This window comes from Oncorhynchus keta, chromosome 35, assembly GCF_023373465.1.
Source record: "Oncorhynchus keta strain PuntledgeMale-10-30-2019 chromosome 35, Oket_V2, whole genome shotgun sequence".
Classification (NCBI taxonomy): Eukaryota; Metazoa; Chordata; class Actinopteri; order Salmoniformes; family Salmonidae; genus Oncorhynchus; species Oncorhynchus keta.
The window spans coordinates 25,590,859-25,662,947 of NC_068455.1; the positions used below are offsets into that span (position 1 = coordinate 25,590,859).

A 72,089-nucleotide genomic window follows, 5' to 3' on the forward strand; every position below is an offset into this window, starting at 1 on the left:
GCCATGCTGGTTAAGTGTGCCTTGAATTCTAAATAAATCACTGACAGTGTCCCCAGCAAAGCACACGCACACCATCACTCCTCCTCCGTGCTTCACGGTGGGAACCACACATGCAGAGATCATTCGTTCACCTACTCTGCATCTCACAAAGATACACTGGTTGGAACCAAAAATCGCAAATTTGGACTCATCAAACCAAAGGACAGATTTAAACCGGTCTAATGTCCATTGCTCGTGCTTCTTGGCCCAAGCAAGTCTCTTCTTCTTATTGATGTCCTTTAGTAGTGGTTTCATTGCAGCAATTCGACCATGAAGGTCTGATTCAAGCAGTCTCCTCTGAACAGTTGATGTTGAGATGTGTCTGCTATTTGAATTCTGTATTTATTTGTGCTGCAATTTCTGAGGCTGGTAACTCTAATGAACTTATCCTCTGTAGCAGAGGTAACTCTTGGTCTTTCTTTCCTGTGGGGGTCCTCATGAGAGCCAGTTTCATCATAGTGCTTGGTGGTTTTTGGGCCAACACTTGAAGAAACTTTCAAAGTTCTTGAAATTTACAGCATTGACTAACCTTCAAGTCTTGAAGTAATGATGGACTGTCATTTCTCTTTGCTTATTTAAGCTGTTCTTGCCATAATATGGACTTGGTCTGTAACCAAATAGGGCTATCTTCTGTATATCACTCCTACCTTGTCACAACACAACTGATTAGCTCAAACACATTAAGAAGGAAAGAAATTCCACAAATGAACAGGCACACCTGTTAATTGAAGGGTGGCTACATTGAAAAATCTCAAATATACCATTTATTTTGATTTGTTTAACACTTCTTTGGTTACTACATGATTCCATGTGTGTTATTTAAGTTTTGATGTCTTCACTATTATTCTACAATGTAGAAAATAGTAAAATAAAGAGAAACTGTGGAATGAGTAAGTGTGTCCAAACTTTTAACTGATACTGTATATACCAAATCCTACTGTTCAGCGTGCATCTCTATATTAGACTTTTGTGTAATTTAAATAATGTACGAAAAACTTCTCCAACTTTTCTAAAAGCTATACATGGATTAGGGCATAGCTATAATTCCTCATACAGTATACTGACCTACATAATGTGCAACTGGTAGTTGTTGCAAGTTGCTACAGGACAGTAGATCCCTGAGAAACAAAACAGGAGACAATGATATTTTGATCCAAAACAATTGCTAAACGGGAGAATCAATACTGACAAATGTGCAATTCACATATTCTAGAATAGTGACAATTTTCTCCTTTGTTCAACTAATCAAAGTTGATGACCTTTGAATTGGCCACAACATTTGCAACATTGATTTATCTTTGGGAGGGACTAGGAGAGATATGGGGAGACATTATAAACAATCTAGGTCCTGTGGTTAGTGAATCAGTTACGGTTGAGAGAGAGCTCAACCCAACATAAGGGACAGAGCTTTTTTTGTTGTTGAGCGCCCATCATGGGGGACCCCAAGATCTGGCTATTACTTCTTCTGAGCACCAATGTCTTTGCTCGTAAGTTTTTATATTTTATTACTCTCCGATTTTCATAAGATAGTGAAAACTATTCATCACTTGCATTTTATTTAGTCAATATAGGAAGATACATATTTTAGTAATATATTAGGAATATAATTATATTCTATACTACAATCTACTTTAATTAATGACATCAAATTATTTTGGATAGTTTGAAAAATATATGTCTAAAAATGTATGCTCAACTGCATGTCTGACATTTACACAGATTCAATGTAGCAAAGTATACTGAACAAAAATATAAAAACAACATGTCAAGTGTTGGTCCCATGTTTCATGAGCTGAAATAAAAGATCCCAGAAATTGTAAATACGCACAAAACGCTTATTTCTCTCAAATGTTGTGCACAAATTTGTTTACATCCCTGTTAGTGAGCATTTCTCCTTTGCCAAGATAATCCATCCACCTGACAGGTGTGGCACATTAAAAAGCTTATTAAAACAGCATGATCATTACGCAGGTGCGCCTTGTGATGGGGACAATAAAAGGCTGCTCTACAATGTGCAGGATTGTCACACAACACAATGACACAGATGTCTCAAGTTTTGAGGGAGCGTGCAATTGGCATGCTGACTGCAGGAATGTCCACCAGAGCTGTTGCTAGAGAATTAAATGTTAATGTCTATACCATAAGCCCCCTCCAACGTCATTTTAAAGAATTTGGCAGTATGTCCAACCGGCATTACAACCGCAGACCACTTGTTTGGCATTGTTCGAGTGAGCGGTTTGCTGATGTCAACCTTGTGAACAGAGTGCCCCATGGTGGCGGTGGGGTTATCGTATAGGCTGGCATAAGCTACGGACAACGAACACAATTGCATTTTATCAATGGCAATTTGAATGTATAGAGATACCGCAACGATATCCTGAGGCCCATTGTCGTGCCATTCATCCACCACCATCACCTCATGTTTCAGCATGATAATGCATGGCCCGTGTTGCAAGATCTATACACAATTCCTGGAAGCTGAAAATGTCCCAGTTCTTCCATGGCCTGCATACTCACCAGACATGTCACCCATTGAGCATGTTGGGGAAGCTCTGGATCGACATGTTCGACATCGTGTTCCAGTATCCGCCAATATCTAGCAACTTCGCATAGCCATCGAAGAGGAGTGGGACAACATTCCACAGGCCACAATCAACAGCCTGATCAACTCTATGCGAATGAGATGTGTCACACAACATGAGGCAAATGGTGGTCACACAGATGCATATCTATATTCCCAGTTATGTGAAATCTGTAGATTAGTGCCTAATGAATTTATTTTCATTGACTGATATCCTTGTATGAAATGTAACTTAGTCACATTTTTGAAATTGTTGCATGTTGCATTTATATTTTGTTCAGTATAAATAAATGCTACACCAATGTAACATTTTTCACAAACATTAGGACTCTTTTATTTGCTTTTTAGAGAAAGGCAGTGAAAATGCTGATGAACAGATGTCATCATGCCCATGTAAGTCTCTAAGAATTTACTTGAACTGTTAATCTTACGTTCAGTAAATAAATGCTTTTAGATCGATACCTGTCCTGGTTTTTGAGTTTTAGTGGAACTGGAGATAACAGAGATAACATGGCTGTATCTGAACTCTTGCGCCATGATGTTCATGATTTGTACAATTGATGTTATTCACTAAGAGAATTTCCATTTACTCAGTAAAGGTCCAGAGTTCAAGTGGTGACTTGGAACTTCGACTGTGAACCCAGGATGTTGTGTAAAAAATATTGACTTAAATAAGGGAAAACCCTTCTCTTTTTTTTCTTCATTTAAAAAAATGATGTTTTGTTTTGCATTATGTAGAAGTACAGTACCAGTGAAAAGTTTGGACACACGTACTCATTCAAACTTTTTATTTTTATTTGTTTACTATATTCTACAACTATGAAATAACACATATGGAATTATGTAGTAACCAAAAAAGTGTTAAACCAATCAAAATATATTTTAGATTTGAGATTCTTAAAAGAAGCCACCCTTTGCCTTGATGACAGCTTTGAACAGCCTTGGCATTCTCTCAACCAGCATCACGAGAAATGCTTTTCCAACAGTCTTGAAGGAGTTCCCATATTTTCTGAGCACTTGATAGCTGTTTTTCGTTCACGCTGGAGTCCAACTCATCCAATACCATCTCAATTGGGTTGACGTCGGGTGATTGTGGTGGCCAGGTCATCTAATGCAGCACTTCATCACTCTCCTTGGTCAAATAGTCCTTACACAACCTGTAGGTGTGTTTTGGGTCACTATTCTGTTGAAAAACAAATGATAGCCCCACTAAGCACAAACCAGATGGGATGGCGTATCACAGCAGAATGCTGTGCTAGCCATGCTGGTTAAGTGTGCTTTGATTTCTAAATAAATCCTAGACAGTGTCACCAGCAAGGCACCGCCGCATTAACACACCTCGTCCGTGCTTCACGGTGGGAACCACACATGGAGAGATCATCCGTTCACCTACTCTACGTCTCACAAAGACACGGCGGTTGGATCCAAAGATCTCAAATTTGGACTCATCTAACCAAAGGACAGATTTACACCGATCTAATGTCCATTGCTTGTGTTTCTTTGTCCAAGCAAGTCTATCTTATTATTGGTGTCCTTTAGTAGTGGTTTCTTTTTCAGAAATTCGACGATGAAGGCCTGATTAACGAAGTGCCCTCTGAACAGTTGATGTTGAGATGTGTCTGTTACTTGAACTCTGTGAAGCATTTATTTGTGTTGCAATTTCTGAGGCTGGTAACTCTAATGAATGTATCCTCTGCAGCAGAGGTAACTCTGGGTCTTCCTTTCCTATGGCGGTCCTCATGAGAGCCAATCCGCTTGATGTTTTTTGGGACTGCACTTGAAGAAACTTTCAAAGTTCTTGAAACTTTCCACATTGACTGACCTACATGTCTTAAAGTAATGATGGACTGTCATTTCACTTTGCTTATTTGAGCTATTCTTTCCATAGTATGGACTTGGTCTTTTACCAATTAATTATCTTCTGTATACCACCCCTACATTATCATAACACAACTGATTGGCTCAAATGGATTAAGAAGGAAAGAAATTCCACAATTTACACTTTTACCAGGGCACACCAGTTAATTGAAATGCATTCCAGGCGACTACCCCATAATGCTGGTTGAGAGAATGCCAGGAGTGTGTGAAACTGTCATCAAAGCAAAGCGTGGCTAACTTTGAAGAATCTCAAATATAAAATATATTTTGATTTGTTTAACACTTTCTTTGTTACTACATGATTACATATGTGTAATTTTATAGTTTTGATGTCTTCACTGTTATTTTATAGTGTAGAAAATAGTAAAATAGAGAAAAACCCTGGAATGTGTAGGTGAGTCCAACATTTTGACTGGTACTGTACATCTAAAATGTAGCCAGTGGCTCGTAGCTAGTATATTAGAAGTATTGATATAAATGATATAATATTTGATATAATACTTGTACATTCAGTGACATTATTCAAATTGATTTGCCCATTATTTGTGATCTCCAGTGTCAGCAAGGTTTAAGACCTTTAAGAAATATGTGTACCAATACACAACAGAGAGCAAAAATGGTGTGACTGGTACATCCAAACTCAGGAATGGCCCCAAAGTCACATGTCAGGTAAGCCTATGTCTGTTTCTTTTTGTGGCTCCACTTTTTATTGTTTCTCCTGGTAAACGGGGGAGCTCTTATCTTACTGCCCCTCCCTCTCTCTGTTTGTCTCTTGTTATTATCCTCCTCGTTTAGGTTGAACTCGAAGTCCCACAAGAATGCAGCTTCGTTCTTCACACAGCGAACTGTGCTCTCAGTGAGGTGTCGGTCATCGACCCTCAGGGAGAGCCTGTGTATAGACAGGCCGCAGGAGCTGATGCCTTCCAGACTGCTATGGAGAAGTCAGTGGAAACATTTACCATAAAGATAAAACATGTATTGTCAATTTGATGATTTGAACATAAAATGTTCTCCTTCACTTTCCATCATTTTTTATGAACCATTTCAATCATTTTTCACTTGTAAAATTAATAACACTATGTATTATTAGTCCAGTGAAAGAACAGATCAACTATAATTAATTTGACAATGTTGACTTATTGTCTGGTGTGTCGTTTGTATTCAGGAACCCTCTGAAAATCACATGGGAGCCGGTCGTCGGGATACGCCTCTACCCAGAGCCAGATGAGCCTGTCAACATCCTGAACATCAAGAGGGGCATCATCTCCGCACTCAACGTCCCTGTCATGGAGGAGAGAAACAACATTATGGTAGGTCAGGTGTTTCTTAGAAGTGCACTATTGCACTGAGGGAAAGTGAGGGAAATATTGATGTATATTTTTCCCTTTCCTCATTAGAACACTGTGCATGGCCTGTGCAAGACTGACTACACCGTCAACTCCAGGAAGGACATTGATACAGATGTGACCCTCACCAGAGATCTGTCTCAGTGTGATCAGTTCCGCAGAATGAAGCTCCCCAGCAGCCCCCTGGCCCTCCTCCCAAGCCTGGTGAGACCTGACTTCAAAAACATTAAACCTGTACAACTTCACTGTGTTGAAAATGTTGTGGGTTCCCTCTGGGTCCACCCATACAGATATAGGATCTTCATTTGACCAGTTTCTCACAGTAGAAAAATAATCCTACAGCAACAGGAAATGTGAAATATTGTGTGGATTATAATGAATGGACATTTTTGTAGGGGTTGATACAAAAGTGAAAATTACAAACTTTAGAAGCCTTTTTTACCTTACACTACAAATTTCCTGCATCAACAGGGTGATCAAATTAAAATCCTACACCTGTACAAAAATGTTTGCTCTCAAAGTGACTGCTAAAAGTGACATATAATATGATATTATATCATGTTATTTTAGAGCAATTATAGTCTATAAAATATATGACATTTCAAGGAAGTCCTGAGCAAACCATACAGCCATTTTGATAGATATGTGTATTTTCTTATAACTTCAAATGTGAGATTTTCAGGAAATTTAAAAAAGGTAATAATGTCATTATATGGCTATCACTCTTTCTTCAGCATGGTCCTTTGTCCAAGCTCATCAGTAGTACTCAGGACTGCAACTATCAGTTTGACAACAGGAGAAAGCATATGACCAATGCTGTGTGCACAGAAAAGCACATTTTTCTGCCCTTCTCACATGAGTAAGTCACCGACAAACATTTATGTGTATGTGCGGTGTGCAAGTGTGCGTGTGTGTGCTAGGGTTTAATTGCGGGAACTGGGCTACCATGATTTCCCGCCCAAACCCATTCTCGTTTCCCGAGATAAATAATGGCATGATCAATCAACACAGTGTGTGTGTGTGTGTGTGTGTGTGTGTGTGTGTGTGTGTGTGTGTGTGTGTGTGTGTGTGTGTGTGTGTGTGTGTGTGTGTGTGTGTGTGTGTGTCTGTGTGTGATTGTGAGTGTGCGCTGTTGTAGCCTACTGTGGGCCTATTACGCAAAGTCGCCATTAATTCAAAGCGCTACGTGTGACGGATTCTTCTACCATGCCATTGGAAACACCAAGTAGGCCTACATTCTACATCAGATCAGCACTAAAAAAAGATGGCCATAGCCTACCCTCCCCAAGAATCTATGGAAAACTATGGAATTTTAACCATACTTTAACCATGTAATTTGAGGGCTGAGGGGATAGGGTGTATATTTTAAGCGTTTGGACCGCAGCCATAGACTGTTCTCTATGCTATCGCACTTAACACTTATTTTTCTTAAAACGGCATTGTTGGTTAAAGGCTTGTAAGTAAGCATTTCACTGTAAGGTCTACCTACACCTGTTGTATTCGGCGCATGTGACAAATAACATTTGATTTGATAAAGAACATTTGAAAAGGGTTCTGTACAGCGGCAAAAATGGATGTAACGATAGCGGAACCCTTTTTGGTGATAAATATAATCTTTTTTAATAGTTATTTTTTGGGAACAGGTTCTCTATAGCACCATTACGGTTCCATTTAGAACTGTATGAGCATGGTTCTTTATAGAAGCTTCAAAAAGGGTTCAATATAGCACCTAAAAGGATATGCCATCTTTACAAGCCAAATAATCCTTATTTGGCACTATATAGAAAAATGATTTTTTTGTGTGATAGCTACTTGCATGGTTTCTGTAAATATAATTGCTTACTAAGTGTGCAGGCTACACTCAACCTCTCGACGCAGTTACAGTAGACAATGTCCAATCTCAATATCCATACATTAAAATTTCCAAACTAACGTGTGGCACTGGCAGAGACTCAAAATATAAACTGTTGCTAATCACAAAATGGCGGATACACTGTCCACAAATGCGCTTGAGGAAATAGACATTTGCAATTTTGTTTCATGATGTTAGGCCTATGCTAACAAAAGTGAGCTCACGGTGGGATACTGGTCAGATTCACGGGCAATTTATCAACTGCAATATCCATGATTCTCCTCTGCTACCCTAGGCCTGCTTAGCTTATCTGTTTGTATAGCGGAGAATCTCATGTTCCCTGGGACAAAGTTATCGCAATAAGTGTATTATCCTCAAGTAAAAACAGCCACAACCTCCCCCAACTCCCCAATTGCCAGGTGCAAGCCAGGGAAGAGAAAAGGGACAACAAGCTGTCTGACATCTTTCAGTCAAAAATATACTAAAACAAATGTAATTTTCACTAGACCTCATAATATTTTACCAATCGGCCATCAGTGCTTCATAAGACTACATTAAAACTAGGCTACATCGCCTCCCGAGTGGCGCAGCGGTCTAAGACAGTGCTGGAGGCGTCACTACAGACCCGGGTTCGATCCCAGGCTGTGTCGCAGCCAGCCGCAATCGGGAGACCAATGATGCAGCGCACAATTGTCCCAGCGTTGCCCTGGTTAGTGGAGGATTTAACTGGCCGGGATGTCCTTGTCCCATCATGCTCTAGCGACTCCTATCCTTGTGGCGGGCCGGACACATGCACGCCGACTTCAAATGCTAGTTGTACGGCGTTTCCTCCAACACATTGGTGCGGCTGGCTTCCAGGTTAAGTGAGCAGTGTGTCAAGAAGCAGTGCGGCTTGGCTGGGTCATGTTTCATGGACACATGGTTCTCGACCATCGCCTCTACTGATTCCATAGGGGAGTTGCAGCAATGGGACTAGACTGTAATTACAAATTAGGGAGTAAAACGTTTTTAAAAAACAAAACAAACAACTAGGCTACATCAACGAAATAGTTTGGTGACTTTGAGAGAACTTTGAGTTGATTAAATTGCATCAAACAAATTCAACAACAACGTTAAATTCCTGTGTATATTTCCCCATTTACAGTGGCATAATCATGTCAGTATGGCTGATATTTTATGTTTAAAATGGCACTTCCGATTTGAACCATGTCACGAACCGGCTCAAAGCCCGTAACAAAAGGGAGACAATGTGGAGATAAGGAGTAACAAAACATATATTTATTAAATAAGTAACTAAGTACAATGGTGTGTGTAATCAGTAATCAGTAGTGTAAGTGAGTGTTTTGCATGCATGAATGTGATAATGCAGGGTGTTGAAAGATGCCAAAGCATCAAAAAACCACCAAGAAACACAACAAAATCTAGAAAGGTGTCTGCATGGAGAGAGTCTCCTCCATGAATTTATCCTGGGACACACCGGGCCCAGGTGTTTCCCATGTAGCTGACGACCCTCCCAACTCCGCCCACCGGCATCCTAATAAGGAAACAAGAACAAAGAGGGAATACGGCAGACAGAGTGGGAGGGTCGTCACAACGGGAATACCTGAATCCCGGTCATTTCTTGTAATTATCACTGGAAAATATTCAACCTTAAATTGTGCGTGTTACAAAAATATTTGAATTGATTTCAGTAAAGCCAATTTTTACCCATCTGCAGGAATAGCGGAATATCATCTGTGGTGACACAGAGCCTGACCTTGAAAGACTCAGCAAAGATCAACAACAGAGTCGTTGGTAAGGAACATGAAGGCATGTACTGTACTATCAGGAAGTGTGAGTGTTGTGTTTGTTGCGATCTGTGATGGCTCTTGCTAAAAATATCCCCTTGTTATAAGAGCTGCATAGCATTGTGTTAACAATTACGTACTGATACCATGAAAGCTGTCAGTTTATAACTGTAAAGATGCTCGCTCGTCTGTTGAAGAAAGAGAGTCGGACCGAAATGCAGCGTGTTGGTTACTCATGACTTTAATGAAAGAAAACGCAGTACATGAAATAACTGAAACTAAATACAAAAAACAACAAAACGGAACATGAAACTATTACAGCCTATCTGGTGACCACAACACAGAGACAGGAACAATCACCCACGAAATACAAAGCGAAACCATGGCTCCCTAAATACGGTTCCCAATCAGAGACAACGATAAGCACCTGACTCTGATTGAGAATCGCCTCAGGCAGCCAAGCCTAACAACACCCCTAATCAGCCGCGATCCCAACTAATACAAACCCCAATACGAAAACAACATATAAACCCATGTCACACCCTGGCCTACCCAAACATATAACAAAAACACAAAATACAATGACCAAGGCGTGACAATAACATTAAATTCAGCTCATTTGGCTTGGGTCATGACCCTGTGGTTTGGCCATTATATGTCAAGTAAAGTGTCAATTATTAAGCAGATAACATGAGTTGAAGGGAACTTCTTGAAGGATTTTCCATACCTGTTCTTTTCTCCCTGTACGTTGACGTAGAGGTTGAAACCAGCCGCAATCAACCCCTTCACATGGAGTACCCAGAGGACAAGGCTCCTACTCAGACCAAAGAAGCTGTGCTGAGCACGCTGCGAGACCTCAGCGGTCTGTCGAGCACTGACCAGGGCCAGAGGAGGCCAGGTCTCTTCCAGAAACTGGTCTCCGAGCTTCGTGCCCTTAAGAACGAGACACTGAGCCCGGCTGTGGAAGAGATGATGGTGGAGGGTGGTATGCTGACCTGGCAGGCCCTGGCCCAGTGTGGAACACCAGAGTGCACCAGTGCCATCCTCCAAGTCATCAGGACGATGGACAGCAACGCTGTGGAGGGGGATGCCTTTGTGTACGCCCTTAGCCTCCAGTCGAGCCCTGATTCCCACCGGGTCAGAGATATGCTCAGTGTGGCCCAACACAGGCAGAGCAAAGCCATTATGTACGCTCTGGCAAACACAGTAAGGAAGTAAGTGAAATTACACTCTTTACTATTTTTACTCTTCCTCAAAATAACTGAAATCATCGATATCTCATCAATTGCCTTTTTTTGGGAGGGGGGAATATTGTTGAAGTTTATTTGACTGTAACCATAACAGCTTTGTAACTTTTTAGATTTTTTTATTCAATTAATTGTTGAAGCTAACCACCATAGGGCAATACTTACCATCACAACTAGGGTTGCAAAATGTTCAATAAATTCTCTGGTTTTCCCGAAATCCTGGTTGGAGAATTACAGATTTCCTGCTTATTGCTTATACTCCTCCAACCGGGATTTCAAGACAACCAGGGAATTTATTGAAAGTGCCCAGAATTTTTCAAACCTAGTCACAACACAATTCAGCACTGTTAACATATTCCCAACACTCATCTGCAGGTTCCACCCAGGACATCCCACCGCTGAGGTCAAAGATGTGAAAGAGTTCATGGATACCATGTTGGGAGACTGCTCAGGGAATGAGGATATGACTTTCCTGACACTAAGGGTATACAACCACTTATACGCAATATTAAAAGTATTGTTTTAAGTATTGTGTTGTTGTATACCTAACATACATATACAGCTAGTCAGTATTGCACCTTGCAACTTAATTATTTCACAAACATATTCCAGGTAATAGGTGTTATGGGTAAAGCTATGAAATCTACCGGTGATGTCGGTCTGAGCTTGAAGAAGTCCCTCATGAACTGTGTGCAGAAGGGTGCTTCTCTATCTGTCCAGAAGGCAGCAATTCAGGCCTTCAGACTCATGGACATCGACCAGGAGGTGATTCAATGCCCACCACCATACCCACCACCTAAACCTACTCAATAAATTCTCAACGTTCTTCTTTGAGTTCTCTTCAGTTATATACTTTTATTACTTAGCACACTGTTCATAATCCTATCAATAACAATCTGTACTAATAAGCTAAAAGGTTTGTGCTGTGAATGACAGGTCAGAGAAAGTCTCTTGGAGGTGTACCAGGATGCTGAGAACCCCGTCCAGAAACGTGTGGCAGCTTATCTGATGCTTATGAAGAGTCCTGATGATGCACTCCTTAGCAAGGTGATCACCACGCTGAATGACGAGCAGGACCCACAGGTCAGGAGCTTTGTGGCCTCCCACCTTGACAACATCCGGCACTCTGATGATCCCAAACGCAGCAGTAAGTGACTGTTTTCTGTATGATATGTTCAGTCACTCCCTATTCGTTTATATACGTAGTTTACAAGGTTAACTTAATGTGTGATCACAGTGGTAGAAGGTGTCATTGTTTTCTGCATCTCCTACTGTATATGTTTTTGACACCTGTGTAAGAAAATCATCTTCATTTAGTTATATTTTTCATCCGTCTGTCCAGCTACAAAATCATGGACATGATTGTGTTCAATAGAATCACAGCAACAAAATAATACCCTATTTTCCCAATCCCCATAATCACTTGCGCAACACAAACAAGTTGTGGGTTCTGAAAAGTGCTCTTTCTCCTTTCCTCAAGAATAAGACAGTATATCGAGGAGGCATTGCAAGACCATCAGCATCCTGCTAACCCCTTCACCACAATGTCCCGCAACTACAAAATGGACACTGCCATGGGCTCCATGAAGGGCAACATGATATTTGATTCCACTGACTCCCTGCCAAAGGAAGTCCTGCTGGAGACCACCCTCAAAGCCTTTGGGTACAATAGTGATATGTTAGAGGTAATGTTTGAAAAGACTTTAGAAACTTATTTGGTAAATATGATACAAAAAGTGTATTTATCTAATGAATGAAACATTTTATTTAAATGCATATTACTTCAAAGAATAATGGCATCTATATTGGTGTGATTACATTGATATCTTGTCTCCCCTTTATGTGTTTAAGTTTTATATCGTATTCTCACTTCTTTTTTTAAGGTTGGTATTGAAGGTAATGGATTTGAAGCGAGACTTGAGGCCCTTTTTGGAGAGCAGGGTTTCTTCCCTGACTCGGTCTCCAAGGCCATGTACTGGGCGGGTCACAAGATGCCAGACTCGGTCAAGCAGGTGCTGGAGAACTGGATCCCCCCCTTGAGGAGTGACAGAAGGAAAAGACAGGTAAAAGTGTATGATTTTATGTATTGATGTTCAAGGAATAGTTTTTTGGTTTGGCCTTTTAAGGACATGTTTAATCCTCCATATCTTACAGGTCCCACAGGACCTCATGAGAGACATTGGACAGAACTTCCAAAAGCTTGTCAGGGAACTTCGCTCTCAAGACTCCCCTGAGGCTATGGCATACCTAAGGATTCTTGAAAATGAAGTTGGATACATCAAGTCGAGTGAGATTGAACACATGGCCCAGAGCCTAGCCATGTACTCTGAGGTGTTCTTCAAGATCATGCCTCTTAAGGTAAATCATGGTTGACTGAACAGGTCATTCTGAAGGAAAAAACACATACAATCCCATTGAAAAATGGTGCTATTGTTTTTGGTATGTGAACTAAGTGCGAACTAGATAACTCAACAAAAAAGGAAATTACAAACAGAGCTAACCCACTGGACTGGTTGAATCAACATTGTTTCCACGTCATTTCAATGAAAGTACACTGAACAAAAATATAAACGCAACATGTAAAGTGTTGATCCAATGATTCAGGAGCTAAAATAAAGGATTGTATAAATGTTCCATAAGCACAGAAAGCTTTTTGCTCTCAAATATTGTGCACACATTTGTTTACATCCCTGTTAGTGAGCATTTCTCCTTTGCCAAGATAATCCATCCACCTGACAGGTGTGGCATATCAAGAAGCCGATTCAAGGCCTCCCGGGTGGCGCAGTGGTTAAGGGCGCTGTACTGCAGCGCCAGCTGTGCCATCAGAGTCTGGGTTCGCGCCCAGGCTCTGTTGTAACCGGCCGCGACCGGGATGTCCATGGGGCGACGCACAATTGGCCTAGCGTTGTCCGGGTTAGGGAGGAATTGGTCGGTAGGGATGTCAGCATTCAATTGGCATGCTGACAGGAGGAATGTGCACCAGAGCTGTTGCCAGATAATTTAATGTTCATTTCTCTACCATAAGCCACCTCCAACATTGTCTCCAACCGGCCTCACAACCTCGCCCAGGACCTCCACATTGGGCTTCTTCACCTGCTGGATCGTTTAATATCAGCCACCAGGACAGCTGATGAAACTGTGGGTTTGCACAACCGAAGAATTTGTTTGCACAACTCTCAGAAACCATTTCAGGGAAGCTCTACTGGGTGCTCGTCGTCCTCACGAGAGTGTTGACCTGACTGTAGTTCAGCCTCATAACCGACATCAAGTGGGCAAATGCTCACCTTCGATGGCCACTGACACGTTGGAATCCCAGGTTTGAACTGTACCAGGCAGATGGCAGACAGCGTGCATGGCGTCGTGTGGGCAAGCGGTCTGTTGATGTCAAAGTTGTGACCAGAGTCCCTCATGGTGGTGGTGTTGCAGGCATAAGCGACGGACAATGAACACAATTGCATTTTATCAATGGCAATTTGAATGCACAGAGATACCGTGACGAGATCCTGAGGCCCATTGTCGTGCCATTCATCCGACGCCATCACCTAATGTGTAACGGCTTTCTTCCTGGGAAGGAGAGGCGGACCAAAACGCAGCGTGGTTAGGGTTAAACATCTTTAATAAAGACTAATACAGAGAAAACACTACAAATATACAAAACAATACATGTGAAAACCGAAACCAGTCCTGTGTGGTGAAACAGACACGGAAATAACCACCCACAAATCCCAACACAAAACAGGCTACCTAAATATGGTTCCCAATCAGACACAATGACTAACACCTGCCTCTGATTGAGAACCATATCAGGCCAAACATAGAAATAGACAAACCAGACACACAACATAGAATGCCCACCCAGCTCACGTCCTGACCAACACTAAAACAAGGAAAACACACAAGAACTATGGTCGGAACGTGACATAATGTTTCAGCATGATAATTCACAGCCCCATGTCGCAGGGATCTGTACAGAATTCCATGTTAAGGTAATGATGGAATGTTGTTTGACATTAAAATGGATGCAGTGTTAAATTAATTCACCATACTATATATATATTTTTTTATTTTGTTTTCTTCCTTTTGATCATAGTCAGAATCCTATAACCCTTTGCCTATTTTGAGGTATTACTCAGAAAAGGTCATTTGAGATCACTTTCTGCTCTGGGTAAACAGACCAAAGACACTAGGAAAAAAGACACTAACAAGCTTCCATCATTATCATTTAACTACTACAGGTTACATCAACAGCCTTTGGTGGTATTGATCCCATTATATCACTGAGATGACGTAATTATATGTGGCTTGTAAGGACATAATATATTCATCTCCATCGACCCAAATTACCCAATTAGTTTATTTGTCAATCCGTTGATTTGCTATGTAAGCAGTTCATTGTCTTCTATCAAACCACAATTTAAAGCCACATCATTGGATTTATGTGGGAAAATGTCTTACAAAAACCTTCCTTCAATTCCGGGGGAATAAAATATTCTGCCTGCATACTCACCAGACATGACACCTATTGAGCATGTTTGATGTTTGGGATGCTCTGAATTGACGTGTACGACAGCGTGTTCCAGTTCCCACCAATATCCAACAACTTCGCACAGACATTGAAGAGGAGTGGGACAACATTCCTCAGGCCACAATCAACAGCCTGATCAACTCTATTCAAAGGAGATGTGTCGCGCTGCATGATGGTGGTCACACCAGATACTAACTGGTTTTCTGATCCATGCCCCTGCTTTTTTAAAAGATATCTGTGACCAACAGATGCATATCTGTATTCTCAGTCATGGGAAATCCATAGATTAGGGCCTAATTGATTAATTTAAATTGACAGATTTCCATATATGAACTGTAACTCAGTAAAATCATAGAAATTGTTGCATTTGTATTTTTATTCAGTGTACGTAGAACCATTGTGGAATAGACATTGAATTTATGTCTGTGCCCAGTGGGAAATTTGATTTCAATTATCTCCATACACTAATTGAGTTAAAGTGAACTTACCCACACCAAAAGCAGTGTCGGTGATGTTTAAGATGAGGGAGGACGATTTTTTTTGTTATGAGTATACCTTATTTCTATTACAGTATATTGGCTGACTGTCATTCATATTCCATTCACCCAGCTCAACGTAACGTCGATAGGTTTAGGCTACTACATGATACTCTAATTTTCCCTATACCCATCATGAGTTTGCCACGACTTGGCCTATGAATGAAAGTTTACAACTTAGGTGCAAAATTAGAGTAATCAAGGTGACATTCAATACTGCCTTTCACACTCTTGACTGCATCTAGATGATCTAGGGTGTAATCATTAGTCCAACAGTTGCAAACGAGAGTTTCAATTGGATAAATTCAGGTATGTTTATCACACGCAAACAAAGCTCACAGCATGATCATTTTGCTCATTTTACAATTATTTCTCGCATCTACGCGTTCTCCTCCTCTCACCTTTTCCCTTCGCTTATGGACTTCAGTGCACAACACATCAGCTGTCTGTGACCAGGCGAAATAACCTTTCCAAGCCAAACCTTCATATCATAACCGCTAACCGCTACACACAGCTTACATCATTGTCACCATATTAGCTAATGTCATAGCTAGTCAACATACCTACTAGAACTAACGTGTTAGTAAACCCTCTACAGTCATGTGGTACAGTGTACAGTCATCAAGACCCTGGGTCTCGACCCCGCCCTGTGCAACTGGGTACTGGACTTCCTGACGGGCCGCCCCCAGGTGGTGAGGGTAGGCAACAACATCTCCTCCCCGCTGATCCTCAACACGGGGGCCCCACAAGGGTGCGTTCTGAGCCCTCTCCTGTACTCCCTGTTCACCCACGACTGCGTGGCCACGCACGCCTCCAACTCAATCATCAAGTTTGCGGACGACACAACAGTGGTAGGCTTGATTACCAACAACGACGAGACGGCCTACAGGGAGGAGGTGAGGGCCCTCGGAGTGTGGTGTCAGGAAAATAACCTCACACTCAACGTCAACAAAACTAAGGAGATGATTGTGGACTTCAGGAAACAGCAGAGGGAACACCCCCTATCCACATCGATGGAACAGTAGTGGAGAGGGTAGCTAGTTTTAAGTTCCTCGGCATACACATCACAGACAAACTGAATTGGTCCACTCACACTGACAGCGTCGTGAAGAAGGCGCAGCAGCGCCTATTCAACCTCAGGAGGCTGAAGAAATTCGGCTTGTCACCAAAAGCACTCACAAACTTCTACAGATGCACAATCGAGAGCATCCTGGCGGGCTGTATCACCGCCTGGTACGGCAACTGCTCCGCCCTCAACCGTAAGGCTCTCCAGAGGGTAGTGAGGACTGCACAACGCATCACCGGGGGCAAACTACCTGCCCTCCAGGACACCTACACCACCCGTTGTTACAGGAAGGCCATAAAGATCATCAAGGACATCAACCACCCGAACCACTGCCTGTTCACCCCGCTATCATCCAGAAGGCGAGGTCAGTACAGGTGCATCAAAGCTGGGACCGAGAGACTGAAAAACAGCTTCTATCTCAAGGCCATCAGACTGTTAAACAGCCACCACTAACAGTGAGTGGCTGCTGCCAACACACTGTCATTGACACTGACCCAACTCCAGCCATTTTAATAATGGGAATTGATGGGAATTATGTAAATATATCACTAGCCACTTTAAACAATGCTACCTTATATAATGTTACTTACCCTACATTATTCATCTCATATGCATATGTATATACTGTACTCTACATCATCGACTGCATCCTTATGTAACACATGTATCACTAGCCACTTTAACTATGCCACTTTGTTTACTTTGTCTACACACTCAGCTCATATGTATATACTGTACTCGATACCATCTACTGTATGCTGCTCTGTACCATCACTCATTCATATATCCTTATGTACATATTCCTTATCCCCTTACACTGTGTATAAGACAGTAGTTTTGGAATTGTTAGTTAGATTACTTGTTGGTTATCACTGCATTGTCGGAACTAGAAGCACAAGCATTTCGCTACACTCGCATTTAACATCTGCTAACCATGTGTATGTGACAAATAAAATTTGATTTGATTTGATTTGAAGCAGTTTAGCACTTACACCGGCAGGCCTCGATGGCAATGAATCAATAAATCCAAAATCTTACCTTGACTTGGAAGAGTTCCAGTGTTGGATAGCCATAGCCAGCTAGCTAACATAGCATCCCTCTCTGTTTGAGCCGGCTATTTGAGTGTGCTAAACTAGCTAAATGCTTTCGCTAGCTAAGTAAAAATGCAAGTGAAAAAAATATAACTAAATATGTCTCTCTCTCTCTCTCTCTCTCTCTCTCGCTTCTCCTTCATTTTTAATGAAATTAATTTGTTCAAAACTGTTCAACTATTGTCTTTCTTTCTTTTTGAGTAAACTACTCACCACATTGCATGCACTGCAGTGCTAGTTAGCTGTAGCTTATCATTCAGTAGTAAATTGAGTCTCTGATCCTTTGATTGGGTGGACAACATGTCAATTCATGCTGCATGAGTCCTGATAGGTTGGAGGACATCCTTGGAAAGTTGTCATAATTACTGTGCAAGTCTATGGAAGGGGCTAAGAACCATGAGCCTCCTAGGTTTTGTGTACCCAGAGGAGGACGAAAACTAGCTGTCTTCCGGCTACACCATGGTACTACCCTACAATAGGCTGTTGAGGCTACTGTAGACCTTCATTGCAAAACAGTGTGTTTTAATCAATTATTTGGTGACGTGAATATGTTTAGTATAGTTTTATCTAAAAAGGATAACTTTTTAAATGTTTCACTATTTTAATTTGTATGAAATTCACTGAGGAGAATGTTCCTCCCCTTCCTCTTTTGAGGAGCCTCCACTGACCCAAATTCCTTTTGTTTCAATTAACCTTATTCTCTTTATTTTTGCACAGGTCATGCAGTCTCTAATGTCGAGCACTGACAACGAGCTTTATGCCCACTATATCTTCCTGGATGAGAGCTTTTCTCTGCCCACCGCATCTGGCTTACCCCTGAAATTCTCCTTGTCTGGTGTCTTTGCCCCTGGAGCCAAGGGAGGTCTGAGCTTCTCCCCTGGCATGGTAAGCTGCCTGCTCTTTTGTTTCTATTCAATTAAATGTATATGCCTTATGGAAGACTTTGAATGAATTCCCACCCTATTTGAACAAATTTTATGATTCATTTAGGATCCTAGGTTATTTTTAAGTGTGAATTATGCCTTTCTCACCTGTAGCAGCAGCTGTCTTTCATGCCATCTGTCGGTGTGGAGTTTATTACGCAAATGGGCATCCAAATTCCTGAGTTTGTGCTGGCTGGCATTGAGATGCACACCAACATGTACCATGAGAGTTCCCTGAACACCAAAGTCACCATTAGCAGAAATGAGATCAAACTCTCCATCCCTGCACCCAAGGGAACCACTCAGCTTTTCAGTGTCAGGTGGGAATTACTCTAACTTCTACTTAACATATTTCTACTTAAAATAATTGTTTTTAAATATAATTGGAACGTTAAGGGTATCTCACATACTGTTGTCAGTGTGAATCGCAGTACAGACTTAAGAATCCAGTTGTATCAAATGCCATCATCTTTTAACATAGAAAAACTTTACATAAACCAGCCTCAACTTGAATCAGTTATATTAAGCATTACTATGTAAAAAGTCATATTAAAGATTTTGTCATTATTTTCCTGCATCTCTTCAAAATCCAGCAACAAGCTGATGTCATTGTCCTCCACCCAGACTAAGATGGTGCCGTCGATAGGGGAGGGTATGACAGACTCCACTGAATGCCAGCCCCTGTTTACTGGTATGAATATCTGCACAACACTGCGTTACACCAATGCAAGCTCAACAGATGATGCTCCGTACTACCCCCTTACAGGGGAGAGCAGGTGAGAGTTGAGTCCATCGCCAGAATTTCCAAACACATTTGATTTCAACTGCATCATTTTATTGATTCAAAAGATAGTCTTTAAGAGACACATGTCTATCAATTCATTAGGCTTGCTGTGGAGATCCAACCAACAGAGGAGGTAACAGAATACACTGCTGCCATTACTTCTGAAACTCTCAGAGAGGGTAAGGAGGGACGCCAGAAAGTGGACTCTCTGAAGCTAACCCTGAGGGCGTCAGGTATGTGTGTCCAATTTTTAAAAAAATAACAAATTAAGACAGGCAAATTATATAGCTACCCCAATAGAATGTACATAACATGAATTGAGGCACATCTGTCCTCTTCATATTAGGTTCTGAGCCCACAGAGGCGACCGCAACACTGAAGTACAACCGGAACAAGAACACTCTGACCACTGAAGTCCATGTCCCTGATTATGACATTGAGGCAGGGATTAAGCTGGCAGTCACAGACAGCAATGTGAATGGGAAGAAGATACGTGGCATCACCTTAGATGTGACCAACCACAATATTCCACAGTTGTCTCTAGTTGGTCGTGCCAGGTAAAAGAAAACCCAGAATATTTTACCATTTTGGCAAGGTTGGTAATACTGTAACTAACATGCCTTTCTTTGAATGTTTATTAACTTAGACTTGAGTCCATGGAAAATGGAATGCTGCAAGTCCAGATGACCATCCCGGCCCTAAGTTCAGATGCCTCTGCTACTGCAACCCTGAAGAACACCGATGGTCTAGTCATGCAATTAGAGACAGCAGTCAATATTCCAGAGACTTCCTCCATGCAAACAGTCATTGTGAGATATGGTAAGTGTCATACAGCTTTTTCTCTGTACTGTGTGACCTGACAAAGGCAAATGCTAAATGTAACTACAAACAGGAATTATTCAAGTCTTACATGTGGTTTTCCCATACAGATGACAACAAGTTTGAGGTGGAGATGAAGTCTGACCTGAACTCTGAGATCCCAAAACTCATCCCAAACACAGAAGATTACCAGAGGGCGCTACAAAAGTTAATTGATGACATACTAGATCAGAAGGTGGCTAAGACTGATATGAAAGTGCGGCACATTGTTACCAAAGCCATTGAGGTAAGAGTTGTGTTTTTAAAATACAGTGAGTTCCAAAGTAATGGGAATAATCACTTCTATATTAATAAGGATGCTACCATGATTACAGCTAGTTCCGAATGAATTGTGAATAATGATGAGTGAGAAAGTTACAGACGCACAAATATCATACCCCCAAGACATACTCACCATTACGATAACTGGGGAGGTTAGAATTTATTTTATTTTGAGGGGAGGTATGATATTTGTGTGTCTGTAACTGTCACGGATTTCATGTGGTGAAGGAGAGTCGGACCAAACTGCAGCGTGTATATTGCGATCCATGTTTAATCACACAACGTAACACGAATCCAAAACACAAACTCTACAAAACAATAAACGTAATGAAAACCGAAACAGCCTAAACTGGTGCAAACTAACACAGAATAAGGACGTCAAAACACTCAGGACAATCACCCATGACAAACTCAAAGAATATGGCTGCCTAAATATGGTTCCCAATCAGAGACAACGATAAGCACCTGCCTCTGATTGAGAACCACTCCAGACAGCCATAGACTTTGCTAGATAACCCCACTAGCTACAATCCCAAATACATACACACCAAAACCCCAAGACAAAACACACCACAATACAAAAACTCCATGCCACACCCTGGCCTGACCCAATACATGAAGAAAAACACAAAATACTTGGGATTGACAGTAACTTTCTCACTTATCATTATTCAAGATTCATTCAGGACTATCCGTAATCATGGTAGCATCAACATTCATGTAGAAGTGTTTAGAAATATATTACATTTTTATTTACGATAAAAGTCACTCCAATTACACAATACATTATTTATCCTTAATTTCTATTGGGCACAAAATAATCTGAAACACAACCAAAACAAATAGAAAATGGATCTGTAACGGCCATTGTTGGTGGAAGAAGGTGAGGACCAAGGTGCAGCGTGGTGTGTGTCCATATTTATTAAAATGAACACGGAAATAACAAAAATACCAAAGAGAAGCGACCGAAAACAGTTCTGGCCGGTGCAGACACACAACAGAAAACAATCACCCACGAAACACAATAGAAAACAGGCTCCCTAAATATGGTTCTCAATCAGCTGCCTCTGATTGAGAACCATACCAGGCCAAACACAGAAATAGCAAACCATAGAAAAACTAACATAGACAACCCACCCAACTCACACCCTGACCATACTAAAACAAAGACATAACAAAAGAACTAAGGTCAGAACGTGAGAGTTCTGAACTTATAGGGGAGGGTCTGGGTGGGTGTCTGTCCGCGGTGGAGGCTCTGGCGTGGGACGTGGACCCCACTCCACCATAGTCCTTGTCCGCCTCTTAGGCCGCCTCCGTGGCCTCTTTAGAGCAGCGACCCTCGCCGCCGACCTCGGACTGGGGACCCTAGCCACGGGTCCCGAATGGACGGGAGACTCCGGCAGCACCGGACGGACGGGAGACTCCGACAGCACCGGACGGACGGGAGACTCCGACAGCACCGGACGGACGGGAGACTCCGGCAGCACCGGCGTGACGGGTGATTCTGGCAGCTCCTGGCTGAAGGACGGCTCCGGTAGCTCCTGGCTGACGAGCGGCTCTGGCAGCTCCTGGCTGACGAGCGGCTCTGGCAGCTCCTGGCTAACGGACGGCTCCGGCAGCTCCTGACTGACGGACGGCTCCGGCAGCTCCTGACTGGCGGACGGCTCCGGCAGCTCCTGACTGACGGATGGCTCCGGCAACTCCTGACTGACGGGTGGCTCCGGCAGCTCCTGACTGACGGGCAGCTCCTGACTGCTCTGGCAGCTCAGGACAGACGGGAGACTCTGGCAGCTCAGGACAGACGGGAGACTCTGGCAGCTCAGGACAGACGGGAGACTCTGGCAGATCCGGAGTGGAGGGAGACTCTGGCAGATCCGGACTGGAGGGAGACTCTGGCAGATCCGGACTGGAGGGAGACTCTGGCAGATCCGGACTGGAGGGAGACTCTGGCAGCTCAGGACAGACGGGAGACTCTGGCAGCTCAGGACAGACGGGAGACTCTGGCAGATCCGGAGTGGAGGGAGACTCTGGCAGCTCAGGACGGACGGGAGACTCTGGCAGATCCGGAGTGGAGGGAGACTCTGGCAGATCCGGACTGGAGGGAGACTCTGGCAGATCCGGACTGGAGGGAGACTCTGGCAGATCCGGACTGGAGGGAGACTCTGGCAGATCCGGACTGGAGGGAGATTCTGTAGCCAGGCCAGTGCGTCGAGGTGGAATAGCCCGCACTGGGCTGTGCTGGCGAACCGGGGACACCATGCGTAGGGCTGGTGCCATGTACCCCGGCCCGAGGAGACGCACTGGAGACCAGATGTGCTGAGCCGGCTTCATGGCACCTGGCTCGATGCCCACTCTAGCCCGGGCAATACGAGGCGCTGCTATGTACCGCACCGGGCTATGCCTGCACACCGGGGACACCGTGCGCCTCACGGCATAACACGGTGTCTGCCCAGTCCACCTCTATGCACGGTAAGCACGGGGAGTTGACTCAGGTCTCCTACCTGACTTAGCCACACTCCCCGTGTGCCACACTCCCCGTGTGCCTCCCCAATACATTTTTGGGGCTGACTCTCGGGCTTCCTTGACCGCCGTGCCAACTCCATTCTCCGGTATCCCTCCTCACATTGTTCCAGAGAATCCCAGGCGGGCTCCGGGACTCTCCCTGGGTCGACCGACCACCTCTCGATTTCGTCCCATGTTGTAACCTCCTCCAGATAGCGCTGCTCCTTACCACGCTGCTTGGTCCTTTGGTGGTGGGTGATTCTGTAATGTTCGTCGTCTCCCTCTGATGAGGAGTAAGAGAGGTCGGCCCAATTTACAGCGTGGTAAGTGCCCATTTTAATAAGACAAACTGAACACTACAAAAATACAAAATAACAAAGTGAAACAAACGAAACGGTCCCGTGTGGTAACAAACACTAACACGGAAAATAATCACCCACAACTCAAAAGTGAAACCAGCCTACCTAAATATGGTTCTCAATCAGGGACAACAATAAACATCAGCCTCTGATTGAGAACCATACCAGGTGAAACACAGAAATCCCAAAACATAGAAAAAGGAACATAGACATCCCACCCAACTCACGCCCTGACCATACTAAAACAAAGACATAATAAAATAACTAAGGTCAGAACGTGACAGGATCAAACAAGTTTCTAGAGTCTCACGCTTTATGTAATCATTCTGTGCTATGAATATGGGAATAAATATTAAAATGTTCACTACTTTAATACACAATACAAATTTGCCCCAATACTTTTGGTCCCCTAAAATGGGGGACTATATACAAAAAGTGCTGTAATTTCTAAACGGTTCACACGATATGATTTCAAATACCCTCAAATTAAAGCTGACAGTCTGCACTTTAACCTCATTGTATCAAATCCAAAGTGCTAGAGTACAGAGCAAAACAAACAAAAAAAAATCACTGTCCCAATACTTTGAGCTGACTGTATCTTTTGATTAATGGCATCGGCAGTCATTTTTCAAATGTTCTACTCCCAATTGACATGCCTAGTTAAATAAAGTTAAGATAAATACAAAATGTTAAAAAATTGCAACAATTTTGTTTCCATTGATAACATTTCTCTACAACAATTCTCAACCTAAAAAGTACATCTCATTTTAGGCATGCAACATTTGGCTGGACAAAGTTGCTGGAAGAAACAAGAGAATCCTTGCAGAACTCACTCTACCCACCGTGCCTGAGAAACTGTTCCTTCAATCGTAACTATCTGACAATTCACATATTAAGTGGGGTTGGGATTACAATGCATTCGGAAAAGTATTCAGACCCCTTCCCTTTTACACATTTTGTTATGTTACAGCCTTATTCTAAAATGTATTAAATAGTTTTTCCCCCTCATCAACCTACACACAATAACACACAATGACAAATCAAAAACAGGTTTTATGTATTCAGACCCTTTTCTCAGTACATTGTTGAAGCACCTTTGTCAGCGACTACAGAATTGAGTCTGGGTATGATGCTACAAGCTTGGCACACCTGTATTTTGGGAGTTTCTCCCATTCTCCTCTGCAGATCCTCTCAAGCTCTGTCAGGTTGGATGGGGAGCGTTGCTGCATAGCTATTTTCAGATCTCTCCAGAGATGTTCGATCGGGTTCAAGTCCGTGCTCTGGCTGGGCCACTCAAGGACATTCAGAGACTTGTCCCAAAGCCACTCCTGTGTTGTCTTGGCTGTGTGCTTAGATTCGTTGTCCTGTGGGAAGGTGAACCTTCTCTTCAGTATGAGGTCCTCAGTACCGTGTGGCAGGCTTTCATCAAGGATCGCTCCGTACTTTGCTCCATTAATCTTTGCCTCAATCCTGACTAGCCAAATCAAATCAAATGTATTTATAAAGCCCTTCTTACATCAGCTGATGTCACAAAGTGCTGTACAGAAACCCAGCCTAAAACCCCAAACAGCAAGCAATGCAGGTGTAGAAGCACGGTGGCTAGGAAGAACTCCCTAGAAAGGCCAGAACCTAGGAAGAAACCTAGAGAGGAACCAGGCTATGAGGGGTGACCAGTCCTCTTCTGGCTGTGCTGGGTGGAGATTATAACAGAACATGGCCAAGATGTTCAAATGTTCATAGATGACCAGCAGGGTCAAATAATAATAATCACAGTGGTTGTCGAGGGTGCAACGGGTCAGCACCTCAGGAGTAAATGTCAGTTGGCTTTTCGTAGCCGATCATTCAGAGTATCTCTACCGCTCCTGCTGTCTCTAGAGAGATGAAACAGCAGGTCTGGGAGAGGTAGCATGTCCGGTGAACAGGTCAGGATTCCATAGCCGCAGGCAGAACAGTTGAAACTGGAGCAGCAGCACAGCCAGGTGGACTGGGTCAGCAAGGAGTCATCAGGCCAGGTAGTCCTGAGGCATGGTCCTAGGGCTTAGGTCCTCCGAGAGAGAGAAAGACAGAAAGAAAGAAAGAAAGAAAGAAAGAAAGAAAGAAAGAAAGAAAGAAAGAAAGAAAGAAAGAAAGAAAGAAAGAAAGAAAGAAAGAGAGAGAATTAGAGAGAGCATACTAAAATTCACACAGGACACCGGATAAGACAGGAGAAATACTCCAGATATAACAGACTGACCCTAGCCCCCTGACACATAAACTACTGCAGCGTAAATACTGGAGGCTGTGACAAGAGGGGTCGGGAGACACTGTGGCCCCATCCGACGATACCCCTGGACAGGGTCAAACAGGCACGATATAACCCCACCCACTTCTCCAAAGCACAGCCCCCACACCACTAGAGGGATATCTTCAACCACCAACTTACCATGCTGAGACAAGGCCGAGTATAGCCCACAAAGATCTCCGCCACTGCACATCCCAAGAGGGGCGCCAACCCGGACAGGAAGATCACGTCAGTGACTCAACCCACTCAAGTGACGCACCCCTCCTAGGGCCTCATGGAAGAGCACTAGTAAGCCAGTGACTCAGCCCCTGTAATAGGGTAAGAGGCAGAGAATCCCAGTGGAGAGAGTGGAACCCGCCAGGCAGAGACAGCAAGGGCGGTTCGTTGCTCCAGTGCCTTTCCGTTCACCTTCCCTCTCCTGGGCCAGACTACACTCAATCATAGGACCTACTGAAGAGATGAGTCTTCAATAAAGACTTAAAAGTTGAGACCGAGTCTGCATCTCTCACATGGGTAGGTAGACCATTCCATAAAAATTTAGCTCTATAGGAGAAAGCCCTGCCTCCAGCTGTTTGCTTAGAAATTCTAGGGACAATTAGGAGGCCTGCATCTTGTGTACGTGTAGGTATGTACGCAGGACCAAATCAGAGAGATAGGTAGGAGCAAGCCCATGTAATGCTTTGTCGGTTAGCAGTAAACCCTTGAAATCAGCCCTTGCCTTAACAGGAAGCCAGTGTAGAGAGGCGAGCACTGGAGTAATATGATCAAATGTTTTGGTTCTAGTCAAGATTCTAGCAGCCGTGTTTAGCAATAACTGAGGTTTATTTAATGCTTTATCCAGGTAGCCGGAAAGTAGAGCATTGCAGTAGTCTAACCTAGAAGTGACAAAAGAATGGATACATTTTTCTGCATCATTTTTGGACAGAAAGTTTCTGATTTTTGTAATGATGCGTAGATGGAAAAAAGCTGTCCTTGAAACAGTCTTGATATGTTCGTCAAAAGAGAGATCAGGGTCCAGAGTAACGCCGAGGTCCTTCACAGTTTTATTTGAGACGACTGTACAACCATCAAGATTAATTGTCAGATTCAACAGAAGATCTTTTTGTTTCTTGGGACCTAGAACAAGCATCTCTGTTTTGTCCGAGTCTAAAAGTAGAACATTTGCAGCCATCCACTTCCTTATATCTGAAACACAGGCTTCCATGGAGGGTAATTTTGGGGCTTCGAAATGTACAGCTGTGTGTCATCCGCATAGCAGTGAAAGTTAACATTATGTTTCCGAATGACATCACCAAGAGGTAAAATATATAGTGAAAACAATTGTGGTCCTAAAACAGAACCTTGAGGAACACTGAAATTTACAGTTGATTTGTCAGAGGACAAACCATTCACAGAGACAAACTGATATCTTTCCAACAGATAAGATCTAAACCAGGCCAGAACATGCTCATGTAGACCAATTTGGGTTTTAGCGCTATGATGGGGTATAAAACCAGACTGAAGCATTTCATATACATTGTTTGTCTTCAGGAAGGCAGCGAGTTACTGCGCAACCGCTTTTTCAAAAAACATTTAGAGGAACGGGAGATTCGATGTAGGTCGATAGTTTTTAATATTTTCTGGGTCAAGGTTTGGCTTTTTCAAGAAAGGCTTTATTCCTGCTGAACTCCCAGTCCCTGCTGCTGAAAAACATCCCCACAGCATGATGCTGCCACCATCATGGTTTACCGTAGAGATGGTGCCAGGTTTCCTCCAGATGTGACGCTTGGCATTCAAGAGTTAAATCTTGGTTTCATCATTAGACCAGAGAATCTTGTTTCTCATGGTCTGAGAGTCTTTAGGTACCTTTTGGCAAACTCCAAGCGGGCTGAAATTTACCTTTTACTGAAGAGTGGCTTCTGTCTGGCCACTCTACCATAAAGACCTGATTGGTGGAGTGCAGCAGAGATGGTTGTCTTTCTGGAAGGTTCTCCCATCTCCACAGAGGAACTCTAGAGCTCTGTTAGAGTCACCATTGGGTTTTTGGTCACCTCCCTGGTAGCCACCTCCAGGAAGAGTCTTGGTGGTTCCAAACGTCTTCCATTTAAGAATGATGGAGGCCACAGTGTTCTTGGCGACCTTCAATGCTGCAGAAATGTTTTGGTACACACCCCCAGATCTGTGCCTCGACCTCGTGGCTTGATTTTTGCTCTGACATGCACTGTCAACTGTGGGGCCTTAAATAGACAGGTGAATGCCTTTCCAAATCATGTCCAATCAAATTAATTTACCACAGGTGGAATCCAATCAAGTTGTAGAAACATCCCAAGGATGATCAATGGAAACAGGATGCACCTGAGCTCAACTTTGAGTCTCATAGCAAAGGATCTGAATACTTATGTAAATAAGGTATTTCTTTTTATATTTTTTTATACATTTAGGGTCTGAATACTTTCCGAAGGCACTGTATTTCCATGTCAATCCTTTCCATTTACTTTAACCATATCTACATGTACATGCTACCTCAATCACCCTGACTAACCGGTATCTGTATATAGCCTCGCTACTTTTATAGCCTCGTATATAGCCTGTCTTACTGTTGTTTTATTTCTTTACCTACCTATTGTTCACCTAACACCTTTTTTGCACTATTGGTTAGAGCCTGTAAGTAAGCAATTCACTGTAAGGTCTACTACACATGTTGTATTCGGCGCACGTGACAAATAAACTTTGATTTGATTCAATTCAGGAGATAAAATTAAATGTAATAATGGCAAAGTGTAAGGGGAAATCAGGATAAATTCTTCGCTAATAGCAATTAATTAATTTGTCACTTTCTTTTTTGTTTTTACAACAGTGACAGTTTATTCAGATACGAGTTCAACCAGAACAAAATGGCAATCTCCCTTGTTTTGCCTTTGGGAGGAAAATCCTCTGAGGAGTTAAACATTCCCGCTACCCTGTCCATTCCTGCCATTGATGTTCCTGAAATAGGTTGGATGGTTCCTGCCAATGAGATCCAAATCCCAACTTTCACCATACCTCGCTCTTTTGACATCGTGCTGCCCTTGCTTGGCCTTGCTGAGGTGACCTCCAAAGTAAACAGCAACTTCTACAACTGGGAGGGATCCATCTCCGGGGGCAACAACACTGTTGATGTTCCCAGCTATATTGCTCATTTTAAAGTCAAGGCTCAGTCTCCTATCAGCCCACTCGCCTACAGACTTGAAGGTAAACTTTGCTGATCTTTCCATGTTTCATTAGGGATTCATAGTGAAGCTCTGTAACCTATTTTTATTCTTACATTTTGTTTTTCCTTGACATGGTCAAATAACTCAAGCATCGATTGGTAATTGGGTTTTTTTTTGGGGGGGGGGGGTACAGAAACTAGAGGCCATGAGCAACTTTGTTAAAAATGACTGAACTGATTGGCCTATAGATGACGCTGGTATGATGCACTTTGCATCATATGATGCAAAACGCAGCATCGTATGATGTAAAATGCATAATTCCGCCTGTATTTCTGTATTTTGGAAGTTATATATCTTGAGAACTTGATTGCTGACATGCAAAACATTTTGGGTCTATATCAACAATGGACTTATGCAACAAATACCAAAAGATCATTTTTGGGTGTAGTTTTCCTTTAAACTCTAATATCCCCTGCCATTTGACCTAGAGTCTTGAAACTTTGTATGTAGTTGTCTGTCATCATGCTGAACAAATTTAGGATCGATTTTCCTCCATCTTGGACAAAAATAAATAAACATCTTCTCACAAACCAAGTCCGAATTACACCAAATGACACCAAATGTAGAATGTAGGTCCATTGTACATGTTTTAACTTAGTCTTAAGTTTGAGAAAAGCTAAGTGATTGATTAAGATATGGCTGAGTTATTGATAAATCAGGAAATCTGATTTTATATGTCTATCTAAATCCTTTATAAATCCACTCCACAATGGCCTGTTTTCTTGGGGTCATCAGAGACGTTACCTTGATGAACTATGTTACATTTTGGCATTGATATCTTAAAAAATAAGAAAACTATTAACAATTAACTTTTTTTAATATGTAATGCTAATGCTTAAATTAATCAAAAAAAAAAACTTCTTCTCATGGACTAAACTTAAGATTCACTCAAAATGTGGGCCTTGGACTCATCACAAAAGTCCCTAAAGAGTTTAAGAAAATAACGTTGATGCATTCAAAGATGTACACAGTATACCAGTATGTGCATATTAGCACATATGTTAAAATATGCTACAAATACTTTGAAAATCTTCTTCTCATGAACCATACGACCAAATGACACCAAATGTAGAATGGAGGCCCATGGTACATGTCTTAACTTTGTCTTAAGTTTGAGAAAAGCTAAGGCATTGAGTTATTGACAAATCTGATTTTATGTGTCCATTTAAACCACAGTAAATCAACTCCACAGTGGCTGTTGAACTTGAAACTTGTCATCGCTATTATGGATGTCCCTAAGATGAACTACAATGAATTTGGTATTGATATCTCAAAAAACAAGGAAACTATTAACAACCAATTCTTTGCATATGCAACGCTAATGCTCAAAATCATCTGCAATCATCTTCTCCTCATGAACCAAGATTCACTCCAGATTTTGTATTTAATGCTGTCATATAAGATATACAGTATTTCAAATTATATTTGTGTAGTGATTTTCTTGACCACACCTACAGTCTTGCGTCGGTACTTCGTTGCTGCAGTTTAACTCATAGACCGCACAATAGAGAAGTCAGATTTGAAAATTCCTAATAAGACACTTTAGTCTTCACCTTTGTACGCAAAACCATATTTGGTACATAGACTTACCACATTAATCTCTAATGAGTTTAACAAAATAAAGTCCCAGAATTCAATGATGACCGCAATATACCCATACACTAAGGCTGAAACTATTTCACAAGTCTTAACATTAACCATTAGTCAAATTGACTCCAGAATTGATATATAACTCAGTACATTAAGTAATGACTTTAAGAATGATTACCTGCTGCAATCAAAGATAACAACCTACAGCACTAGACTAAACTTCACTTTTGTCATTCTTGTGGTATTGAGAGATAAACATGGTAATGTTTCACTGATTGCACATAAAGGAAGATAGTTCCTACATGATAGAGTTTGCAGTTTGCTGTGTTATCCAACTGATCTTGTGTCCTTTCTGTCATCCCGTGAACCCCGTTCATTGCTGGTCACTGCTATATTTTAATGTACAGTGCATTCGGAAAGTATTCAGACCACTTAACTTTTTCCACATTTTGATCTGTTTCAGCCTTATTCTAAAATTGATTAAATTGTTTGTTTTCCCTCATCAATCTACACACAATACCCAATAATGACAAGTTAAGTGAAAACAGGTTTTTAGAAATGTTTGCAATGTATTCATAATAAAAACAGAAATACCTTATTTATATAAGTATTCAGACCCGTTGCACTCAAGGACTTGTCCCGAAGCCACTCCTGCATTGTCTTGGCTGTGTGCTCAGAGTCGTTGTCCTGTTGGAAGGTGAACCGTCGACCCAATCTGTGGTCCTGAGCGCTCTGGAGCAGGTTTTCATCAAGGATCTCTTTGTACATTGCTCCGTTCATCTTTCTCTCGATCCTGATTAGTTTCCCAGACCCTGCCGCTGAAAAACATCCCCACAGCATGATGCTGCCACCAACATGCTTCACCGTAGGGATGGTGCCAGGTTTCTTGCATACGTGATGCTTGGCATTCAGGCCAAGGAGTTAAATCTTGGTTTCATCAGACCAGAGCATCTTGTTTCTCAAGATCTAAGAGTCCTTTAGGTGCCTTTTGGCAAACTCCAAGCGGACTGTCATGTGCCTTTTACTGAGGAGTGGCTTCAGTCTGGCCACTCTACCATAAAGGCCTGATTGTTGTAGTGCTGCAGAGATGGTTGTCTTTCTGGAAAGTTCTCCCATCTCCACAGAGGAACTCTGGAGCTCTGTCAAAGTTACCATTGGGTTTTTGGTCACCTCCCTGACCAAGGCCCTTCTCCCCAGATTGCTCAGTTTGGCTGGGTGACCAGCTCTAGGAAGAGTCTTGGTGCTTCCAAACTTCTTCCATTTAACAATGATGGAGGCTGCTGTGTTCTTGGGGACCTTCAATGATGCAGATGATGTTTTGGTACCCTTCCCCATATCTGTGCTTCTACACAATCCTGTCTCAGAGCTCTACGGACAATTTCTTCAACCTCATGGCTTGGTTTTTGCTCTGGCATGTCAACTGTAGGACCTTATATAGACAGGTGTGTGTCTTTCCAAATCATGTCCAATCAATTGTATTTACCACAGAGGAACTCCAATCAAGTTGTAGCATCATCTCAAGTATGATCAATGGAAAAGGATGCACCTGAGTTCAATTTTGAGTCTCATAGCAGAGGGTCTTAATACTAATTTAAATCATGTATTTCTGTTTTTTATTTGTAATAAATTTGCAACAATTTAAAAAAAAAAAATGTTTTTGCTTTGTCATTATGGGGTAATGTGTGTAGATGGATGAGGAAAATTGTTTATTTAATCTATTTTAGAATAAGGCTGTAATTTAACAAAATGTGGAAAAAGGGAAGGGGTCTGAACACTTTCCGAATGCAACGTATATTTTCCACACATACATTTAAGTACATAGAAGATCACCATATTTCACTGTTTATATAATGACAATGGTTTAATCTCCTTTTGTCTTCATAAAGGCACAGGCATGATTTCAGGAACAGTGGAAGATAATCTGAAGTACCTAGTCAACGGGTCCCTGAGCCACAGTTTCATCGATGCCAGCTTCAGTGTCTTTGAAACCTTGAGCGTTACAGACAAACTGAATGCTAAGGCCAACTACAAAATTGAAGCCTCAAGTCCTCTGGGCCTGCAGACCTCTCTGTACTACTCAGCAATGTCAGAATCCACTTCTGAAGAGGTCACAGGGGATGGTAGCTTGGATGGAACCATCAGAGTGGGCTCATGGAAAGCTGACTCCACCTACAGACATAACTATGCCATTCGCCCCCTCGATAGAGAAGGAAGAGGAGAGTCCAATCTGCGGGTGAACTCCCCACTTATCCAGGCTCAGAACATGATCAAGGGAGTCTTTGCCAATGACGAGTTGTCCATTGTGTCCAAAACCAATGTGCAGGACGATGCTCTCAAGCATGTGGCAGAGCTCAAGTACAAGGATGGCCAACTATCTCTAAAATGTGATGCTGTTTCCAATGCCCTGGGCAATATACTTAAGAACAAAGTTGAACTTGGAATCTCCAGTGAGGTAATCATTCTGAGAGTTGAGTCCCAGGCTGATGATGCAACAAACCAGGCTTACTCCCTTCTCACAGGTTCCCTGAACATGGACGGTCTTGAAGTCAACTCTGAAGGCTCCCTTACCGTTAAAGGAGGCCGTGGATTGCATAAGGCCACTGTGTCAGTGAACAGAAATGGCCTGGTTATCAGTGGCACCAACAGCCTGCAGTGCAGTCCCTTGACGTTTGAGAACATCTACAATGGGGGCATAGATAGTAGTGGAGCCTCCCTGACCTCCACGACCAAAGGAATGGGTGAAGACAGCAGAGCCGAGCTAAGCTTTGAGGGCAGAATATCAAGTACTGAGGCTTCTCTAGGCAGTGCCTTCAGAGGCAACGCCTATGATTCAAACGCAAGAAGTACAACAAACCTGGTATTGAACAGGCAGGGTTTAATCTTCTCCAACAACATGAAGGGATCTCTGCAGAACATGAAGACAGAAAACACCCATAGTCTGACTCTCACATTATGGACCCTGGCCTTCCGCTCTAAGACAGATAACTCCATCTGTGAGGACGCCTCCTACAAGCATGATATAAAGGTTGACGTGAAGCCTTTTGTTACCTCCATTGACATTAAAAATTATCTCAAGCTCTTTGACGTCCGTATGAACAATGAAGGCCAGTTAAAAATGGAGCCTACCAAGCTGAACCTGAGTGGAAGTTTAAGAGGAGCCTACAGAGACGAACATGAGCTCAGACACACTTATGAACTAAACTATGCTGACCTAGCTGGCGCTCTGAAATGTAGTACAACTGGGAAGATAATGGATGCACAGATGAGCCACAACTGTGAAATTGAGATTGCAGGACTGACCTCCAAGTCTAACTGTGAGGCAAGGATAAACTCAGAATCATTACATTTTGTCAGCACTATTCGCACCTTGGCACTGCCATTTAGTGTCACTGTCAATGCCATAATCAACAGTGATGGTGAGGTGGACCTGTTTGGGAAGCACACTGGGCAGCTCTACAGCAAATTGCTTGTTAAAGCAGAGCCTCTTGCACTTGCTTACTCACATGACTGCCGGGCCACAACCACACATATGCTGGAGAGTTGGGAATCTGCTGCTCACCTGGATAACAAGTTTGATGGTCTTCTAACACCCAGTGAACAGTCATTAACCTGGAAAACTAAATCCAATTTTGACAACCACGCTTATAATCAAGACGTCAGCACTTACAACAATGCTCAGATGCTTGGAATTGAGTTTGAGGGAATAATATCTACAAACCTTTTAAATGAGGCTGGAGTGTGTGGAGACCAAAGGTCAGAGAAGGAAAACCAAGAATTCAGTGTCTCCGGTTTCCTGAAGTATGACAAGAACAGTAACTCACATATCATCGAGCTTCCCTTCATTAAAAGCCTTCCTGCTGCTTTTGATCTCCTCAAGACTGCTGTTGTCAGTGCTCTGGAGGCCATGCAACATTATATCATCAGCTTAGACATTAACCAGCTAATTGGTGAGCTAAGAGTCCATTTAGACAATCTGCCGCAGCAAGTCAGTGACTTCATGACAGAGATTGATTTGGAGAACAAAGTGACTGATGTCAAAGAGAAACTGATTATTTTGACACAAGAGTATGCTGTGACACTGGAAGACTTGGAAGCCTCTGTGGAGAATCTTAAGGTGAACATTGAAAAAACGCTATTTGATATTGCAACCAAAATCAGAGACCTGATTGCGACAGTCAGGGGCAGCATTGAGAGGGGAGACTTGTCAGACGCCATTTCAAATGTCCTCTCACAAATTAGAAATATGCTTAAGGATGTTGATTACCATTTTAATATCAGAGAAACAATTGTCATAGTCATTGATGCAATTGAGGATGTCATCAGACAGATTGATCTACAGAAGCTAGGAGACAGCAGTGTTGCCTGGTTGGGGGACATTGATAGTAGATTTAGAATCAAAGAAAAACTTCAAGATAAAATTAGTGAATTGAAACAGGTTATTGAGACCTTTGATGTCACAATGTTTTTCCAGAATCTGAGGGACTACACCCTCTCAATCAACTTTGACTTTACTAAATATGTGGAGCAGCTAACTGCTAAGATTCCCACTGAGCAGATGGCCAGGGTCCTTGAATCTATAAAGGATGTAATTGTCAACTGGATTGAAGAATATGAAATTGCAGACAAAATCAATGCTATGTATTCTTATATCAGAGATCTGCTTCTCAGGTATGAGTTTGACAAGAGATTTGAAATATTCATGGATCAGACTGTAGTACTCATCAAGGAATTCCGAATCCAAGAAACTGTGCAGTCACTGGTTGATGCTTTGAAATCTATAGACGTTGAACTCATATATGACAACGTTATGCAACTACTGGATGGGTCTGTAAATCAGTTCAAATCAATTGACTTCAAGCAAAGTATTGATGAGCTAAAGGAATACATTTGCTCAGTCATCAAGATTATAAAGGAATTTGATTACAATGTGTTTGTTGATGATGCTAACCAGAAGATCAGTGAACTAACAAGTTATGTTAATAATCAGATTGAAGCCTATGGAATTGCACAAAAAATAGAGGCCTCCAGAGAATTTGTTAGAAAGATCCAGGGTTCTATCTTCAAATACTTGGAACAACTCAAAGAGACAAGAATTGCAGAAGTTGTGAAGATGATGAAAGATGTGATTGACACTACAGCCTTCAACGATATAAAGACGATTGTACAGCAAGCTCTTCAAGACATGAGAGATAGAGTTGATGGCATGAACATTAGAGAGGAGATACTCATATATCTGCAAAGGGCAAGTGACTCCTATACGAACATGGTTGCCTACATTTCTGTTCAGTTCAACAAACTGATTGAGGAAATCCGCAGGGTGGCTGAGGACCAAGATATATTAAACCAGATCAGTCAGGCTGTGGATGGTATTCTGGATGCACTGAAGATAGCAGATGTTGAGATTCCCTCTTTTGTAGTGCCTCTCACTGACCTCGTAATTCCCGCCATCCAAATCAACCTGAACAGGCTGCAGGACATAAGCATTCCGGCTCAAATCTCAGTCCCTGAGTTCACCATCCTGAGTTCTTACACTGTCCCAGCTATGAACATAGATTTTGAGGAAATCAAACAACAAATAATTGCATTCATCGACCAAGTAAGAGAATATGAGGTTCCAATGCCTCCACCCGAAGCCATCTTTGGAGACTTGAGAGCACTTTACTTATCCGACCTCCCAGACTTGACCTTCCCAGAAATAACTATTTTAGAGATCAAGCTTCCAGCCATCAACCTCCCTAAGTTGAATCTGGATAACTTTGAAATCACAATGCTTCCAATTCCGGAGTTAAAGTTCCCTCAGGTCCACAGTGAAGTTCAAATTCCTGCTTTTGGCAAGCTCTATGGCGAGTTTAGAGTGAACTCCCCCCATTACACTCTTGTGACAGTAGCCTCATTAGAGAACTCAACAACAATTAATTTGAATAGAGATGCACCAGAGACTTCCAAGTTCACAGCCACGCTTACTTCTCAGGCCAAATCAGCCTGTGAATTCCTTGACTACTCCTTGGATGCCACTGCTCGTCTAGAAGCTTCTCAGATGGAAACATTGGTGTTTACTGAGACTGTGAATGTCACCCACATGGTCTTCTCTATAGATCATGAGGGATCACTGACTTTCAGCGCACCCTCTGCAGAAGCAACAGCAAAGACCACTGCTAAGGCCACTACTGAGATGTACACAGCTGATCTGGTGAACAACATTGCACTGTCCCTAAAGAGTGGAATTTCTGCATCAATAGACACTACCTACAGCCACAACTTGAACATCCCAGCTGTTGAAACTTCAAGCCAAGCCACAATGACCCAGACTGCAGCAGCCAGTCTTGACTCTGGTATTATTTCTGTGACTGTTCGAAATGAAGGAAGTGGAAAGTGGTCAATTCAAGACTACTCAGATGAAGGCACACACAAAAACAATCTAGAATTCAACATCAATGTTATCACTGCGAAATTAACCTTTGTTGGAGAAACTGAAAGCAAGGTCTTGAAAATGAAACAAACCATGAATGCTGAATCTGTCATTTTCAGCCACTTCACTGTTGATGCCAGGGCTGAGACAGAACTTCCTTTCGTCAAGAGCAGTATTGTGGTTTTAAATGGAGATGCCCATGTGGGAGACCTAAAGATTGCACTGACAGCCTCCCACAATGCAGAGCTTGTGGGAAGAATGAGTGGAACCATATCTAACACTTTTGAATTTTTGGCCCGTCCTTTTGAGCTTGTCCTAGATTGCAAAAACGAAGGAAATTCAAAGGTTATCTTCCCATTGAAACTCACAGGAAAGTTTGATCTCCAAAATGAATTTGGTGTGATACTTAACTCTGAAATGCAGCGCGCCTGCTGGGCTGGCTTAGCTCGATTCAATCAGTACAAGTACTATCATAATTTCACAGTGGACAACAATCAGAAAGACATTGGAATCTATGCAGCAATGAACGGTGAAGCCAATGTTGACTTTTTGACCGTTCCCCTCACCATCCCTGAGATGACAGTGCCTTATCTTAGATTGAAAACACCTCACATTCAAGAACTTTCTCTTTGGGAGCATGCTGGCCTCAAGGAACTTCTAACCACCCCTAGGCAATCATTTGAAATGAACCTAAAGCTTCAGTATCAGAAGAACCCTGACATGCACACCATTGATTATGACCTACAACCCTTCTACAATGCAATTAGTAATTTAGACATTTTTAGGGCTCACTTTGAGTTAGGGAGAAACAAACTTGTAAACCTTCTGACAACCTCTTACAATGAAGCCAAGACACATTTTGACAAATATAAGATTGACACATCCAACCAACCTCCCAGGTTTGTCACAGTCCCCGGATACAAAATACCCATCCTGCATATTGAAGTCTCTAGCTTCAGAGCAGAGTTACCTGCATTTGGCTTTTTCATCCCTAAGGAGGTCAGTACACCAGGTTTTAAAGTTCCAACAATGGGTTTTTCTGTGCCATCTTATACCCTGGTGCTGCCATCTCTGGAGCTGCCAGTCTTACATATTCCTGAGACATTGAGTGAGCTGTCCCTTCCCTCATTCACACTACCTGCCATTCAGAACAACATCATGATCCCTGCCATGGGCAACATGACATGCGATTTCTCTTTCAAGTCCACTGTGATTACCCTGACTGCTAATGTAGGCCTCTATAACCAGTCTGACATTGTTGTCCGATTTGGAGCTTCCTCAACTTCTACGTTTGATATTCTAAAAGGTAAACTTGACGGGTCTACCAGCCTGACAAGGTCAAGGGGTTTAAAACTTGCCACTGCTCTGTCCTGGGAGCACAAGAACACAGAAGGCAGCCACGAATGTACTGTTAGTCTCTCTAAAAGGAACATGGAAGCTATTCTGGCAACTGTTGCAAGAGTCAACCTTCCCTTTGTGAGTCTGGAATTGAGTCAGGAACTTCTTGGAAATACCAAGACAAAACCAAATGTAGCCTCCAAGATTAAACTAAAATACATGCTTAATATGCCACTGATTGAGGCTGTAGGCAAGGGGAACATTGATCAAAACGTGGCATTGGAGGGACTTACATCTTATGTCTCACTGGAGACCTCTACCAAAGGAAAAACTGACATAACAGTAAAAAGGATTGTTTACTATGGAGCTATAGACAACGAGGCTAACGTTTACCTAAACGCAAATGGCTTGCGATCCACAGTGAAAACTGACCTAGACTCCAACCTTGTTCACGATAAGGTTACCATATTGAATCTGAACATCAATAACAACCTAGCTCTTGAGGCATTTCTGAGGCGTGTGTATGCAACTTTGAATTACACCTGCAACAATATGGTTAACATTGTTTGGGCAGGGTTTGATACAAATGGGAAACACTCTGTTAAAGCAAACTTAGACTTTGTTCCTCTAACAACGGTGACAGCTAAGGTAGACATTGGTGCAACCCAGCCATTCAATTACATGGATCTTCCAGGTGACGCAGGAGTGGATCAGAAATGTTATCTTTCCATCACTGCAGATAAGCAGACATTCAGCTGGAGTGGCAGAGAGCAACTTGCCTCTGTTGTACATTCCTGTGACTTACTTCTGTCAAATGATGAGGCTGAAGTGAAGATAGATATTGCTGAATCTGTGGAAGGATCTCTTGCTTTCCTGAAGTCTGTCCGGCTCCCTGTCTACCAAAAGACTATTTGGGATGTGCTTAAGTTAGAGCAGGTCTCCAGAATGGATGAAATGCAATTCCTCAATCTGTCCACTACTGTAGTTTACACAAAGAACAAAGAGGGACTAATTTTCACTTTACCATCCAAATTATTTGAGAACGGGGTCACCTTCAATATCCCAGAATTGACACTAGCAGTGCCTAGCTGGGTGAAAGAGATCCCAAAGGCTGTAAGGACGATTGACATGCGATTCCAAAATATTGATCTCCCAGATCAGGTCTCGGTGCCACCTGTCATCCATGTTCCAGCTTTTGATGTACCCTTCACCACTCTCCATGTGCCAGCCTTCTCAATTGATTTGAAGAATTTGGAGATCCCTACGATGATAAGCACCACTGGCTTTGACATCATGCTGCCTGGTCTGCCCAAGGTGGAAATTCCCAGTTTTGATATTGATATAGAGTTGCTACAGAACAGAATGTCCTTCCTGTCAGTGAAGCTGCCACAGTATGAAATCATTATCTCATCATTTACCTTCTCCAAGTCCATTACCATTGGTGAGCACACCATTAATTTGGATGAGATTGCTAGTCAGATTTCCAACTTTGAAATGCCAACCATTACCATCCCAGAACAGAAGATTGAAATGCCTGAAATCTCCCTGAACTTGCCTGTAAGTGTGTTTATCCCAGCCTTCGGTGCCCTTTCCACCACTGTGAAGGTGTTATCCCCAATTTACAATGTGACATCAACTGCAAACCTGGAAAACAAGGAGTCCAACGTTGTCACTTCACTGAAGTCCATCTGTACCTCCACTATGATCTTCCTGGAGTATGACCTCGATGGTAAGATTTTAAAAAATTACTTTGGATTACTTCCTCCAAGTACTCTCAGGTTTACATTTATTTTTGTATATTTGTCCCTGCAGCCACCGCCACTCTTCGTTTTGAGAACGGAGCAGTCCGCATGAATGGGAAATGCAACTTGGTTCACAGTGACATGAATGTCAACTGGCAGCATGTCTTCTCACAAAATCTCAGGTAAAATATGTTATGAAAGTAAGACTGATGCTTTCGAAAATACAACGCTACCAAATAATAAGATAACAACATATTTTTCTGATTTACATGTAATCTATTTTCTTAGGATGAAACGGCAAGTCTCTCCTGATGCTATGTAAGTACCACAAGATAATTTGATTTTAAGTTAAGAAATTCTTATTTACAATGATGGCCTACCGGGGAACAGCCTTGTTCAGGGGCAGAACGGGGAACCTGGGCAACCTTTCGGTTACTGGCTCAACACTCTAACCACTAGGCTACCTGCCGCCCCAGACATCCTGTACATTTCTACCTTTCAGCCCAGATTTTCCCCAACAGACAGATCATAATCGCATAAAAATCTAACCAAGTGTCCTTTATCTTTCAGTGTATCTCGTCATACTTTGAATGTGGATATCACCAGCCCAACCTTTGTTGATGTGAGCTTCCGCTATGCTTCCCGCAAGGATGGCATCACCACTTCCATGGCTTCCCCATCGATTGGTTTCCTCGGATTCCTTTTTACTTGGAGGTCACCTTCACAAGTGTACGGAAAAGTGTTCAGTCGCTACCTGGTAAGACACATCTGAATTACTGGAACTTGTTTTATATGCATACTACACACCTCTGCCTATAAATTGTCAAACTGAAAGCTTAGAGTTTTCAAGATGTTATTTTCTATGGACACAATACATAGCTTTTTTTGTTGTTGCCTTAATCAGTGTTTATACTGAAGGAATGAGACAAACAATTCTAATCCCCTCTTACTTGTTCCTTATCCATCCAGTCTAGCCCTGATAAGGATACGGACATTGTGAGTGTCAAAGCCACTCTGAAGAACTCTGAGAAGTTAAGTTTCCAGGTTGCCTGGAACATGAATACCATGCATGACACCATCGAAGGGCTCAAAGAGCGGATGCCTGCCATCACAGATGCGCTGCTCAAGTTCATAAACAAGTATCACACAGCTCACTTTGGCTTCAGTGTAAACCGTGCCTCCATTAAGCTGAAGAACTCTGTCTCCAACATTATTGAGAAAGCCTATCATGAGGTCCCATTGGGTTTTGATACACTACAGAATTCTATGAGAGAGATGTTTAGGATTGCAGCTGACAGTATGCCGTCTATCGACATCACTGAACTGCTTAACAGTGTTCTTATGTTCTTGCGTGAGACTAAATTTGCTCTGCCCGGAATAGAGGAGAGACTTTCTGGACAGGAGCTCTACGAGAGGGCCAGTCGCTCTGTGTCTGCAACCATTGACTGGGCTGCCCAAAGGTTCTCAAATCTCATGGAGACCATAACTGATATAATTGAAAGTTTAATTAAAGGCGTTCAGTTCACAATCCCTGGTAGCAATGTAGTGGTCAACGGAAACAAGATTGTTGCCAACCTGAGGTCTGTCATGAGTGCCATCCAGGATGAGATGACCAAGGTAGTGAGACACTTGGAGGACGTGAGTCTGGAGGACCTGATCCAGAAAGTTCATAACCTCCTGCAGCTATGTTTCCAGAGGACAGCAGAGTTCATCGCCTCTCTGAAGACACAAGACCTGAAGAAAATGTTGCGTTCTCTTGAGCGTGACATGTACGTAACAAAATCTAAAGCTGGTGAGTACAAAGATACTGCCAAAATAAAGATCCAGGAAATCTATAACGAGGTTACAGTGGATCGTGTGAACAATGACCTCAAGGAGCTTGTCGATTTTTTCCAGTCTCACTTTTATGGGGGATTCAATGAATTGATCTACCTAATGGAGCAAGCATCGCAAAGCACAGCTCCATACATAAGAGTAACATTGAAAAAGATGGACATTGATGTTCCCCTTCCCTTCTTTTGGAAGTCTTTCAGTGAGTGGCCAACACAGATAAGGCAGTGAGTGAGCGAGCAATGCTTATTACCACCACTTGAATAAGAACAGCTAACTAAATGTACTTTTCTATATGAAAAGAAAACACTATACTAAGCACATGAGGTTGGTGGCACCTTTATTGAGGAGAACGGGCTTGTGGTAATGGCTGGAGTGGAATCATTGGAATGGTAACAAATACATCAAACACATGGTTTCTGTAATTGATGCTATTCCATATGCTCCATTCCGGCCGTTCTCCCCTCTGCAGCCTCCTGTGATACTAACATATACTTTATGTTTGAGCTGTGACTTTGCTATGTGGAAAACCCAAAAATATTATACTAACAAATATACATTATATTTGAGCTGTTATTATATATCACTGTGTTTCATTTTTTTTAAAGCTAGTTTTTTTTTTATGCCTGAACAATCATCTTTTTGATGACCATGTTAATTGAGACAATAAAGAGAATTTTTACAGTTATGGTCAACAACACATTTAATATGAGTTATTTCAAGTGAGATTCTTACATCCCAACAAATTAAGGAAGATGGTTCACACACATAAAGTACAGACTCCAAGACGCTTCTTTTGTTCTAGCTCAAGTTAAAATCGTGTGGCCTTTAGATGGCAGGGTAGTCCAACTCATTGGAATACTTCTGGTTATAGAATTCTAACTGTCTACATAGAAAGCTAAAAACCTTTGTTTGCTACAGATTTTGGATCACTCTTCGGTTGCTTAAAAACTTCCTGCACTGTAGGAAATGCAGATGAGCTTTGTGATTTACATAAATTAACTGAAAACCTGCACTAATACACAGCTATATTAACAGTATTGCACTTTTCATGTCGTCTAATTTTGGCCAGCTTATAGCCTAACCACCGATCAAGCAACCTTATGGACTAAACATTCAACTCCTGTTGCTGCGGGATTATTTCACTTAGACAATACAGGTCAAATTAAGATCCTACATCTGTAGGTCCAGTTATTCACCCTTCACCCTACCTCTTCTCTCCTTTTTGCCCTCCCTTCTTTCTCACTCCCAATATCTCATACAGCCTCTTGCTCTCTTTCATAATGTGTGCCACATTCCCCCTGCTTATTTCCCCTGGTTACCTGGTTGGACACTTAATGCCCCCCACTGCTATTTCATATACTCTATCAAAGAGGGGCCCATAACAAATGTTGCTAAGCTTGGTGGCTGTCATCTGTTTGGAATTCAGGGCTGTGATGGTTGCAAGAGAAAACAGTTTTCCCACAGTAGTCTTTCAAAAAGTGTTGTGTTTGAGCTTTGCTCAAAACATATATAAAATATCAAAATGTAGAAATGCATTATATCTCATAAATTAGATTAAAGATCATTGTTGGAACGTGGAGTCAGAAAGGACGTTGGCTTCATGTATTACTTCATTATGAGCAATCTCCTTCAGATTAAAGTGACTAAGTCACATGTCCAATTTGGTCAAGTATCTGTATGAGTTTCATGTTAATTTCAGAAAATGTAAAAAATGAAAAGTTCAGTGTGGCTTTATTTTTAGGAGCAATCATACATCATATTTCTTTAAATATTCATAGCAGTCAACACATGAGGATGTGTTCTGGTGTTGGACGGTAGTAAATTCATTTTTTTGTCATTTATTTATATGAAGACATAAAGATGAACTGTCAAATGTGGAGTTATACAGCTGTACACAATAAAAATAAAAAAAATCAATCCCACCCGCTGCTCTCTCCACCTGACCCCAAAAATGAAAGAAAAAAACATAACACCCTCATCCTTACCATCCAATACCTAATTTATTTTTACATTGTCATACAAACACGATCACACACGATTAAGTCTCTGGCAAATCAAATCAAATTGTATTAGTCACATGTGCCGAATACAACAGGTAGACCTTACAGTGAAATGCTTACTTACGAGCCCCTAACCAACAGTACAGTTTAAAAAAATACAGATACGAATAAGAGATTACAAGTAATTACAGAGCAGCAGTAAAAAAAATAATAGTATATACAGGGGGGTACCGGTACAGAGTCAATGTGCAGAGGCACCGGTTAGTTGAGGTAGTATGTACAGGTAGGTATCAGACAATCATGGAACTGAATCATACTGTATGTCCGCAGGTTACCTGGGCATCTACTGGCCTGCCAAGATGGTGCCACTGTAGGCTGCAGGTAGCCAAACTTAACTGACAAGATAGTCTCTATAACACAAACCATTGCTCAGATGTTAAAGTGACTTCAGAGGTCATTAATAAGATTTCCTATTGTTGAATACCCCTGAATTGGATTACTGCCAGCCATGAGTAATCTCATCTCTGTGAAGGAGTAACAAGGTTGCGAAAGAAAACAAAATGTCTGTGATTTACGAGGTGCGTAAAAGGCAATAAAACATCCACTGTGAAACCCCCACCCCTTTCCCATAATACTCCTCATGCACATTGCCAGCTGTGTGTTGAACAGGACAGTGATAAAACTCATATGACTTATTGTAAATTCTTGCAATGTTTCATCTCTGACCTTCAAGATCAGATGCAGCCTTGCTCTTGAGAGACTTTGTCATTAGCACATTGCATCAGGATTGTATTAGTCAAAAGGACTGTTTTCTTTCCATTAGGGCCTTGATGAAGACACACTGGCTACTTAAAAAAGACACCAACGTCAGCCAGTAGCTTTCCTCTCGCACCTGTTGACACCCTCCGCTCTTTGAAATGAAAAGGTTTTCCTTAAGTCAATCTGAGTTTACCTAACATAAACTTCACATAAAGGCAAATAAACACAATATTATGCCACTCTGAAATATTATGTCATGATACTCATGATAATTGTGTGCAACTGTAAAGTACCGCCTACCTTATTAAGAAGGATGCCCCCAAGAACAAATGCAAATGGAAAAGAGGCCCCACTGGACACACCACGTCATTTCAACGTGGACATTTGAGTATTATTTGGTACATTTGGGTATCATTTGGGTATTATTGATCAATGACATTTCAACCTTTATTCACCCACTCAAAAAGACAGACAGAAGTTTGTTGAATTCCCAATGTGTTACAACTATTTTTTCAACCATCTAAAAGCACAACCAAATTCCAATAAAAACATGTCGGATTATGGTTTAGTTGTCATCAACATGTGCTATCATTGCATTTTCAACCATTTAAAAGCACAACAAAGCCCTGGATCAGATCAAGTGTTAACAAGAAATAGCTGATGCTTGGCAGTGTCGGAGGTGGAGCTGTCAAATCAAAGTGGTTGCTCGTGTTATCATAGTTACAAAGCCACACCCGTCCCACTCATGTTAGGAGTTCAGAATAAGAAAGTGTAGGCTATATAGAAATAAGGACACTTAAATTTAAAAATCTTCAAAATAGAGGAATTCTATCAGTCTAATTGAGGTGTAGATTACATCTCATGTGCTAGTGTTCAAACTTGTAAATAAAGCTGATTTCTCTTAATGTCACACTTTAAGTATAATGCCGGGAGCCGCTTGTGGATTTGACAGCTCTAACGTAGGTCCACCTCAGACACTGCCAAAAAAAAACACTATTCAGGTGTCGGCTAGCGCGGATCTGATACAATCTAGCCCAAGGTTCAAATGGGAATACAATGTCAGATATTTTGTATTTTATAACAATTTAATGTCATTGTACTTTGTCTAATAGCACAACCAAAATGGCCTGGATTGCAATTGAAATGACGTTAAAAGTACATAGTGCAAGGGATTCTGCTCGTATTATTAAAGCAGTTGTGAAGATCTCCACAGACCTGTGACCTTTGTGTGCTATCTTGAGCATGTACACTTTCTATTATTACATAAGAAGATATTTACAGTTGAAGTCGGAAGTTTACATACACCTTAGCCAAATACATTTAACATTTTTTTTTAAAACCTGTCTTAGGTCAGTTATGATCACCACTTTATTTTAAGAATGTGAAATGTCAGACTAATAGTAGAGAGAATGATTTATTTAAGCTTTTATTTATTTCATCACATTCCCAGTGGGTCAGAAGTTTACATACATTCAATTAGTATTTGGTAGCACTGCCTTTAATTGTTTAACTTGGGTCAAACGTTTCGGGTAGCCTTCCACAAGCTTCCCACAATAAGTTGGGTGAGTTTTGGCCCATTCCTCCTGACAGAGCATGATTATTCCACCCCCGTGCTTTACGGTTGGGATGGTGTTCTTCGACTTGCAAGCGTCCCCCTTTTTCCTCCAAACATAACGATGGTCATTATGGCCAAACAGTTCTATTTTTGTTTCATCGGACCAGAGGACATCCAAAAAGTAGGATATTTGTCCCCATGTGCAGTTGCAAACCGTAGTCTGGCTTTTTTATGCTGGTTTTGGAGCAGTGGCTTCTTCCTTGCTGAGCGGCCTTTCAGGTTATGTCGATATTGGACTCATTTTACTGTGGATATAGATACTTTTGTACCCGTTTCCTCCAGCATCTTCACAAGGTCCTTTGCTGTTGTTCTGGGATTGATTTGCACTTTTCGCACCAAAGTATGTTAATCTCTAGGAGACAGAACGCGTCTCCTTCCTGAGCGGTATGACGGCTGCGTGGTCCCATGGTGTTTATACTTGCGTACTATTGTTTGTACAGATGAACGTGGTAAGGATGCCCCAAGGATCCCAAGGATGAACCAGACTTGTAGAGGTACAAAAAAAAAAATCTGAGGTCTTGGCTGATTTCTTTTGATTTTCCCATGATGTCAAGAAAAGAGGTACTGGGTTTGAAGGTAGGCCTTGAAATAAATCCACAGGTACACCTCCAATTGACTCAAATGATGTCAATTAGCCTATCCGAAGCTTCTAAAGCCATGACATCATTTTCTGGAATTTTCCAAGCTGTTTAATGGCACAGTCAACTTAGTGTATGTAAACTTCTAACCCACTGGAATTGTGATACAGTGAAGTGATAATCTGTCTGTAAACAATTGTTGGAAAATGTACTTGTGTCATGCACAAAGTAGATGTCCTAACTGACTTGCTAAAACTATAGTTTGTTTACAAGACATTTGTGGAGTGGTTGAAAAAATGAGTTTTAATGACTCCAACCCAAGTGTATGTAAACTTCTGATTTCAACTGTATCGTTACAGCAACCTCAAAATGTGGCCATGGATGTGTTACTAATTTTAAGGTTGAGTAAAAGAAGAGTTTCATTCAATATATATATCCATTTTCAGAAGTATTGGTAAATTCACTTTTATTGTTTAAAGAAATTATAAAAGAGATTGGTGTGTTTTATCTAATCATGGCATGGGGTTGTTCAATCACAGACATGCATTTGTTTCAAATCTATCACTTGATTGTTTCATTTGAGTTGAATTGAAACAATAGCTGTTAATGACTTCACAAATGCTACATATGCCTAGTATCATTGACGATATATGACGTATTGTCATGTATACTCCCTCTCTTCCTTGATTATCTTCCCTATATCTGTCACTCACCTTGGCTCTTTCTTTAGGTGTTATTGATTCTGTTTCATGTCGTTGCGTTATTTGTGTTTTCGTGTTTATTATCTTATTTATTAAAACACTCACTCCCTGTACTTGCTTCCCAACTCTCAATGCACACGTTACACGTATAAAGTATGATTACATTTATTTTGCTCTGTTAAGCTGACTCTTTAAATGATTTCAATAAGCAACAGTGAATCTATTTAGTTATTAAGAGATAACGACTTCGATAAGATTCGATAAGATTTCGACTCTGTCAATCACAACATTCTTATTGGCAGACTCGACAGCCTTGGTTTCTCAAATGATCGCCTCGCCTGGTTTACCATCTACTTCTCTGATAGAGTTCAGTGTGTCAAATCGGAGGGCCTGATGTCTGGACCTCTGACAGTCTCTATGGGTGTGCCACAGGGTTCAATTCTCAGGCCGACTCTCTTCTCTGTATACATCAATGATGTTGCTCTTGCTGCTGTTGATTCTCTGATCCACCTCTACGCAGACGACACAATTCTGTATACTTCTGGCCCCTCCTTGGACACTGTGTTAACTAACCTCCAGATGAGCTTCAATGCCATACAACTCTCCGTGGCCTCCAACTGCTCTTAAACGCAAGTAAAACTAAATGCATGCTTTTCAATCGATCGCTGCCCGCACCTGCTCGCCCGTCCAGCATCACTACTCTGGACGGCTCTGACTTAGAATACGTAGACAACTAAAAATACCTGGGTGTCTGGTTAGACTGTAAACTCTCCTTCCAGACTCACATTAAGCATCTCCAATCCAAAATTAAATCTAGAATCGGCTTCCTATATCGCAACAAAGCATCCTTCACTCATGCTGCCAAACATACCCTCGTAAAACTGACCATCCTACCAATCCTCGACTTCGGTGATGTCTTCTATAAAATAGCCTCCAACACTCTACTCAACAAATTGGATACAGTCTATCACAGTGCCATCCGTTTTGTCACCAAAGCCCCATACACTACCCACCATTGCGACCTCATTGGTTGGCCCTCGCTTCACACTCGTCGCCAAACCCACTGGCTACAGGTTATCTACAAGTCTCTGCTTGGTAAAGCCCCGCCTTATCTCAGCTCACTGGTCACCATAGCAGCATCCACTCGTAGCACGCGCTCCAGCAGGTATATCTCATTGGTCACCCCCAAAGCCAATTCCTCCTTTGGTCATCTTTCCTTCCAGTTCTCTGCTGCCCATGACTGGAACGAATTGCAAAAATTTCTGAAGCTGGAGACTCACATCTCCCTCACTAGCTTTAAGCACCAGCTGTCAGAGCATTTTACAGATCACTGCACCTATACTTAGCCTATCTGTAAACAGCCCATCTATCTACCTACCTCATCCCCATACTGGTATTTATTTATTTTGCTCCTTTGCACCCCACTATCTCTACCTGCACATTCATCTTCTGCTGATCTACCATTCCAGTGTTTAATTGCTATATTGTAATTACTTCGCCAACATGGCCTATTTATTTCCTTAACTTACCTCATTGGCACTCACTGTATATCGACTTTTTGTTTTATTTTGTTCTACTGTATTATTGACTGTATGTTTTGATTACTCCATGTGTAACTCTGTGTTGTTGTATGTGTCGAATTGCTACACTTTATCTTGGCCAGGTCGCAGTTGCAAATGAGAACTTGTTCTCAACTAGCCTACCTGGTTAAATAGAGGTGAAATAAATCACATTTTTAAAAAATCTCTCAATAATAATTCTCACAATAGCACATTGGTAGTAGTCAGTGACAAATATCAAAGCCAAGCACTGATGGCCTTAGATACAACCCTGGATGGGAGACCAAAAAGATAACTGTAGATAGTTCAACTCTCCAGGAGGTTCTGCCCATCATTGATTTTTTTCTGATACTGGATATAACCTTGAAAAATCTTATGTTGTTTCAAAGCTACAAATTCAACAACATTTATCTACGTTTAAAATTGGTTACCATTATGACATAATCCTGTGGTTGAAATATTAGCCTCTAAACAACATTTTCCGTTGATGACTTTTTGCATATCCAACGTATTTTCCACATAGATTCTACGTCACAATACGTTGACAAATTACGTTGAAACAACGTTTATTCAACGAGTTTGTGCTCAGTGGGGCACCTCTGGCAGCAGGAGAGGGACATCCACCTCTTGGGAGGAGGAGGGATTTTATTGCTACACACAAGTTGCTGATGTCCTCTCTCCTTTAGCCCTGGAGCTTTAACAGCACCCAGCTTGTGGTTCCTAAATAATGAGGTCAGGTCTGAGAACTTTTCAGCCATCCCATCACATCACAACACACATCATACCACATAACATAACATCACACCACACCACAACACATCACACCACACCACATCAGACTACATCGCATCACGTCACATTCCGCTGGAAACAGCAGCAGCAACATCACCACCCCTTTTGCCTCCCACAGGCTGCATGTTGCCCCGCAGTCCTCCTCCTCACCCCCTGCACCCTTCCATCCTGCTCTCCCTCCCTGCAGGTTTGGGAGCACATCCAAATCTATTACGCACAGAGCCAAGCCTAGCTACTCTCTGAATGAACTCTTCACAGCTGGACCCAAATGACTTGCAGGTGTCTCTGTAGGCTGCACATCACTGGCTCTCTACTCACGGTCAAAGGGGGCATCACCTTTGCTACATTGGGGATCACAGCTGGTGCAGCGTAACACTCGGCAGGAAATGTCTAACAGCAGCCCGCCAGCGTGAATCTAGGAAGTGCCCATAGAGAGAGAGAGGAGAGTGTGATAGAGAGAAAGAGCAAGGGTTGGAAGTGGGGGAATGGGTGTTTCGTGAATGCGAAGGCCAAACAGGAAATGCTGACCAACTTTTGAATGTGCTGCTGCCCCATCTGACAAGGTGCAAGTGCAACAGCGAGTAACACACTGTGATAGTGAGCAATTTTGCTGGACTATGGACGTGATGCACGGTAGTTGTAAGCATGCTATGGTTCTTATATGTTTCTCAATCATTGCCCAGCTGCTGTTTTATGGATCTGGTCAGGCATATATATCAGCCCCTACATAGTTAAAGCTCTGAAATGTTCCTAAGTGATTTAGGTGTAGCGTGTTGGCCAGATCCAACGGGTTGAGGAGAGTTTTATCTCCTCTCCCCAGAGAGAGGCTCTCTCAGTCCTGCGTGTTAACTTGTTTCCTGAAATCAAAGCACACACAGGAGCACTCACTGGAACACACACACAGACACACACAAAGCACAGACACACACACAAGGCATAGACACACACACAAGGCATAGACACACACACAAGGCATGATAATTAACCAGCATAAAATATGCTGGAAGAATGTTTGTTTATACTCCAGCTCAGAAGGTGGCGGTAATGCACCTAAACATTGTTTTGTGCACTGGCATTAAATCTCAATGAGAAAGAAGAAGACAAAGAAGGAGGCTGTGTTCCAGACCGCCTACATTGCAGTCATGTTGCTTAGATTATCAAAATGCTAAATCATACGGATGGGATTCCTGCCATATTAAACACTTCTTACATGTTTACAGAGATCTAAAACAGATGTAAATAGTCTTAGATCCATTCACATGCGATAGTAGTTTTTTTATGATCTGATTATTATTGGTGCCAGGTAGCCTAGCAGGTAAAGCTTTGGGCAAGAATCTGAAAAGGTCGCTAGTTCGAATCCCTGAGCAGACAAAGTGAGAAATCAGTGGATGTGCCCTTGAGCAAGGCACTTAATCCTAATTGCTCCAGGGGCGCTGGACAATAGAGCTCGCCAGTTTATGGGGGAATGAATGTGGAAAGAATGGGGTTTTGGGATAAAAGCCTGAAATAAGGTCTTAGGTTAACACAGGCTAATGAGATCTTATAAATTTTGTTCTATGATATAATATTATTCAGTTAACATGAATTATGAAGCCTGTATGTGCTTGTTTTGATGAAATAAATACTTCAAAATTCATAAAAAGTTACGTTATCTGGTGAAGATTATCTGGAACGCCACCAAGACTATCAGACTGGACCAGCTAGAAGCCTGGTGAGCACAAACCACTCGTGCCCCTTCAGTGTCCGTTGGTACTAGGGCATGACCGTCATCAACGTAGCAAAACATTTCATTTCGACAAAGCATTTGGTATGTAATCGTCGCAGTGAAAATCTTAGGAGTAATAGCTAGCTAATTAGGTAGCTAGCTGGCTATCCGATTTCCAACAACATTAGCAACATAATTAGCGTAGCAGCTCAGTCAGGTATGTTCTATGCAATGATATAGCTAGCTGCCCAGGCTGTGACTAAAAATGTACATGTTGTCAACCAACCTAAAAACGATTCCCTAGTCAGCTAATTTATTACACTGACCGGGTCGGTGTCAAAGGGAACGAAACGTTAAACTGATAACAAGTAGGTGAACGGTTCAGTGGCCTGTGTTCCAACATGCAATCACACAGAATTTGAATCTCAGTCAAATTGGACAATTTTCTAAAGAAGAACCTCTGGGTACAATAGATGGATGGCAAATATTAGGCGTGTTCTCTAAATAAATGAAAAGACTATTTCATATGGAGCATGTCTGATTATCTCCATAATAATGGAGGTTATTAATATCTTTGCGACAGCCATGTTATAATCAGGGCTCATGAGGTGGCAATAGCCTTGAGGTTAATGACAGCAGCCAATAATGAATTGTCTGTTCAAATCCCCACCGTTGTATCTTTGAGCATGGCGCTAACCTCAACAAACAACATTGCATATCCAAATCAATGAAATAACTAACTATTTTGCTAGCCATTGACATGGGATCCTCAGCAATGGAGGATAGAGATGAGGCCTTCACAGAGCACCTATACAGCTGTGGGGCTGTCACAGAGGTCCTCAAATTCGTCACCTGTCACCTACACTCTGGTAATCCCCCCTAAAGTGCTTTTTCTCGTCATTTCAGGTGAGTCTCTTCAAAGCATTTTCTTAATTAATGGAAAATGCATTATGTTATTCCTGGTTAGATTATTGTGAGATAATAATAAATAATAATATATGCCATTTAGCTGACGCTTTTATCCAAAGCGACTTACAGTCATGTGTGCATATTGGTAAATCGACTACAGCCAAGGTATGTGTATTTTGAGTGGGCTATCCCTTTAGAGTAGAGTCTTTATTATCCCCAGGGGACATTTAATTTTGCAGCACATAGTAAAAGCACATGACAATAAATATACACCAAAACAATATATACTGCAATAAGTTCACAACTACCAGTGCTACTACAGCTTATTGAGAAAGCTGATAGCAGCTGGCATGAACGAGAGTTTAGACCTATTTATTTTGAGGGAAGCAACATAAAATCATCAAAGAAGGGATGCTGGGAGTCCCTCAGAATGGATGGCTCCTTACGTATGACTAGTGTCTGATACAGGTGAGAAAGGTCAGTAAAGCTCATGATCCTGCTACTTTGTTTCACATCCCGTTCTTACTCTTTAAGTTGAATATTTCTAAAACAGAAGATCGTATTGAATGGTAAAATGGATTCAATGAACGATCGGTGAAAGATGGTCATCTGTGTCTTATCGACCCTGAAACGGCAGTTTCCTCAGAAAGAACAAATGCTGATTTCTCTCAACTCAATTTGCTGTCGAGGAAAGTTCCAAGATATTTGTATCGATCGACGGCCTCTCACCATCTATCAGTCTGTATTAGCGGCAGTGAGCTCCTCCAGAAATCAATAGCCATATCCTTGGTTTTCTTGACATGAATTTCTAAGTAGGAGTGGTCACACCATCCAACACTCTCCTCCATCACTGGGCCATGGCTCACCTCAACTTCCTGTCACACTCATGATAACCTTAGTCATCTGCAAACTTAATGGTATGTCTTGTCGTGATTACTCTGACAATCATTAGTGTACAGTACAAACAGAGGGGAAAGGACGCAACCTTGTGGTGAACCAGTGGAGGAGGATATTGTAGGGAACCATTGAATCTCACTGAGTTATTTTGATTTTAAAAATCTGTCAACCAGACTGTTAAAATCAAGAACAAAATTGGACAATAGCCTCTCTGCTAAGATGTGGTTGTATACAATTAAAAGTGGAAGAGAAGTCAACAAATAGTAGTCTGGCATGGGTTTTACTGTACTTCCCTCGAGATGTTTAAGGACATAGTTAAGAAGAGTGACAGTTGCATCTTCCATCCCTCTCCCAATCCCATAAGCAAACTGCAATGGGTTTAATCAAGCCTGAACCTTGGCCATAATCTCACCCTTAACAATATGTTCAAATGCTTTTTAAACTGCAGTTTTTAACAGTGGTGGCGTTCATACAACACGTTTCATCGTATTCCTGACAGAGCAGTTTGCTTTAATTGACCCTTAGTGTCTCATCATCATATCATGTGATGTTGATATCAAGCGTCCTATCCTGTGACTATGTTCTCACCACGTCCGGACCAAATAGCACACAAACATATTTTGGGTCTCGTGTGCCTCGATACTACTCTGCCTATGTCACCCCACTTCTTTGTGGTTAAATATGGGAACTTTGAGAAAGATGAGCCATAGAGTCAGGGGGAGAAACTCAGTCATGCCAGTGACCTTTGAAAGGTCGCAGTGACTGGAGCTCGTTCATTGCCCTCTAAATATCACTCAGTATATGGCTCAATGGACCCATTATGGCTGACAGAGACACCGTGAAGGCCCAGTTATTGTAGACCAGCTGCCCTTTTCTCAGTGATCAGAGTAATGATCTTTGTGTCCAATCTTATGGACAAGCAGTGTTTCATACTCTAAAGCACTCACAGGTGTATCTGTATTCTCTGTAGGTGTGCTTTGATTGATGAATGGAAACCATGACGACTTGAATAGAGGTTGACCTCCTCCAATTAAACTTATGTTTTTTTGACTGTTTTGATAGAGCACAGATGCCACAGCCAATCATTCTAAAATCTCAAAGCGTGTAGCCTACTACAATCATAGACTTTCGGTATTCCTTGGTGAAAAAAATGGGTTAGTGAAACGTTTGATGTTTTAAAACCAGCACCTGATATGTTTTGTCATGTGTAGGCCTATGCTCTCCTCTGTCTGTTCTGTGTGATGGTGTTGTGTGTGTGCGCCTGTGACACCTTAATTTCCTCCTGAGGATCAATAATGGTCAATTCAACGGATGAAAAAGTAACCAGGAGCAACTCGCTTTAGCCTCTGGGGTAAATGGATAGGATAGTCTACTTGATACATAGGCCACCCTCTATCGATACATCCCTCCACCCTCCCTCCAGGCCACCCTCTATTCTCAACAGATGGAGGAGAGGCAAAAAGGTCAGCAAGACCAAGGGAGGGAATAGCAATCAAATGTTACCTCCAGGTTACATTCCACCAAATATTTCAGCAATGCATGAAAATAATCATAACCAATAACTTGGTCTGACATTCCAGTCTTAGCCCTCAATCCACCTGCTGCAATGCTATTAGCAGTACCAGGCATGTCACTATTAGGTAAACATCTGAATTGAGCCCCTGTAATACTGCTGTGATTAAAGTGAGTTAAAATACATACTTTAAGGTGTGGTGACTTCAGTCTGTAAAATGTACCACTGCTCACTGATCATTTCAACCACTTGATTTTTGCAGAATAGGCCTAAAAGGCAAATGTGTTTTGGGAAATCTAACTCAATCTTTGGAAGTGCAGTGGTAGCTCAAAGTGGGCTGCAGGTGCGGGACTACGTCAGTGCTGCGGTACTTCAGGCACGCAGCCGAGAGATCAAAGATGCTAGGGAGGGAGGTCTCCACAGTGTTCAGTTCAGCAGACCCACATTCATAGACACTAGAAATTTCTAGTGAAGGAAGAAGGGAGGAAAGACAACAAGTGGGGAAGACAGGGAGCGTTGTTTGACTTTCTTGAATGAATCAAGCCTGGAGTGATTCAGGAGTTGTCCTCTTCCAAAAATGAGACATTTGGTCATGAGACATCTGTATTTAAATAATTAACAGATATCCAATGTGCTATTGTGCTTCTTTTAGCTAAGAGATGAGTCAGTCTCTTATTAAGGCACTTATGTCACTACATTAATAGTGCATCATCATTTGTCACTCTCTTATTGCCAGTGCATGCTCTATGCCTCCAGAAGCACTTGCACAACTGCTGTTGCCAATACTAAAGTGATGTATGATCTGAACTGTGGCTAAAATGGAATTCCCTTAGTGACAGACACACAAGAACAATAATGTATTTTTTTATTGAGTTATAATATCTTAGCCATTCTTAAATTAAAATATAATTTGTTGCTATTTCCAAATGTAGCCTACACTGAGTATACCAAACATTAGGAACACCTTCCTAATACTGAGGTGTTGAAAGTGTTTCACAGGGATGCTCGTTCATGTTGATGCCAATGCTTCCCACAGTTGTTTCAAGTTGGCTGGGAGTCCTTTGGGTGGTGAACCATTCTTGATACACACTGGAAAATACACACTGTTGCGTGTGAAAAACCCAGCAGCATTGCAGTTCTTGACACAAACCTACCACCATACCCTGTTCAAAGGCATTTTTTGTCATTCCCATTCACCCTCTGAATGGCACACATACACAATCCATGTCACAATTGTCTCAAGGCTTAAACTTCATTCTTTTACCTGTCTCCTCCCCTTCATTTACACTGATTGAAGTGTATTTAATAAGTTACATCATTAAAGGATCATAGCTTTCACCATAGCTTTCATAGTAATGGCGCCAGAGGAGATGGCTGCCGTTTTACAGGCTCCTAACCAATTGTGCTATTGTGTGGTTTTTTTGCATTATTTGTTACTTATTTTGTACATAATGTTTCTGCCACCGTTATGACTGAAAAGAGCTTCTGGATATCAGAACAGCTATTACTAACCTCATACTGGACAAAGATTTTTTCTTTAACGAGTCGGACACAAAGGATTTACTTCAGACACCGAACAAGGCCTAAATCCCCGTCATTCACATGAAGATGAGATAGAGATATAGGGGACGTAGGTCGAGGTGCCTTGTAAGAACCCGACGGCGAGCAGTTAACCCACCTCTACCAACGTGCAATCATTGGATAATAAACTGGATGAGCTCCGATCAAGACTATCCTACCAATGGGACATTAAAAATAAATATCTTATTTTTCACAGAGCCGTGGCTGAACAACGACATGGATAACATACAGCTGGCTGGGTTTTCTGTGCATTGGCAAGAGAGAACAGCTGCCTCTGGTAAGACTAGGGATGGCAGTCTGTGTCTATTTGTCAATAACAGCTGGTGCACGAAATCTAATATTAAGGATGTCTCAATTTTGCTCGCCTGAGGTAGAGTATCTCATGATAAGCTGAAGACCACACTATTTACCGATAGAGTTATCATCTATATTTTCCATAGCTGTCTATTTACCAACACAAACCGATGCTGGCACTAAGACCTAACTCAACAAGCTGTATAAGGCCATAAGCAAACAAGAAAATGCTCAGAGACTGCGCTCCTAGTGGCCGGGGACTTTAATGCAGGGAAACTTAAATCCGTATTACCTCATTTCTACCAACATGTTACATGTGCAACCAGGGGGGAAAAAACTCTAGACCACATTTACTCCATACATAGAGACCCGTACAAAGCTCGGCCTCCAATTGGTAAATCTGACCATAACGCTATCCTCCTGATTTCTGCTTACAAGCAAAAACTAAGGCAGGAAGCACCAGTGACTCGCTCAATACGGAAGTGGTCAGATGACGCAGATGCTAAGCTACAGGACTGTTTTGCTAGCACACACTGTATTATGTTCTGGGATTCTTCCGATGTCATTGAGGAGTACACCACATCAGTCACTGGCTTCATCAATAAGTGTATTGTGCATCCTCACAGTGACCGTACGTACATACCCCAACCAGAAGCCATGGATTACAGACAACATCCTCACTTAGCTAAAGGGTAGTGATGCTGCTTTTAAGGAGTGGGACTCTAACCCGGACACTTATAAGAAATCCTGTTATGCCCTCTGACGAACCATCAAACAGGCAAAGCATCAATACAGGACTAAGATTGAATCCTTCTACACCGGCTTCCGATGCTCATCGGATGTGGCGGGGCTTGCAAACTATTACCGACTGCATAGGGAAGCACAGCCGCGGACTAGCCTACATCTGGTGTTGCCTTTGTTGTTGCTGTAGACGGTGGAACTTCGTCGGAATTTCCAATCGCTGTCTCATTGAAAACAATGGCATCTGAATTCATCGGGCTATTGTGCTTTGTGCCCTCTTTGCTCCCCCTACTCCAATACCGCTCACTCAAGAGATGACTGCAAAGGTCCCCTTTATCCGGTAAATAAAGTGGACAAAAACCATTCAGTTCTCATGTGTTTACCACCACCACTCCTGAAGTCTTATTGTGGATTTTTTTTTATTTTTACCTTTATTTAACCAGGCAAGTCAGTTAAGAACAAATTCTTATTTTCAATGACAGCCTGGGAACAGTGGGTTAACTGCCTTGTTCAGGGGCAGAACAACAGATTTGTACCTTGTCAGCTCAGGGGCTTGAACTTGTAACCTTCCGGTAACAAGTCTAATGCTCTAACCACTAGGCTACCATGCCGCCCCACGAGTTAAGGCGTTTCCCTCTGTCACTGACTCTTGACTCAGTAAGACCTCAATCATTTCTCTCCATCAGCTCAGTCATCTCTCTCCATCAGCTCAGTCATCTCTCTCCATCAGCTCAATCCTAACCCCTTGTTAATTCAGGTTTCTTTCTACAGTATGTGCTATCACTCTCTTTCAGCCCACAGACTTAACATTGTGGCTTTTTTCATGTCCTAATTGAATTTTTTCTCTCTTAATTACGTTTTTTTGTCCACTTTTATTTATCGGATAAAGGGGGACCTGTGCAGTCACCTTCATGACCTCTCTTGAGTGAGCGGTACACTCCTCACAAAATAGTACCTGCGTAACCCGCCCCTCAATTGGCTGTGAACACCAGATACAGTAGATGTATCCTCCAGCGAATCACATTCCAAACTCCTCTTTGCTGATAGAGACAGATGTTGGTGACAAAACTCATACAAATACTGAAGCTTATCTTCATGAAGGCCAAGTATCCGTTGAAAGTTCATTTGTTCACATCCTAATAATGTGTTCAGTTTTGGGTACCTGTCTACTCCTTACAAATGGGTGGTCTGAGGAGTGATCCCAGACTGCTAAAGTATCAAGCGGTTTTCTTTTCTACACTTGTCTCGATTTCAAAACGTTTCAAGCTGTGTGACAGTGGGATTCGGGGCCTTTATTACATCTTCTCTTGGGAGTGCAAGCCACCAGCGGGAGAGTGGGGGTGTCTTTATTGTTGTGCCTAGCAAAAATAGCACTGTCATTTCCAATGGCACATCTCTGGTATGGGTCGGGTTTCTGAAAGCCCACTTCTTGAGCATGTCTGGGGCCATCTGGGAGAGATTTGGAAACCCAGCGTGAATAAAAACATACAAATGTATTTAATCAGTAGGCTAGGAGGGGCTGCGGACGGAGTCTAGAAAAGGGTGCTGCATTTAAGGACAGCCCATCCCCTGCACACTCCCCACTGTCTGTGAGAAAGAGGGAGTTTACTGTTTACTCAGCTTGTGGAGAGCAGGAGACACAATGTTCAGTTGCGGGAGTCTAGCAGATATAGAGAGAGGCGGAGGTTGCCATTCGATGAGAGAAAAGAGGGGGCCTTATCTGTCATGGTTGGTTACAAAAGGTAAAAACAAAGTGACCAGGAAGCTCTCCTAGATAGTGAGATGGACATGGTGTCCATTCTAATGGATCTACTGCAGTAGAGGCATGCACTTCATGAGATTCAAAATAGTTTTTTTCACTGATCTACACAACCTCTGCCTACTACTGTCAATTAAATGAAAAGACCGGAAAGTTTCCACCTCACTGAATTATCGCTAGGGGGAATTGTCCTCATAATAACTTGTACCTCATAAATATCTGTACACTTCTAAGACTTTATTTGTCTCCCATATTTATTTTATATGCACTCTGCTCAGCAGAGAAGCTTGCTCTCCCACAAAGAGTTGCGCAACGTCTTCAGCTGCGCTCGGTTCTTGATTAATGACTCAGGATATGTGAATGAAAATATGAAAACACTAGCGAGAACTGCAACAAGTGTTCTGAACTCGGGCCCACGGTAGTGAGAGTTCAATCTCAGACTACAGGTTTCATGCCATATCCCTCCCCCTCAAACCACTGTTTGTCCTTATTTCCCACAAAATCCTCATCTAGTTCCATGTACTCTATGGTTGCCATCACCCACCCTAGAAAAATAGAGTTGAACTCATAGTAAATGTTTTTGATTGTTTCAAGATCACATTAGCTTTCACAAGGAATCCAAGCCCTTCTGCCAGGCAAAATAAGACAAGTTAATTATTTTTAGGACATTAACTATGTGTGATTGTTACTTATTAGCTTGTTAGCTTGATGGGGGCATGTGGTTAGATGCTTTCACAATGCAAGAATTGTGGGTTCAACTCCAATACTTTAGAGCTCCTAAATACAAAAACATCTAGATTCCATATCTTGCAATGGGTTTAATTAATCTTGAGGACAGATGTAGGATCTTAATTTGGCCTGTATTGTGGCAGGAAAAGAATCCTGCAGAAACAGGATTTGAATGCTTTGTTCAGGGAGGCAGGGTAGCCTAGTGGTTAGAGCGTTGGACTAGTAACCGAAAGGTTGCAAGTTCGAATCCCTGAGCTGACATCTGTCATTCTGCCCCTGAACAGGCAGTTAACCCACTGTTCCTAGGCCATCATTGAAAATAAGAATTTGTTCTTAACTGACTTGCCTAGTAAAATAAAAAAATGTTGCTTAATCGGTGGTTAGGCAATTATCCGGTCAAAATTAGGCTGCATGAAAAGTGGAATACAGTTTATCTAACCTTCTGTCAGTGTGGATTTTCAGTGAATTTGTAAATCCCGACACTCATCTGCATTTCCAGCAGCACAGGAAAATTCTCAGCAACAAAGGATCCAACAGCAAATTAAGATCCTACATCTGTACTAAGTGATACATTTATAGTATGCGGTCTGCGTGTTGCCAGATATTTATTTGTGTTTTATATGTACCCAATTGGATGTATTTTGGGGATAATGGATTAAAAGGAATAACAGAAGCAGTGAGTACACTCCTTTACTGCATTTTTAACAGTGGCATATGAACTATCCAACCAACAAACCAATGCCATTTTAACCAGCATGTGGTCATGTAAAATCGCCCAGGTGATTTTTATGAACTTAATAATGTCCACTATTAACCAAAGTGTTAGATGGCTTTAACTTATTGTTCCAAATGCTTTAGCCTAAATGTGGCATGAGCGATGATTGGCAATGTATTGTTATAACACTCCACGGCCTAATGGAATGAAAGCTTTATGTTCCTCCATAGATTGGACCTGCAGCTCTCTCTCAGCACCCTGTCACTGAGGCAGTTATACATGGAAAGGGCTTCGTCTCATTTCAAAACAGAGAGCATTACCAATCCCATGGCCTGAAATTACAGATGTAGGCAAAAGTTACTTCTACTTTTCAGCTGGCCAGGACGCCAGGCTATGGCTACATCATTGTAAGCATGCCAATAAAACCTTGTGTCCCTGTGTTGCAGTCATAAACTTACTGCAACATAGTGTACACCCTGATTCTCATCCACACTTATACACGTGACTTGCACAATACAAAACACCTACTGTATGAATATATACAGATTACTCTCAAATAATGTCACTCGTCACACGCTACTGATACACGCTCAGAATGCCACACTTCAGCTTCTCTCCTATTGGACGGACAGACAGACCACACAGAGTAGCCTTTACTCTTAAACATCTGCTATTCAGCTTTTTGCCCTTTTATCTCACCCTGACAGAAATAAACCCCAACCAGGATAAACTCACATTTTTTTACCTGTAGGAAGAAATTACTCAACCGTACTATAAGCTAAATAAAGTTCCTAGCTCGCAGCGGAGTTGACAGTGGGGGCTGATGAGATTGATGGCAAAGGTCAGGGAACGACAGGACGACCATAACGTGGCCACCGCTTTGTCGTCATACGCGATGTTCTTCAAGAGTACAGTGGAAAATGTATTGACATAATAAGAAACTGGTACAGTTGACTATGAAAATAGGTGACCCCGGTGTGATTGGCTTTTACATGACCTTTATGCAGACGCTTCACCAGACGTTGGGCTGGTGCTACCCTGTGTTGGCAGTGACCCATGCTGGACACTGTGTGCCTCCTGATACTATGGACGTGATTGATGGTATATAACTAATTCATATCTCTTATTGAAAGTGGTTTGTGCAGCAGGACATTCTATGAGGCTTTATTGCATATCAGCAGCACATCTCCTGACCACTGATGACTGACTAGCTAGCTTTGAAATGTGTACCTCCTTGTAAGCTCACTCTCCAATACTAAAGACGGCGCAGGAGAAGAGGAATGTTAGGTGAGCTGGACGAGTTAGCTTGAGCCAAGAGGCCTCTCCCTCTCCAGCCCGCACCAGCATATGAGCCCTGTAATATTCATTCATAAAGCAGTGAGGACGTTTTTATTGTGCCTGATACGTGGGAAAGACATTACCAAGGCCTCACCTGTAATAAGTTAAATCCCAACCAGATGGAAGCAACATCTTTTCTGAGGGCCATGAGATGGATGGGACGGTCTAGTTTGGATCTGTCCATCTTAAGAATGACAAAAGACATATCCATCTTGAGGATTTTAAAGAACAACTAGTAACACTTTAGTTTGCACCCAGTGTCATAACATGTTATGACATGGTCATAACCATGTCATAATGTATCTTAACAGCTGACATAACGTGTCATAATATGGTCATAACACTGTAATGACGCATACATTTACACCTGTTGTGACATAGATTGTGTTTTATGGCTGGTTATGACACCTACATAAGAGAAACATTTATTTATTTATTTCCTGCCAAGAAGTTTCCTTTCATTTCAAAGTTTGTTTCTTAAATCATTTGTTGCAGTAATGAGTTCTTTACAGTTTTTTTCATATTTTAAATGACTTGTAAAAAATACATTTTATGACACTGTCATGAATCATTATGACCATCACTTTACTTGAACTAAGAAAATTCAGTTTTGATACTGTCAAGATGCATTATGACCATCATAGGCATATCTGGCTTATATGATTATCACGTACCCTTATGTACGTCATCAGTCAAAAAGAGGGTGACTTGTCCTGCTCCTAAAATCTGCTTCTGCATTCATCCCAGTCATCAGCAACAGAGCATTGGGGTAGGTGCATGTATAATATCAGTGTTTGTGCCATTACAATCATAATTGAATATGGTCATTTAAAAAATATATTTACAACGTGAACATACTGTTGACACTTAGGCTATAGTGTAATGGAATGTTTTGCCCTGTGTGGTAGGTTTTGGGGGTTTTGACACTCTTATGTAGGTGTCGTAACAAGCCATAAAATAACACAATATATGTCATGACAGTGTTATGACTGTATTATAACAGGTTATAACAAGTTATGACAGCTGATATAACTTATTATGATATGGTTATGACCGTGTCATGTCGTTATGACGTGTTAAATAAGTGTCAGTAAGTGTAACCTTCTGTCAGAGTTTCCCCCTGTATGCCTCACATGGGATGTGCGATAACTAGCATGAGTTCTGAAGAAAACTTGAATGAAGCCTTGGTTTCCAGGCATCTCTTCACAAAGCTCAAACGCCTGGAGACAACGTTACGTTGTCAGGTCAATCAGATAAACTATTTTGACCATATAGATGTCAGATTATGGTCATGAACCGAACCCTATCACAATTTTATGGGGGGGAATTATCAAATGATGTAATAGTGTACCAGAGGTAGATGGTCTTGATTATATAGACATTCATGTAACAAAGTGAAGCATTGAACAGTTCCTGTTTTATCCTGAACACGTGGCCATACTTGTCAACTCTCAACTCATAAATGATTCATGGGACACAAGGCAAATTCTAGAGATATTCAGTAGATACAGTTAACACATTTTCAGACACCCCTGCCAATTTGTAGCATGTCATTTGATCATCAGAGGGAATAAATCAAAACCACTCTGTTCAGACTGGTATTCCAAGGGTGTTTTAAGGGTGCTAGGGGTGGGGGTGTCACCCCTATCTCAAGATCGACAGAGAACTAATCTTTTGTCCCAAAACCTGATCTGATCTTAACTACGGTCTTGATTTAAGATGAAAGGTTCAAATTGTTCAGCCGTAAGTCCTATGTTTATCTCAATAGTCTTGCATCATGCCTTTTCATTTGAGATGCCCTTATCCAGGGAAATCTAATTACTGTTAATACTATTTGCCGATCTGGAAAGCCATAGCCAATCAATAAATAATATAATAATACTCATAGGAAAGGTTTTCATCTTTAGCTCACTATCTGTGGATAATATATGATTAGAAAGATTAAAACATTTTGTAAAACATCACAGTACAATTGACAAATATATGGCACAAAACAAACAAGGGTGGTCTATGGTGATAGGTGGGATGGACTGAGTGTGGCTGAGGGTTGGGATTAAAGTGTTTGTTTGGTAATGTATTGTTGTTATATATAAAAGTACCATGTATGTAAAAGGTATAGGTAAAATGTATGTATGTATATGTAGTAAAAAAGCTGTACCAAAAAAACGTTAAGTTATTTGTCCTTTTTTTGTTGTTTTTTAATACTATTTGCCAGGCTAGACCTGCACGCTCATGTGGTCATGCATTATGGCTAGTATTACTTACGAGGTGTTTGGATGACACTTTCCACATCCACTCGACTCTTACTCTCATCCAACACAGAAACACAAACACGTCTGACATATCGGCTACCTTTCCACCCCTCTTCTGCGGTTTCAATCCAAGCCTTTGGTGACGGACCACCCTGGTCAACCCTTGAATGCCATTGATTTACACCTCGTCAGAGCATTACATTTGCTGAGGGTCAGGGTGGCATCGTAGAGCAGCAGCCTCTGAAACCTCTGGGACGTCCAGGGAAAGGCCTGGCCGATACAGAGAAAAAGTATTGATTGGGCCTCCTCTAAAAATATCTGTTAAAGCAAGCACAGGGAACATTCTCCCCCTGCCAACATCAATAAGCCATCCCTGGGTCATGGGATCCTCCAGGAGCCCCAGATCTCATTCATTTTGTCAGAATGAGTTTGCAATGCTACTTTTCACCAGCAGCTTTCCTTCTTTTGATATAACAAAGTTGTACACTGTTAGTGTCCAGAGTATTAAACTATTCATTTCCCTCTATATTTCTGGGTCGAACAGCTACGGTCTAATATCAGGGTTATGGATTTTAACGAGAGGTTTTTATGGTGCGTCTGATTCCAATTACGCTCCCTCCACTATCGTTGGTCACGTCTACAGATTTGCGTGATTTGTGCATAGGAGACAAATGGCACGAAGCAGTAGAAATTTCAATAATGACATAATGAATGTCAGGAATTCAGCTTTTTTGTTTACTACCACTTTGTGACATTTTGGTCTGATGCCCAGCTTCTCAATCTGATCAAATAACTTCAAGACAACGTTCACTTTATCTTGTTACTTGATCCCTCGTTTTTATATGCAAGGTCGACAACTGTTGGCTACCACTGTGGTACAGATGTTGAACCAGCTTCACAAACACTTTTTGAGGAGGAAGTTTGTGAGCTGAGAGGAAGTATGCACAGTGAAATACAGGACGGAGGCTGTTGCTAATCTCCTTCTCATCTCTTTCTCTCAAAACTACACTGAGATGTGTTCATACCGTGTCCACACCATTGCCGTTGTTGGCATTTGTCACATTATTCAGAGGTCCTGAAGTTTTGCAAATGTAACCACACCCAAATATTGAGAGTTTTAAAAAAGAGCCTCCACCTCCCATGTTGCAATCAGTAACACTACAAGTGAGGGTCTTTTGACACATAGGAAATCAGTTACCTTTCCCATGGAGGAAAAATGCACCACACATTTATTGCACATTTGTGCAAAGGCTTTAATCGCTTAACGGGCCGCCCCAGCCTCCTGCCTCTCTCTTGCCAAGAGGATCATTAGGTTGTGTGGGGGAATTTATTTTTTCCATATGTTATTCTTTACTGACCCATTAATCACAATTTGTACTCATTTAGTTTTTTTCCCATTATATTTAAACATATCCTCAACCCCCACAACCTTCCCCACCCTATCCCTATGCTGTCTGCACAGAACGTCTTCGCCAAATTCCGCTCTGAAAGAATAAAACGTCAATCCCTCATCAAATCTTTAAAATGGGGATTAATTTGTTCATTCTTAAATTAATTGGAATTTGGAATTTGTATTTTTCCTCCCGCTAAATCCCGACCACCATCACCATAGGTAGACACATTCTACACATTATACACTTCCTTCAGCTCTTTCTTGCCCTCTCATCATCTCGCCATCTCCTCGCTCATACCCTCTCTTTAATCGTAAAAGGTTATTGTATTTGACTGCTCGGCGCAAGTAGGGAAATGTTAACCTCTTTCTTCGAAACTTTGTTCTGGGGCTAGATTTACAGGATTATTTCAATAAAGTAGAGCTAAATAGCGTTCCAAAAAGATTACAGAAATGAGATCAAGATGTTTTTGGAATACTTCCCAACTTCGATTTCCCTTTGGATGGTCTTGTTTTAATGTTGTTTTCAAAGGGTCCTGAGTACTGCTAATTTGAGGATATCAGCCAAATGAAACAGTGAATATTACCATAACATGTTGTCCCTACATATGTTGGGGTGATCCATGTGCTGGTGCTGACGAAGGTACATGTGTACAGAGACATTGATGAACAATGCTGCTCTCATGTCCTTGATCAGGGTGATGGTGAAATAGATGTCATACTGATGTAATACTGAATACTAATGATGAACCTTGATCTTTGCAGACTGAATGGAAGGATGAAGCACAAGCTGGTCTTCCTCAGTGAGCACATTCCCAGGGACACTTGCCTGGTCCTAATGGGCCACTCCGTTGGCTGCTACATCATCCTGGAGATGTTGACGTTGGATCCTGAGCTGCAGGTGAGACCCCACTTTGGATTAAATACTATGGTAGAAGTGAAATTGTAGTGTAACGTCTATCTTATCGAGATTTGTCAGGCTTTAAAGCGGCAATCAGCAGTTGAAACAACAACGAATCGAACTACCCACCACCTTTTCCCTAAAACGACCCAGTCAGGGGAGAAGGGCCTTGGTGTAACGGCAGATCTCTTCTTCGTCTGAAGAGGAGTAAGGATCGGACCAAGATGCAGCGTGGTAAGTGTTCATGATGATTACTTTAATAAACAAACTGAACACTAGAAAATACAAAACAATAAATGTGAACATGAACGAAACCGAAACGGTACCGTGTGGCGACAAACACTCACACGGAAACAAACACCCACAAACCAACAGTGAAACCCAGGCTACCTAAGTATGATTCTCAATCAGAGACAACTAACGGCAACTGCCATACTAGGCCGAAACAGAAACCAAACATAGAAAAACAAACATAGACTGCCCACCCCAACTCACACCCTGACCATACTAAATAAAGACAAAACAAAGGAAATAAAGGTCAGAACGTGACAGTTGGTCACTCTGACAGAGCTCTAGAGTTCCTATGTGGAGATGGGAGAACCTTCCAGAAGGACAACCATCTCTGCAGCACTCGACCAATCAGGCCAGATGGAAGCCATTCCTCAGTAAAAGACACATGACAGCCTGCTTGGAGTTTACCAAAAGGAACCTAAAGGACTCTCAGACCATGAGAAACAAGATTCTCTGGTCTGATGAAACCAAGGTTGAACTCTTTGGCCTGAATGCCAAGCGTCACATCTGGAGGAAACCTGGCACCATCACTACGGTGCAGCATGGTGGTGGCAGCATCATGCTGTGGGAAGGTTTTTCAGCGGCAGAGACTGGGAGACTAGTCAGGGTTGAGGGAAAGATGAACTGAGGAAAGTACAGAGAGATCCTTGGTGACAACTTGCTCCAGAGCACTCAGGACCTCAGACTGGGGCGAAGGTTCACCTTTCAACAGGACAACGACCCTAAGCACACAACCAAGACAACGCAGGAGTTGCTTCGGGACAAGTCTATGAATGTCCTTGAGTGGCCCAGCCAGAGCACGGACTTGAACCCGACCGAACATCTCTGGAGAGATCTGAAAATAGCTGTGCAGCGACGCTCCCCATCCAACCTGACAGAGCTTGAGCGGATCGGCAGAGGAAAATGGGAGAAACTCCCCAAATACAGGTGTGCCAAGCTTGTAGCGTCATACCCAAGAAGACTGGAGGCTGTAATCGCTGCCAAAGGTGTCTGAACAAAGTACTGAGTAAATGGTCTGAATACTTATGTAAATGTGATATTTCAGTTTTTATTTCTTTTTGAAGTACAATTGCCAAGAAAAATCCTAAAACCTGTTTTTGTTTTGTTATTATGGGGTATTGTGGGTAGATTAATGAGGGGAAAAACTGTCTGGTGTATATGGGCCCTCTGAGCATTGATGTCCATCTAGTTGCCTCTGCTCTATGGCACCCTACTGTCCCGTGAGGGGGATAGGCTGGTCCCAGGGTGGTAGCTTGGCATGTTACAAAGTGCAGTGAGAACACTGCCTCAGCATGGGAGAGGTGCATGTTCGAGAAGGCATGTGAAAACATCCTAAGCCGAGATTGGACCCTTGTAACCCTCCCATTTCGGACGCCACGTTAAAGGTTAACGGATTAAATAACAAGAGAACTCGTCGTATTTTTCTGGGAGGCATTTCCTCACTCAGACAAGCTTTTCATCATTTTTACTTTCTATCTCTTATTTTATAATATGGCCTTTTCACTGTTTTTTTGTGTTGTTTCTCTTCTTGTTGGCGTTTCCTTCTCTCTGTGGGGTTCCTTCCTCTGTTCTATGTGTAGAGATCAAAATACAGAAGCATCGGCAACCGCTCTGTGTAATCTTAATTGCTATCTTTAACATTTTCCTCACAGAAATAGAGCTTAATATTATGTAGGCCTACAGTAGATCTGTAATAGTCAAGGCATGATCACTTATTTGCTGTCAAAGTGCTCAGTCTGAACACATTCAATACATAAAAAGCTAATTCTATCAGATTAATTTATTGGATCTCATTTTACCCAAATAGGCTAACATTTATGCATCAACTTTGAGCTGCATTAATCTCCCTTTCCATCTCTCATTGAGCTGGTACAGACATAGGATATTAATTGAACCAGTTTGCTACAGCAGGAAAATAATCCTGCAGCAACAGGAAATGTTCATTATTATGTAGATTATAATTAATGGACATTTTTGTTGGGTTTGATATATTTTTAATTCGGTCAAATCAAGTCTGGAAATTACAAACGTTTCAGAAATAAGAGTGAGGGCCTCCCGGGTGGCGCAGTGGTTTAGGGCCTGTACTGCAGCGCCAGCTGTGCCACCAGAGACTCTGGGTTTGCGCCCAGGCTCTGTCGTAACTGGCCTTGACCGGGAGGTCCATGGGGCGACGCACAAGGGGGCTTGGCCGGTAGGGATATCCTTGTCTCATCGCACACCAGCGACTCCTGTGGCGGGCTGGGTGCAGTGCGTGCCAACCAAGGTTGCCAGGTGCATGGTGTGGCTGGCTTCCGGGTTGGATGCGCGCTGTGTTAAGAAGCAGTGCGGCTTGGTTGGGTTGTGTATCGGAGGACGCATGACCTTCAACCTTTGTCTCTCCCGAGCCCGTACTGTAGTTGTAGTGATGAGACTAGATAGTAGCTACTAAACAATTGGATACCATGAAATTGGGGAGAAAAAGGGGTACAATTTTCAAAAATATATATTATAAAAAAAGAAATAAAAGAGTGATCAAATTAAGATTTTACATCTGTATCTCCTCAGCCCATTCTGTGGTCCAGCCGGCTCTGCCATATTATTTTCTACAAAAAAAGAATGAGCAGAAAAATACTTCCTTTCCCACTGAAGATTGCAGGCTGCCAAGAAGCAAACACAAGCGATTATGTCCTGTAACGTATGATGTGTGATAATCAGAAACTCCTGTTCCGTTGTGCCTCAGGTATTTGTGTTGGAATAATGGCTTGCCTTATGGGTTGGGGCACCGGCACGGCCGAGGTAAGCGGTGGCAGAGTTTTTAGTGTACTTACTACTTACCAACGGAAAAGGAGGCTGAGTTGAGCTTGTAGCAGGGACCAGTCTAGGGTGAGTTTGTACTTCCAGAGCACAGCATCTGGCACGCTGCTTGTCCCTGAAAAGGACATTGGGTGTAAGGGCTGATAAGACTGTCTAGGTTATGCCCTGGGTTCTCTCCAGGTTCACTAGGCTATAGGTTTGGCCTTGTGTTTTTAACGTCATGTTCATAGAGGCTTTGTTTGGCATCTGACACAATATGAAGTATAAATACTGTTTGTGTGCTAATATAATGCGTCATATACACACTTAGTGTTCAAAACATTAGAAACACCTTCCTAATATTGAGTTGCACCCCTCATTTTCTCATCAGCCTCAATTCGTCGGGGCATTGACACTACAGGGTGTCGTAAGCGTTCCACAGCGATGCTGGCCCATGTTGACTCCAATGCTTCCTACAGTTGTGTCAAGTTGACTGTACAATTGAAGTTGGAAGTTTACATACACCTTATCCAACTACATTTAAACTCAGTTTTTCACAATTCCTGACATTTAATCCAAGTAAAAATTCCCTGTTTTATGTCAGTTAGGCTCACCACTTCATTTTAAGAAAGTGAAATGTCAGAATAATTGTAGAGTGATTTATTTCAGCTTTTTTCTTTCATCACATTCCCAGTGGGTCAGAAGTTTACATACACTCTATTAGTATTTGGTAGCATTGCCTTTAATTTTTTTAACTTGGGTCAAAAGTTTTGGGTAGGCTTCCACAAGCTTCCCACAATAAGTTGGGTGAATTTTGGCCATTCTTCTTGACAGAGCTGGTGTAACTGAGTCAGGTTTGTAGGCCTACTTGCTCGCACACACTTTTTCAGTTCTGCCCACAAATGTTCGAAAGGATGGAAGTCAGGGCTTTGTGATGGCCACTCCAATACCTTGACTTTGTTGTCCTTAAACCATTTTGCCACAACTTTGGAAGTATGCTTGGGGTCATTGCGAATGGGCCTTCCAAATGGACAACCAAGCTTTAACTTCCTGACTGATGTCTTGAGATGTTGCTTCAATATATACACATATTTTCCTACCTCATGATGCCATCTATTTTGTGAAGTGCACCTGACCCTCATGCAGCAAAGCATCCCACAACATGATGCTGCCACCCCCGTGCTTCATGGATGGGATGGTGTTCTTCGGCTTACAAGCCTCCCCCTTTTTCCGCCAAACATAACGATGGGCATTATGGCCAAACAGTTCTATTTTTGTTTCATCAAACCAGAGGACATTTCTCCAAAAAGTACAATCTTTGTCCCCATGTGCAGTTGCAAACCGTAGCCTGGCTTTTTTTATGGCGGTTTTGGAGCAGTGGCTTCTTCCTTGCAGAGTGGCCTTTCAGGTTATGTTGATATAGGACTCGTTTTACTGTGGCTATAGATACTTTTGCACCGGTTTCCTCCAGCATCTTCCCAAGGTCCTTTGCTGTTGTTCTGGGATTGATTTGCTCTTTTCGCACCAAAGTACGTTCATCTCTAGGAGACAGAATGCGTCTCCTTCCTGAGCGGTATGACGGCTGCGTGGTCCCATGGTGTTTATACTTGCGTAGTATTGTTTGTACAGATGAACGTGGTAACTTCAGGCATTTGGAAATTGCTCCCAAGGATTAACCAGACTTGTAGAGGTCTACAATTTCTTTTCTGTCTTCGCTGATTTCTTTTGATTTTCCCATGATGTCAAGCAAAGAGGTACTGAGTTTGAAGGTAGGCCTTGAAATACATCCACATGTACAGTGCCTTGCGAAAGTATTCGGCCCCCTTGAACTTTGCGACCTTTTGCCACATTTCAGGCTTCAAACATAAAGATATAAAACTGTATTTTTTTGTGAAGAATCAACAACAAGTGGAACACAATCATGAAGTGGAACGACATTTATTGGATATTTCAAACTTTTTTAACAAAACAAAAACTGAAAAATTGGGAGTGCAAAATTATTCAGCCCCTTTACTTTCAGTGCAGCAAACTCTCTCCAGAAGTTCAGTGAGGATCTCTGAATGATCCAATGTTGACCTAAATGACTAATGATGATAAATACAATCCACCTGTGTGTAATCAAGTCTCCGTATAAATGCACCTGCACTGTGATAGTCTCAGAGGTCCATTAAAAGCTCAGAGAGCATCATGAAGAACAAGGAACACACCAGGCAGGTCCG

At 42.0% G+C, this 72,089-nt stretch overlaps 1 protein-coding gene and 1 pseudogene across 2 annotated transcripts; both read left to right on the forward strand.

Moving 5' to 3' along the window:
- The first annotated feature begins 1,398 nt into the window (after positions 1 to 1,398).
- On the forward strand, positions 1,399 to 42,776 carry apoba (apolipoprotein Ba). 2 transcript variants are annotated; one of them, XM_052496719.1, is made up of 29 exons: positions 1,399 to 1,526; positions 2,969 to 3,013; positions 5,055 to 5,167; positions 5,294 to 5,439; positions 5,664 to 5,808; positions 5,896 to 6,048; positions 6,579 to 6,703; positions 9,414 to 9,490; positions 10,241 to 10,697; positions 11,106 to 11,214; positions 11,343 to 11,495; positions 11,667 to 11,881; positions 12,217 to 12,415; positions 12,614 to 12,793; positions 12,885 to 13,088; positions 18,666 to 18,833; positions 18,986 to 19,191; positions 19,465 to 19,647; positions 19,758 to 19,888; positions 20,002 to 20,212; positions 20,302 to 20,474; positions 20,585 to 20,760; positions 24,428 to 24,525; positions 28,774 to 29,147; positions 32,644 to 40,233; positions 40,317 to 40,428; positions 40,535 to 40,564; positions 40,817 to 41,003; positions 41,216 to 42,776. In XM_052496719.1, exons 1-29 carry the CDS (start codon positions 1,472 to 1,474, stop codon positions 42,305 to 42,307), a joined length of 13,107 nt encoding a protein of 4,368 aa, XP_052352679.1. In that variant the 5' UTR covers positions 1,399 to 1,471; the 3' UTR covers positions 42,308 to 42,776. The 2 variants fall into 2 exon arrangements, with proteins under 2 accessions (XP_052352679.1, XP_052352678.1); XM_052496718.1 differs by lacking the exons at positions 1,399 to 1,526; positions 2,969 to 3,013; positions 5,055 to 5,167; ... (7 more) ...; positions 11,343 to 11,495; positions 11,667 to 11,881 and having other exon boundaries at positions 18,989 to 19,191.
- Positions 42,777 to 66,651: 23,875 nt separating this feature from the next.
- The window catches only part of LOC118369069 (lipid droplet-associated hydrolase-like), a 25,892-nt pseudogene continuing 20,454 nt past the window's right edge, over positions 66,652 to 72,089 (forward strand).

Bases quoted from the DNA above. Each gene is read 5' to 3' on its own strand.
- apoba (XM_052496719.1), top strand. From the start codon at position 1,472: ATGGGGGACCCCAAGATCTGGCTATTACTTCTTCTGAGCACCAATGTC. The intron at 6,704-9,413 runs GTAAGTCACCGA...ACCCATCTGCAG, and splicing joins TTTCTGCCCTTCTCACATGA to GAATAGCGGAATATCATCTG. The intron at 40,234-40,316 runs GTAAGATTTTAA...TTGTCCCTGCAG, and splicing joins CCTGGAGTATGACCTCGATG to CCACCGCCACTCTTCGTTTT.